General features: G+C 46.7%; 1 protein-coding gene and 1 long non-coding RNA gene across 2 annotated transcripts; both read left to right on the forward strand.

The window, feature by feature from the left end:
• Positions 1 to 32,743: 32,743 nt before the first annotated feature.
• Positions 32,744 to 35,399, forward strand: LOC141220266 (uncharacterized). The gene is made up of 2 exons (XM_073666217.1): positions 32,744 to 32,758; positions 33,011 to 35,399. The coding sequence occupies exons 1-2, from the start codon at positions 32,744 to 32,746 to the stop codon at positions 35,093 to 35,095; spliced, it is 2,100 nt and encodes a 699-aa protein (XP_073522318.1). The 3' UTR covers positions 35,096 to 35,399.
• Positions 35,400 to 44,740: 9,341 nt separating this feature from the next.
• Positions 44,741 to 57,719, forward strand: LOC141220292 (uncharacterized). The gene is made up of 3 exons (XR_012288636.1): positions 44,741 to 44,859; positions 55,840 to 55,919; positions 57,490 to 57,719. It is a non-coding gene; the product is annotated as an uncharacterized lncRNA (long non-coding RNA).
• The last annotated feature ends 14,370 nt before the right edge of the window (positions 57,720 to 72,089 follow it).

A 72,089-nucleotide genomic window follows, 5' to 3' on the forward strand; every position in this document is an offset into this window, starting at 1 on the left:
TGCAGGACGGCACTGGAGGATTCTGGATGATGACCGGAGAGGTGACTGCTGGGACACTATACAGGACAGCACTGGAGGATTCTGGGTGATGACCGGAGAGGTGACTGCTAGGACATTATGCAGGATGGCACTGGAGGATTCTGGGTGATGACCGGAGAGGTGACTGCTGGGACATTATACAGGACGGCACTGGAGGATTCTGGGTGATGACCGGAGAGGTGACTGCTGGGAGATTATACAGGATGGCACTGGAGGATTCTGGGTGATGACCGGAGAGTTGACTGCTGGGACACTATACAGGACAGCACTGGAGGATTCTGGGTGATGACCGGAGAGGTGACTGCTTGGACATTATACAAGACAGCACTGGAGGATTCTGGGTGATGAGCGGAGAGGTGACTGCGGGGTCATTATACAGGACAGCACTGGAGGATTCTGGGTGATGACCGGAGAGGTGATTGCTGGGACATTATACAGGACAGCACTGGAGGATTCTGGGTGATGACCGGAGAGGTGACTGCTGGGACATTATACAGGATAGCACTGGAGGATTCTGGGTGATGACCGGAGAGTTGACTGCTGGGACACTATACAGGACAGCACTGGAGGATTCTGGGTGATGACCGGAGAGGTGACTGCTTGGACACTATACAGGACAGCACTGGAGGATTCTGGGTGATGACCGGAGAGGTGATTGCTGGGACATTATACAGGACAGCACTGGAGGATTCTGGGTGATGACCGGAGAGGTGACTGCTGGGACATTATACAGGATAGCACTGGAGGATTCTGGGTGATGAGCGGAGAGGTGACTGCTGGGACATTATACAGGACAGCACTGGAGGATTCTGGGTGATGACCGGAGAGGTGACTGCTGGGACATTATACAGGACAGCACTGGAGGATTCTGGGTGATGACCGGAGAGGTGACTGCTGGGATATTATACAGAACGGCACTGGAGGATTCTGGGTGATGACCGGAGAGGTGACTGCTGGGACATTATACAGGACAGCACTGGAGGATTCTGGGTGATGAGCGGAGAGGTGACTGCTGGGACATTATACAGGACAGCACTGGAGGATTCTGGGTGATGAGCGGAGAGGTGACTGCTGGGACATTATACAGGACGGCACTGGAGGATTCTGGGTGATGACCGGAGAGGTGACTGCTGGGACATTGTACAGGACAGCACTGGAGGATTCTGGGTGATGAGCGGAGAGGTGACTGCCGGGACATTATACAGGACAGCACTGGAGGATTCTGGGTGATGAGCGGAGAGGTGACTGCTGGGACATTATACAGGACAGCACTGGAGGATTCTGGGTGATGACCGGAGAGGTGACTGCTGGGACATTGTACAGGACAGCACTGGAGGATTCTGGGTGATGAGCGGAGAGGTGACTGCCGGGACATTATACAGGACAGCACTGGAGGATTCTGGGTGATGACGGTGTCGTTGTTGTCAGGTTCCTATAAGGTGTCAGGACGTCGCTGTCTATCTCTCCATGGAGGAGTGGGAGTATCTAGAAGGACACCAGGATCGGTACCAGGAGGTGATGATGGAGCAGCTCCGGCCTCTTACACCTGGTTCGCTGTAGATGACGTGTAATGATGAATCTCCCATTTTCGGCTTTTCTCCTCTTTTTTTGCCTTGTACATGTGACTCTTGTGCTGCTGTTCTCGCTCCCTCACTGTCTCGTCTTCTCCGCTCCCCTCCCCCATCGCTCACACAGGAGAGTGATTGTCAGCAGCGTTTGATTTTACATTCTGTGGATAAATCAGCAGATTTCCGATTGTGTTTGGAGGACAACGAAGCCTCATAAGGCGACAGCAGAAGAAATATTAGGAAGATTCATCGCTTCATGACATAATGGCCGATCAGTAATGAGGGTTATGAAGGGTCGTTCCTCCTAAGCTTTTTGGGGTCTCAGGACTTGTTCTGGTAACTGATGGGGTCCTTTGTCCCCTGATCCGACGTCCCACACTGGACGGTTACTCCGGTGATGTCCCCCCCGGTATCAGTATGGTACAATATAAGGGAGGGCCCTGCTCACAGTCTACATGTTACAGGGGAATAGAAGGAGTTTCGTATCGGACTCGACCAGAATAAGATGTTACACGTCTCTGAGGTCTCAGATTTGTAGTGATTTACATTTATTGTGCATTGTTCCTTACAGGGAACCTGTGTGGTTGGATATCGCCAGTAACATGCACATATGGGGTTAATCTGCTGGTTAATAGCATTAGGGAGGTGCCCGGCCGCTGTACTGAGTGTGCGGCGCCCGGAAGCCCCCGGCTTTCAGTCATGCAGGCACCAACGCAGCTACTGTCACCGTACGCAGCACTGAGCGGCGTCTGTAACTGCGCCCGGGACTGAGACTGACAGCCGGCTCAGCAGTGCATCAGTACAGAGCGACCGTCACTCAGTGTCGGGGCGCAGTTACAGCTGTCGCTCACAGTGCTGCCAGTGGTGACTGTAGCTACACCTTCTTGATTCCTTGGGATTACATCAGATCAGGCCTATGCATTTTTTGTGAGGGTGGTAGTAGTGGCGAGGGACTGTTGTGTTCCTACACCCTGGCTCCCTGACAAAGACAAATGTCCCCATTCTCCTGTGCTGTGCGTGTGGTGCAGAACACTAATGTTTTGGTCGCAGATCTCTGCCGTCTTCGGTTTTTCCACTTCAGTAACCGCCGCACACACGATAGGGGACTTCCACTCCGCTTTATAAAAAAGAACTTTACTTAACCGTCCAACTTCACCATGAGGGAACACGCAGTATTGGGCGCATCCTTTTCCAGGTGCACAGTTCATTGCACAGCATATGTTAATATTCACCGTCTGTTTCTCCTGAGATGTCCCTTCCATAGTCGACCTCTTTGGCCTCTGAGACCCTCGCAGTTTTTAGAGTCCCCTTCCATTTCCTCTGTACTATTCCCCGTCCGACTTCCCCTTCTGGGAAGATTTTGAGACAAGTTACTCTGCTGACTCCTGTGGACCGTAGGCCCCGAACATTAAGGGAAAGTCGTTTTAGAGTTCCTGACTAACGTCCCTCTGCTGCTGGTCGGACCGGGTTTCTGTGCCCCCTGGACCTCCAGCTACTGCTCTGTCACATCCCTCCCTCAGAACTAACTGACAGGAAAAACCGTTACTCCGCCCTGGCCTAATCTCCTCCCCTTTTGACTGGGCCAATCACCAATCCTCCTTCGGTTGCTGGGCAGACTTCCCGTTACTCCCCTGCTGCAGTCACTAAACCTCCTGGTAACTACCCCGGCTCCTCCTGCTCTGCAGCTATTGCTAAACACAGTAACTGTTTCTATCCTAAACTATTGCGTTCACCACTACACTGTACCCAATTCCTAATAATAATAATACGTTTCATTTATATAGCGCCAACATATTCCGCAGCACTTTACAATTAAGCGGGGACAGGTACAGACAATAAATTCAATACAAGGTAAGGTTGTTTAAACAGTTACATTAGGAGCGAGGGTCCGGCCGCTCGCACGCTTACATTCTACAAGGGAATGGGGGGACACAGTAGGTGCAAAGTGCTTGTTATTTCAGGTCTGACAATTATAATAAATAGGGATTTTCATATAAAGCTGCATGATCCGGTCATCAGCCCGTATGTATAAGTGCAATAATCAAGTATCGAGTGCAGTTATCTTGTGCATGGAGGGTGAGGAGACAGATGAATAGTAGGGAACAGATTCTGAATAATATTTAGAAGGAGGGAACAGGGGAAAGTTAGTTTACTGAGTAGTTGAGGTGGTCGGCTTGTTTAAAGAGATGGGTTTTTAAAGCGCGCTTGAAGACATGGGGGCTAGGCATCAGTCGGATCGTTTGGGGCAGAGCATTCCAGAGAACTGGTGCAGCACGAGAGAAGTCTTGGAGACGGAGGTGCGAGGTTCAGATTATGAGGGATGTTAGTCTTAGGTCATTTGTAGAACGGAGGGCACGTGTAGGGCGATAGACAGAGATGAGAGAGGAGATATAAGGCGGTACAGAACTGTGGAGAGCTTTGTGGGTGAAAGCAATGAGTTTATATTGGACCCTGTAGCGAATGGGCAACCAGTGTAATGACTGGCACAAGGTGGAGGCATCGGTGAAGCGGCTGGACAGAAATACGACCCTGGCTGCCGCATTCAGGACAGATTGGAGAGGAGAAAGTTTGGTAAGAGGGAGACCGATCAGAAGAGAGTTGCAGTAGTCCAGACGAGAGTGAATAAGAGCGACAGTAAGAGTTTTAGCAGTTTCAAAGGTGAGAAAAGGTCGGATTCTGGAGATGTTTTTAAGATGCAGGTGACAAGAGCGAGTGAGTGATCGGATATAGGGAGTAAAGGAAATGTTAGTGTTGAATATGACCCCAAGGCAGCGGGCGTGCTGCTGGGAGTTATGGTTGAACCATCCAAGGTAATTTCGATGTTAGGTAGAGTTGGGTTAGTAGAGGGGAGAAACACAAGAAGTTCAGTTTTAGAGAGATTCAGTTTAAGATAGAGGGAGGACATGATGTTAGAGACAGCGGACAGATAATCCTTGGTATTTTGTATTAGGGTAGGGGTGATGTCAGGTGAAGAAGTGTATAGTTGGGTGTCGTCAGCATAGAGATAATACTGAAACCCAAATCTGCTGATTGTTTGTCCAATACGGGCAGTGTATAGAGAGAAGAGGAGGGGGCCTAGGACTGAGCCCTGCGGGACCTCGATAGTAAGGGGACGAGGAGAGGAAGAGGAGCCGGCAAAAGATACAGTGAAGGAGCGGTCAGAGAGGTAGGAGGAGAACCAGGAGAGAACGGTTTCCTTGAGGCCTATAGAGTGGAGCACAGTGAGGAGGAGCTGGTGATCCACAGTGTCAAATGCAGCCGAGAGATCCAGGAGAATCAGCAGGGAGCAGTGACCTTTGGATTTAGCTGTTAGTAGATCATTAGAGACTTTAGTGAGGGCAGTTTCAGTAGAGTGTAAGGAGCGGAAACCAGATTGTAGAGGGTCAAGAAGAGAGTTATCTGAGAGAGAGCGGATTAGACGGGAGTGGACCAAGCGTTCCAGGAGTTTAGAGATGTAAGGAAGGTTAGAGACAGGTCTGTAGTTAGCAGTGCAGTTCTGGTCCAGGGATGGCTTTTTAAGTAAAGGGGTTATGATGGCATGTTTAAATGAGGAGGGAAAGATACCTGAAGAAAGAGAGAGGTTAAATATTTTAGTCAGGTGAGTGGTGACCACCGGTGAGAGAGACTGCAGGAGATGTGAAGGAATGGGGTCACTGTTGCAGGTTGTAGGTCGAGGAGAAGCGAGGAGCTGGGTAACTTCTTCTTCTCTAACAGGCTCAAAGATGGCTAGTGAGCTTGAAGTGCGGCAGGGAAGGGGATCCAGGCACTGAGGAGATTGGGCTGAGATGTCCTGATGGATGTGGTTGATTTTTTTCTAGGAAATAAGTGGCCAGATCCTCTCTGCTGAGGTTGGTGGTGGGGTCCTGTGCATTAGGGTTTCAGGAGGGAGTTTAAGGTTTCAAAAAGTCGTTTTGGATTGTTGGACAGTAAAGTGATGAGGGTGGTGAAGTAGGATTGTTTGGCCAGATAAAGGGCAGAGTTATAGGTTTTGAGCATGAATTTATAGTGGATGAAGTCCTCTGCTAAAAGAGATTTTCCCCACTGCCGCTTAGCACACCTTGAGCAACGCTGAAGAAAACGTGTTTGCATTGTGTGCCAGGGCTGCCGTTGTCTCTGTCGGGTCTTTCTGCGTATAGAAGGTGCTGCTTCATCTAGGGCGCTCTTCACTGTATTATTGTAGTGTGACAATGCCAAGTCTGGACAGGAGACGGAGGAGATGGGGGCTGAAGATGTGTGGAGATTGTCCATAAGCTGCTGGGTATTAATGGCACGTGTATTTCTAGAAGTGAGGTAATTGGGGGTGTCCCGGGGGAGAAGGAAAGAAGGTTGTGGTCCGAGAGCGGGAGAAGGGAGTTAGTAAAGTCATGCAACGAGCATTGGGAGAAAACCAGGTCCAGAGTATTCCAGTCTTCATGTGTAGGACAGTTAGTAACCTAAGAGAGGCAGATTGGGAGAGGAGATCATTGATGGGGATGTTAAAGTCTCCCATGATGAGGGTGGGGATGTCACAGGATAGAAAGTGAGGAAGCCAGGTGGCAAAGTGATCCAGGAACTGGCAGCAGGAGCCTGGAGGGCGATACACAACCGCCACTCCCAGGGAGAAGGGTTTGAAGAGTCTGACGGTGTGGACTTCAAAGGAAGGAAACATAAGTGAGGGAACCGGGGTGGGGGGTGACCTGGAAAGCACATTGTGGTGAAAGGAGCAAACCAACACCTCCACCCTGTCTATTCTCAGGTCTGGCCGCATGTGAAAATTTCATCCCACCAAATGAGAGAGCAGCAGCTGCGGTGGTGTCTGAATGCTGGGTCCAGATTTTTGTAATAGCCAGAAGGTGAAGGGAATTGCTGAGGAAAAAATCGTGAATGTAAGTTAGTTTGTTACACACAGACCGTGCGTTCCAGAAAGCACAATGAAAGCAATAGGAGAGGGCATGCACCGAATGTTAATTAGATTAGCAGGGTTTCTATATGCAGCTGGAGGAGAGTATATGTTAGTGCAGAGAGGCCCAGGGTTGGGGGAGATGTCGCAGCGACTAGGAGAAGGAGAAAAAAGAGAAAGAGCAGGTGGTGCAATGATTTGTATGAACGTTTTGAGTGCTGTATGGAGGTAGTGGATGGTTTGGAGTGGGTGAGAAATGTCAGTAGAGCCTCAGAGTTATACATGGGAGAGGGGAGAAGGGAGGGGTGGATATGGAGAGAGTGCATAAAAACAAGTAAGAGGCAGATTGCTATGACCAATGCATAATGCAATACAACTGACCAAGAAGCAGCATGTTTGTATGAATATCTTATGCACCTTACCTGTCTCCTGCCCTGTCCAACTGCCCTTGTATAACTGCTTATTAAAAGCACTTTAAGCTATTGCACTTAGTCTGTTGCACGTGTGACCCAGCATGCGTGCTATCCTGAGCCAGAGCTGAATATACACTGCTCAAAAAAATAAAGGGAACACTTAAATAAAACATCATAGATCTGAAGGAATGAAATATTCTCATTGAATACTTTGTTCTGTACGAAGTGGAATGTGCTGACAACAAAATCACACAAAAATAATCAGTGGAAATCACATTTATTAACCAATGGAGGCCTGGATTTAGGGTCACCCCCAAAATTAAAGTGGAAAAACACACTACAGGCTGATACAACTTTGATGTAATGTCCTTAAAACAAGTCACAATGAGGCTCAGTATTGTGCGTGGCCTCCACGTGCCTGTATGACCTCCCTACAACACCTGGGCATGCTCCTGATGAGGCTGAGTATTGTGTGTGGCCTCCACGTGCCTGTATGACCTCCCTACAACGCCTGGTCATGCTCCTGATGAGGGTGAGTATTGTGTGTGGCCTCCACATGCCTGTATGACCTCCCTACAACGCCTGGGCATGCTCCTGATGAGGGTGAGTATTGTGTGTTGCCTCCACGTGCCTGTATGACCTCCCTACAACGCCTGGACATGCTCCTGATGAGGCTGAGTATTGTGTGTGGCCTCCACGTGCCTGTATGACCTCCCTACAACGCCTGGGCATGCTCCTGATGAGGTTGTGGATGGTCTCCTGTGGGATCTCCTCCCAGACCTGGACTAAAGCATCCGCCAACTCCTGGACAGTCTGTGGTGCAACGTGACGTTGGTGGATGGAACGAGACATGATGTCCCAGATGGAGGGGGCCGTAGGAGGGCAACAACCCAGCAGCAGGACCGTTACCTACTCCTTTGTGCAAGGAGGAACAGGAGGAGCACTGCCAGAGCCCTGCAAAATGACCTCCAGCAGGCCAAAAATGTGCATGTGTCTGCACAAACGGTTAGAAACCGACTCCATGAGGGTGGTATAAGGGCCCGACGTCCACAAATGGGGGTTGTGCTCACAGCCCAACACCGTGCAGGACGCTTGGCATTTGCCACAGAACACCAGTATTGGCAAAGTCGCCACTGGCGCCCTCTGCTCTTCACAGATGAAAGCAGGTTAACACTGAGCACATGTGACAGACGTGACAGAGTCTGGAGACGCCATGGAGAGCGATCTGCTGCCTGCAACATCCTTCAGCATGACCGGTTTGGCAGTGAGTCAGTAATGGTGTGGGGTGGCATTTCTTTGGAGGGCCGCACAGCCCTCCATGTGCTCGCCAGAGGTAGCCTGACGGTCATTAGGTACCGAGATGAGATCCTCAGACCTCTTGTGAGACCATATGCTGGTGTGGTTGGCCCTGGGTTCCTCCTAATGCAGGGCAATGCCGGACCTCATGTGGCTGGAGTGTGTCAGCAGTTCCTGCAAGATGAAGGCATTGAAGCTATGGACTGGCCCACCCATTCCCCAGACCTGAATCCGATTGAGTACATCTGGGACATCATCTCTCGCTCTATCCACCAACGTCACGCTGCACCACAGGCTTCCAGGAGTTGGCGGATGCTTTAGTCCAGGTCTGGGAGGAGATCCCACAGGAGACCATCTGCAACCTCATCAGGAGCATGCCCAGGCGTTGTAGGGAGGTCATACAGGCACGTGGAGGCCACACACAATACTGAGCCTCATCAGGAGCATGTCCAGGCGTTGTAGGGAGGTCATACAGGCACGTGGAGGCCACACACAATACTGAGCCTCATCAGGAGCATGCCCAGGCGTTGTAGGGAGGTCATACAGGCACGTGGAGGCCACACACAATACTGAGCCTCATCAGGAGCATGCCAAGGCGTTGTAGGGAGGTCATACAGGCACGTGGAGGCCACACACAATACTGAGCCTCATCAGGAGCATGCCCAGGCGTTGTAGGGAGGTCATACAGGCACGTGGAGGCCACACACAATACTGAGACTCATCAGGAGCATGCCCAGGCGTTGTAGGGAGGTCATACAGGCACGTGGAGGCCACACACAATACTCAGCCTCATCAGGAGCATGCCCAGGCGTTGTAGGGAGGTCATACAGTCACGTGGAGGCCACACACAATACTCAGCCTCATCAGGAGCATGCCCAGACGTTGTAGGGAGGTCATACAGGCACGTGGAGGCCACACACAATACTCAGCCTCATCAGGAGCATGCCCAGGCGTTGTAGGGAGGTCATACAGGCACGTGGAGGCCACACACAATACTCAGCCTCATCAGGAGCATGCCCAGGCGTTGTAGGGAGGTCATACAGGCACGTGGAGGCCACAAACAATACTCAGCCTCATCAGAAGCATGCCCAGGCGTTGTAGGGAGGTCATACAGGCACGTGGAGGCCGCACACAATACTCAGCCTCATCAGGAGCATGCCCAGGCATTGTAGGGAGGTCATACAGGCACGTGGAGGCCACACACAATACTCAGCCTCATCAGGAGCATGTCCAGGCGTTGTAGGGAGGTCATACAGGCACGTGGAGGCCACACACAATACTCAGCCTCATCAGGAGCATGCCCAGGCGTTGTAGGGAGGTCATACAGGCACGTGGAGGCCACACACAATACTGAGCCTCATCAGGAGCATGCCCAGGCGTTGTAGGGAGGTCATACAGGCACGTGGAGGCCACACACAATACTGAGCCTCATCAGGAGCATGCCCAGGCATTGTAGGGAGGTCATACAGGCACGTGGAGGTCACACACAATACTCAGCCTCATCAGGAGCATGCCCAGGCGTTGTAGGGAGGTCATACAGGCAGGTGGAGGCCACACACAATACTCAGCCTCATCAGGAGCATGCCCAGGCATTGTAGGGAGGTCATACAGGCACGTGGAGGTCACACACAATACTCAGCCTCATCAGGAGCATGCCCAGGCATTGTAGGGAGGTCATAGAGGTACGTGGAGGCCACACACAATACTCAGCCTCATCAGGAGCATGCCCAGGCATTGTAGGGAGGTCATACAGGCACGTGGATGCCACACACAATACTCAGCCTCATCAGGAGCATGCCCAGGCGTTGTAGGGAGGTCATACAGGCACGTGGAGGCCACACACAATATTGAGCCTCATCAGCAGCATGTCCAGGCGTTGTAGGGAGGTCATACAGGCACGTGGAGGCCACACACAATACTCAGCCTCATCAGGAGCATGCCCAGGTGTTGTAGGGAGGTCATACAGGCACGTGGAGGCCACACACAATACTCAGCCTCATCAGGAGCATGCCCAGGCGTTGTAGGGAGGTCATACAGGCACGTGGAGGCCACACACAATACTGAGCCTCATCAGGAGCATGCCCAGGCGTTGTAGGGAGGTCATACAGGCACGTGGAGGTCACACACAATACTCAGCCTCATCAGGAGCATGCCCAGGCGTTGTAGGGAGGTCATACAGGCACGTGGAGGCCACACACAATACTCAGCCTCATCAGGAGCATGCCCAGGTGTTGTAGGGAGGTCATACAGGCACGTGGAGGCCACACACAATACTCTGCCTCATCATTAGCATGCCCAGGCGTTGTAGGGAGGTCATACAGGCACGTGGAGGCCACACACAATACTCAGCCTCATCAGGAGCATGCCCAGGCATTGTAGGGAGGTCATACAGGCACGTGGAGGCCACACACAATACTGAGCCTCATCAGGAGCATGTCCAGGCGTTGTAGGGAGGTCATACAGGCACGTGGAGGCCACACACAATACTCAGCCTCATCAGGAGCATGCCCAGGCATTGTAGGGAGGTCATACAGGCACGTGGAGGCCACACACAATACTGAGCCTCATCAGGAGCATGTCCAGGCGTTGTAGGGAGGTCATACAGGCACGTGGAGGCCACACACAATACTGAGCCTCATCAGGAGCATGCCCAGGCGTTGTAGGGAGGTCATACAGGCACGTGGAGGCCACACACAATACTGAGACTCATCAGGAGCATGCCCAGGCGTTGTAGGGAGGTCATACAGGCACGTGGAGGCCACACACAATACTCAGCCTCATCAGGAGCATGCCCAGGCGTTGTAGGGAGGTCATACAGGCACGTGGAGGCCACACACAATACTGAGCCTCATCAGGAGCATGTCCAGGCATTGTAGGGAGGTCATACAGGCACGTGGAGGCCACACACAATACTCAGCCTCATCAGGAGCATGCCCAGGCGTTGTAGGGAGGTCATACAGACACGTGGAGGCCACACACAATACTCAGCCTCATCAGGAGCATGCCCAGGCGTTGTAGGGAGGTCATACAGGCACGTGGAGGCCACACACAATACTGAGCCTCATCAGGAGCATGCCCAGGCGTTGTAGGGAGGTCATACAGGCACGTGGAGGTCACACACAATACTCAGCCTCATCAGGAGCATGCCCAGGCGTTGTAGGGAGGTCATACAGGCACGTGGAGGCCACACACAATACTCAGCCTCATCAGGAGCATGCCCAGGCGTTGTAGGGAGGTCATACAGGCACGTGGAGGCCACACACAATACTCAGCCTCATCAGGAGCATGCCCAGGCGTAGTAGGGAGGTCATACAGACACGTGGAGGCCACACACAATACTCAGCCTCATCAGGAGCATGCCCAGGCGTTGTAGGGAGGTCATACAGACACGTGGAGGCCACACACAATACTCAGCCTCATCAGGAGCATGCCCAGGTGTTGTAGGGAGGTCATACAGGCACGTGGAGGCCACACACAATACTCAGCCTCATCAGGAGCATGCCCAGGTGTTGTAGGGAGGTCATACAGGCACGTGGAGGCCACACACAATACTCAGCCTCATCAGGAGCATGCCCAGGCGTTGTAGGGAGGTCATACAGACACGTGGAGGCCACACACAATACTCAGCCTCATCAGGAGCATGCCCACGCGTTGTAGGGAGGTCATACAGGCACGTGGAGGCCACACACAATACTCAGCCTCATCAGGAGCATGCCCAGGCGTTGTAGGGAGGTAATACAGACACGTGGAGGCCACACACAATACTCAGCCTCATCAGGAGCATGCCCAGGTTTTGTAGGGAGGTCATACAGGCACGTGGAGGCCACACACAATACTCAGCCTGATCAGGAGCATGCCCAGGCGTGTAGGGAGGTTATACAGGCACGTGGAGGCCACACACAATACTCAGCCTCATCAGGAGCATGCCCAGGCGTTGTAGGGAGGTCATACAGACACGTGGAGGCCACACACAATACTCAGCCTCATCAGGAGCATGCCCAGGCGTTGTAGGGAGGTCATACAGGCACGTGGAGGCCACACACAATACTCAGCCTCATGAGGAGCATGCCCAGGCGTTGTAGGGAGGTCATACAGGCATGTGGAGGCCACACACAATACTCAGCCTCATCAGGAGCATGCCCAGGCATTGTAGGGAGGTCATACAGGCACGTGGAGGCCACACACAATACTCAGCCTCATCAGGAGCATGCCCAGGCGTTGTAGGGAGGTCATACAGGCACGTGGAGGCCACACACAATACTCAGCCTCATCAGGAGCATGCCCAGGCGTTGTAGGGAGGTCATACAGGCACGTGGAGGCCACACACAATACTCAGCCTCATCAGGAGCATGCCCAGGCGTTGTAGGGAGGTCATACAGGCACGTGGAGGCCACACACAATACTGAGCCTCATCAGGAGCATGCCCAGGCGTTGTAGGGAGGTCATACAGGCACGTGGAGGTCACACACAATACTCAGCCTCATCAGGAGCATGCCCAGGCGTTGTAGGGAGGTCATACAGGCACGTGGAGGCCACACACAATACTCAGCCTCATCAGGAGCATGCCCAGGTGTTGTAGGGAGGTCATACAGGCACGTGGAGTCCACACACAATACTCTGCCTCATCATTAGCATGCCCAGGCGTTGTAGGGAGGTCATACAGGCACGTGGAGGCCACACACAATACTCAGCCTCATCAGGAGCATGCCCAGGCGTTGTAGGGAGGTCATACAGGCACGTGGAGGCCACACACAATACTGAGCCTCATCAGGAGCATGTCCAGACGTTGTAGGGAGGTTATACAGGCACGTGGAGGCCACACACAATACTCAGCCTCATCAGGAGCATGCCCAGGCGTTGTAGGGAGGTCATACAGGCACGTGGAGGCCACACACAATACTCAGCCTCATCAGCAGCATGCCCAGGCGTTGTAGGGAGGTCATACAGGCACGTGGAGGCCACACACAATACTGAGCCTCATCAGGAGCATGTCCAGGCGTTGTAGGGAGGTCATACAGGCACGTGGAGGCCACACACAATACTGAGCCTCATCAGGAGCATGCCCAGGCGTTGTAGGGAGGTCATACAGGCACGTGGAGGCCACACACAATACTGAGACTCATCAGGAGCATGCCCAGGCGTTGTAGGGAGGTCATACAGGCACGTGGAGGCCACACACAATACTCAGCCTCATCAGGAGCATGCCCAGGCGTTGTAGGGAGGTCATACAGGCACGTGGAGGCCACACACAATACTGAGCCTCATCAGGAGCATGTCCAGGCGTTGTAGGGAGGTCATACAGGCACGTGGAGGCCACACACAATACTCAGCCTCATCAGGAGCATACCCAGGCGTTGTAGGGAGGTCATACAGACACGTGGAGGCCACACACAATACTCAGTCTCATCAGGAGCATGCCCAGGCGTTGTAGGGAGGTCATACAGGCACGTGGAGGCCACACACAATACTGAGCCTCATCAGGAGCATGCCCAGGCGTTGTAGGGAGGTCATACAGGCACGTGGAGGTCACACACAATACTCAGCCTCATCAGGAGCATGCCCAGGCGTTGTAGGGAGGTCATACAGGAACGTGGAGGCCACACACAATACTCAGCCTCATCAGGAGCATGCCCAGGTGTTGTAGGGAGGTCATACAGGCACGTGGAGGCCACACACAATACTCTGCCTCATCATTAGCATGCCCAGGCGTTGTAGGGAGGTCATACAGGCACGTGGAGGCCACACACAATACTCAGCCTCATCAGGAGCATGCCCAGGCATTGTAGGGAGGTCATACAGGCACGTGGAGGCCACACACAATACTGAGCCTCATCAGGAGCATGTCCAGGCGTTGTAGGGAGGTTATACAGGCACGTGGAGGCCACACACAATACTCAGCCTCATCAGGAGCATGCCCAGGCGTTGTAGGGAGGTCATACAGGCACGTAGAGGCCACACACAATACTCAGCCTCATCAGGAGCATGCCCAGGCGTTGTAGGGAGGTCATACAGGCACGTGGAGGCCACACACAATACTGAGCCTCATCAGGAGCATGTCCAGGCGTTGTAGGGAGGTCATACAGGCACGTGGAGGCCACACACAATACTGAGCCTCATCAGGAGCATGCCCAGGCGTTGTAGGGAGGTCATACAGGCACGTGGAGGCCACACACAATACTCAGCCTCATCAGGAGCATGCCCAGGCGTTGTAGGGAGGTCATACAGGCACGTGGAGGCCACACACAATACTGAGCCTCATCAGGAGCATGTCCAGGCGTTGTAGGGAGGTCATACAGGCACGTGGAGGCCACACACAATATTGAGCCTCATCAGGAGCATGCCCAGGCGTTGTAGGGAGGTCATACAGGCACGTGGAGGCCACACACAATACTCAGCCTCATCAGGAGCATACCCAGGCGTTGTAGGGAGGTCATACAGACACGTGGAGGCCACACACAATACTCAGCCTCATCAGGAGCATGCCCAGGCGTTGTAGGGAGGTCATACAGGCACGTGGAGGCCACACACAATACTGAGCCTCATCAGGAGCATGCCCAGGCGTTGTAGGGAGGTCATACAGGCACGTGGAGGTCACACACAATACTCAGCCTCATCAGGAGCATGCCCAGGCGTTGTAGGGAGGTCATACAGGCACGTGGAGGCCACACACAATACTCAGCCTCATCAGGAGCATGCCCAGGTGTTGTAGGGAGGTCATACAGGCACGTGGAGGCCACACACAATACTCTGCCTCATCATTAGCATGCCCAGGCGTTGTAGGGAGGTCATACAGGCACGTGGAGGCCACACACAATACTCAGCCTCATCAGGAGCATGCCCAGGCATTGTAGGGAGGTCATACAGGCACGTGGAGGCCACACACAATACTGAGCCTCATCAGGAGCATGTCCAGGCGTTGTAGGGAGGTTATACAGGCACGTGGAGGCCACACACAATACTCAGCCTCATCAGGAGCATGCCCAGGCGTTGTAGGGAGGTCATACAGGCACGTGGAGGCCACACACAATACTCAGCCTCATCAGGAGCATGCCCAGGCGTTGTAGGGAGGTCATACAGGCACGTGGAGGCCACACACAATACTGAGCCTCATCAGGAGCATGTCCAGGCGTTGTAGGGAGGTCATACAGGCACGTGGAGGCCACACACAATACTGAGCCTCATCAGGAGCATGCCCAGGCGTTGTAGGGAGGTCATACAGGCACGTGGAGGCCACACACAATACTGAGACTCATCAGGAGCATGCCCAGGCGTTGTAGGGAGGTCATACAGGCACGTGGAGGCCACACACAATACTCAGCCTCATCAGGAGCATGCCCAGGCGTTGTAGGGAGGTCATACAGGCACGTGGAGGCCACACACAATACTGAGCCTCATCAGGAGCATGTCCAGGCGTTGTAGGGAGGTCATACAGGCACGTGGAGGCCACACACAATACTCAGCCTCATCAGGAGCATGCCCAGGCGTTGTAGGGAGGTCATACAGACACGTGGAGGCCACACACAATACTCAGCCTCATCAGGAGCATGCCCAGGCGTTGTAGGGAGGTCATACAGGCACGTGGAGGCCACACACAATACTGAGCCTCATCAGGAGCATGCCCAGGCGTTGTAGGGAGGTCATACAGGCACGTGGAGGTCACACACAATACTCAGCCTCATCAGGAGCATGCCCAGGCGTTGTAGGGAGGTCATACAGGCACGTGGAGGCCACACACAATACTCAGCCTCATCAGGAGCATGCCCAGGCGTTGTAGGGAGGTCATACAGGCACGTGGAGGCCACACACAATACTCAGCCTCATCAGGAGCATGCCCAGGCGTAGTAGGGAGGTCATACAGACACGTGGAGGCCACACACAATACTCAGCCTCATCAGGAGCATGCCCAGGCGTTGTAGGTAGGTCATACAGACACGTGGAGGCCACACACAATACTCAGCCTCATCAGGAGCATGCCCAGGTGTTGTAGGGAGGTCATACAGGCACGTGGAGGCCACACACAATACTCAGCCTCATCAGGAGCATGCCCAGGCGTTGTAGGGAGGTCATACAGACACGTGGAGGCCACACACAATACTCAGCCTCATCAGGAGCATGCCCAGGCGTTGTAGGGAGGTCATACAGGCACGTGGAGGCCACACACAATACTCAGCCTCATCAGGAGCATGCCCAGGCGTTGTAGGGAGGTCATACAGGCACGTGGAGGCCACACACAATACTGAGCCTCATCAGGAGCATGCCCAGGCGTTGTAGGGAGGTCATACAGGCACGTGGAGGTCACACACAATACTCAGCCTCATCAGGAGCATGACCAGGCATTGTAGGGAGGTCATACAGACACGTGGAGGCCACACACAATACTCAGCCTCATCAGGAGCATGCCCAGGCGTTGTAGGGAGGTCATACAGGCACGTGGAGGCCACACACAATACTCAGCCTGATCAGGAGCATGCCCAGGCGTTGTAGGGAGGTCATACAGGCACGTGGAGGCCACACACAATACTCAGCCTCATCAGGAGCATGCCCAGGCGTTGTAGGGAGGTTATACAGGCACGTGGAGGCCACACACAATACTCAGCCTCATCAGGAGGATGCCCAGGCGTTGTAGGGAGGTCATACAGGCACGTGGAGGCCACACACAATACTGAGCCTCATCAGGAGCATGCCCAGGCGTTGTAGGGAGGTCATATAGGCACGTGGAGGCCACACACAATACTCAGCCTCATCAGGAGCATGCCCAGGCGTTGTAGGGAGGTCATACAGGCACGTGGAGGCCACACACACTACTCAGCCTCATCAGGAGCATGCCCAGGTGTTGTAGGGAGGTCATACAGGCACGTGGAGGCCACACACACTACTCAGCCTCATCAGGAGCATGCCCAGGTGTTGTAGGGAGGTCATACAGACACATGGAGGCCACACACAATACTCAGCCTCATCAGGAGCATGCCCAGGCGTTGTAGGGAGGTCATACAGGCACGTGGAGGCCACACACAATACTCAGCCTCATCAGGAGCACGCCCAGGTGTTGTAGGGAGGTCATACAGGCACGTGGAGGCCACACACAATACTCAGCCTCATCAGGAGCATGCCCAGGTGTTGTAGGGAGGTCATACAGGCACGTGGAGGCCACACACAATACTGAGCCTCATTTTGACGTGTTTTAAGGACATTACATCAAAGTTGGATCAGCCTGTAGTGTGTTTTTCCACTTTAATTTTGACGGTGACTCCAAATCCAGGCCTCCATTGGTTAATAAATGTGATTTCCATTGATGATTTTTGTGTGATTTTGTTGTCAGCACATTCAGCTTCTACAGAACAAAGTATTCAATGAGAAGATTTCATTCATTCAGATCTAGGATGGGGGATTTCACTGTTCCCTTTAGTTTTTTGAGCAGTGTATATGAATTGAAATGTCTGCTAACATGCAGCACCTAATCTAATACTCTATATATACTCACCCTATAACTAACACATCAGACATTAGGTCACATACATACTCATATATAAACACAGGGTACAACAATATGTGCAGAAAGAGGGAAGAGGCGCATGACCGTCCTGGTCTCCCTCTTACACATTTCCTCCCCCGTGATATTAATATCTCACTCCTCTGCTACGTGTTATCTCTTCTGAAATCTGCATTGTATCTCCATGTTACTTGCAATGCTCTGCAGCTAATCACTGGTATATACACTGCTCAAAAAAATAAAGGGAACACTTAACAGAATATAACTCTAAGTGATCAAACTTCTGTGGAATCAAACTGTCCACTTAGGAAGCAACACTGATTGACAATCAATTTCACATGCTGTTGTGCAAATGGAATAGACAATAGATGGAAATTATTGGCAATTATCAAGACCCCCTCAATAAAGGAGTGGTTCTGCAGGTGGGGACCACAGACCACATCTCAGTACCAATGCTTTCTGGCTGATGTTTTGGTCACTTTTGAACGTGTAAACCTGCCGCCGTTTCACTCGGGTGCGCCAGTTACGTTGCCTTCACCAGCCTTTGTTGCGCCTTCACCCAGGCTGCATTGTACATCGCCTCCTGCTCTGCAGCTTAGCAAACAAACCACTGACACCCAAACCTTTGCTGAAGGTTTGCTAATGGATTCTGTGGCCATGAGCCACTTGTAAGACTCGGCAGGAGGGAGTGGACCGCCCCACTGCCACCTGCAGATCACTCCCAAAATAAAAGCCCACGCTGGGTTTTCTTAAATCCAACTTGGTCAAATAGTTTCACCAAGTCCAAACTTTCCTTTTATTTTGCTCTGCAGCCGCAGGTGTTTCTGTGACTCCAGTGCACTCCAGCGGGTTCAATGTGCCTCTATGAGCATCCTGGGGGATACATACCGTCCCCCGCATATAATCCCCCTCACTGCCTCACGACTGTAATACAGAGATAAAAACCTGTGATCCCAATGTATTACCTGTGACAATACAGCTTTTCTTCTCAGTTATTCCAGACGATTAGATTTGTTAAATCAAGAGAAATGGCATTTATAGAAGGGCCGGATGATTGTCTCACAGTGAATGTCATTGTAGGTTAAAATAATTGATAAACAATGTAGAACTTGTGGAGACCGGTTGGACTTGATGGACCTGAGTCTTATTTAAACCTATATAACTATGTATTCATGGGGTTAATCGCAAAGGTCAGAGTTTAAGTCCCGATCGCTGCAGGTACAGGTAGATGCTGGATATTGGGAAGGGATTAAATACTTTATAGGAAAATGTATATTTTATTAGAACAGATGTTTTTCGGTCATCCCATCTGAAAATAACTATAAAGTGAAGACCCCGATGGGCTCATACCGGGACCCCCTCACATAGACTCCTCGGGTGCTATTACTTTCAACAATAAAGAGGTTAAATAGCCGGAGGTTTACTTATTTCTAGTTCTCAGAAGGAAGAAACTCCTCAGACGACCCCCCATGGGGAATCGGCATCTGTCCCTTATTCATTATCCTGTGACTATGACATAAATCTGTGTTGGGAGTCCTCCTATAATCCATGTGGTGACGGCTCGGAGGACCTGCTTCTCCCGCTGCTCAGTGACTGGGCTTCTGTGCTCTGCTGATCACCATTATTGGCATCCCTTCATTTTTTTCATGGCCTGTACAATATCTTCAGAAATAATGAAAGTTACAGTATATCCTTAGGATTTTTTAATTGTTGGTCCAAAGTAATACAACAATAGAACATTGTTTAACCTCCTTGTGGCAATTTCAAAGAAGAAACCGAATAAACAGCATGTGCAGCAATAAAGGCCCCCCTAAACCCCTAATTAATACTTGGCAGAAAAACAAGAACCTCCTCCAGCGGTAGCCAAAAATATAAAAAGAGAAGTTTATTGATCACATTAGAAACTGTAGTAGCAAGTCACCAAAAGAGATCCATAGATATTCTATTCTATTTTCTGCTGTTTGTCTCCACGTCCGAGACTGGGACGGCTCCGCGCGCTGCCTTACAGATGAAGACTGCTAATCAACGGTGGGTGAGCTGACTATTCCTTTACCCCATTCCCCTCTGTTCTTCAAGTAATTAATACTTGGTTGCCCACCCTTTGGCATTGCTGACAGCCTCCACACATTTCTTGTAGCCATCTATAAGCTTCTTGCTCTTCTCAGCTGGGATTTTCTCCCGCTCTTCCTTTTGGAGTTTGTTCGAGCTCTTGAATGTTTGCAGGTTCTTTTTCCCAGCGGCAGATTTCAGCTCACCCCAAAGATTTTCAGTGGGATTGAGGTCTGGACTCGTTGCTGGCCATTATAAAACAGTCCATGTTTTTTCTTTTTCAACCATTCCTGTGTACTTTTGGATTTGTACTTTGGGTCATTGTCTTGCTGGAGGACCCATGATCTTTGACTCAAACCAAATTTTCTTTCACTGGGTAGGACATTTCTGTTAGAACCCTCCTGTTTGTTTTTTCCATCTTGTGTTTTGTGGTCATGTGACCATCTGCCTTTATATTCCAGCTCCGCCCTTGTGGCTGTGCTGGACTTCAGTGTTTGACTGTTTCTCTAGCCTGGTGCTTCGGTGCCTTTCTCTGTCAAGTTCGCTTGGTCCTCTGGGACCTCCAGTACATTTTTGTCAGTTTGTCTTTTTGTGTTCTGCAACAACTTCTTTGTTTAGGAGGTGTCCCATTTTTGTCCCAGTCGTTAGTGCTTTTAGGGACACCTCCCTTTTATGCTATAGGTCTTCGTTCAGACTAGCCGAGGACTAAGTCGGGTCTGTTCACTAGAAACAGGCTGCCCGCTACATCGTAGGGATTCAGCTTAGTCTTACTGTAGGGACAGCTAAAACCTCTTGATAATTCTTTGATTTCATGATTCCTGTGATATGGTCAAGGCCTCCAGTACCAGATGCTGCAATGCAACCCCACAGCATTGTGGATCTTCCACCATGCTTAAGTGTTGGTAAGGTTTTCTTTCCTTATATCAAAAGAATCTAGTCAGCACTCCGTACAGCTGGGGTGGTGCACGTGGAAAACAGTGTTTCTAGGAAAAGTCAATCCCGGCACTCACGTATTGATGATTAATTTGTTTATTCCACAACTCACATTGTGAGTTGTGGAATAAACAAATTAATCATTAACACGTGAGTGCCGGGATTTTCTTTCCTTATATAACCTTCATTGCATCGTCTGTAAACAAACTGTTGCTTTGCATTGCCAAAAAGCTCTATTTTTGTTTCATCTGTCCACAGAACATTTTCCCAGAAGGATTGAGGCTTGTCAAGGTACTCTTTATCAAAGATCAGTCGTTCCTTTTTATGTCTTTTACTCAGCAATGGTTTCTTCCTTGGCCTTCGCCCATAAAGCTCTGCTTGGTTTAGTGTGCGGCGTATGGTACTTGTTTTAACCATGACCCCAGACTGTTCCAGGTTGGCCTTCAGGTCTTTGGATGTTTGACGTGATGTTTTTTTTCCACTATTTCCACCAATCTTCGAAGACCTTTTTTGCCAATTTTCCTCTTTCCAGGGAGGTTCTTGACGGTTCCATGCTTGGCAAACTTATTAATGACATTGCGCACTGTTGAAACTGGGATACCAAGGTTTTTGGAGATGGCCTTCTACCCTTTGGAAGTCTTGTGTTTCCTAATAGCAGTTCTGATGTCCTCAGGCAGCTCCTTTGTCTTCACCATTGTGACAAAGGAACAGGGCCTACCATGTGGCTTTTTAAAACATTGAAGTCACCATTCATTGGCTAATTCTTGTCACATAGGCACTGACCATCACAGGAGAATCTCTTTTGTGATTTACCACAGGCGAGTCAAAATGTGTTTCCATACTAAATTAAGGTAAAGGTGGAAATACCAGTGACACAGAAAGCTTTCGATTTTTCTATTTTTCCCTCCCATTGGTTTTTGTTTTAAATTATCATTTGCTCTTTTGTATTTAACATGAGTCTCTATACAAAAAAACTGTTTCACTTTATTCATTTTTTTCAGGAGATATTCCACATTATGTACTTAAAGCGCATCTGTCAGCAGGATTGTGCTTAGTAAACTGCATAGACTTGTCAGGTAGGCGACATTACACTGATTAAAATGATACCTTTTTTGATGAAATCCGTCCTGTGGTTCTTGTGTAATCTTTACTTTCAGTTTGGAGATAATGATATGCCTGTGCTCCAGGGCGACCTGTGGGGGGCGCTCTATCTGGTGCTCTGATTACATATTCACCTGTATGCTCTTATGACAGCTCACTTATCATTCACTGACCTGCCTCCTATTTTACCGAGCCACGCACTACTAGATGCATTATGTAAAATAGGAGGCAGGTCAGTGAACGATAAGTGAGCTGTCATAAGAGCATACAGATGAATATGGAAGCAGAAACCCAGATAGAGCGCCCCCCATAGGCTGCCCCGGAGCACGAGCATATCATTATCTCCAAACTGAAAGTAAAGATTACACAAGAACCACAAGACGGATTTCATCAACCAAGGTGTCATATTAATCAGTGTAATGTCGCCTTCCTGACAGTGTATGTAGTTTACTGAGCACAATCCTGCTGACAGGTGCGCTTTACATTTCATGGGTGTCAGCAACGATTACCAGGAATGTATCGCATATGAAGTTGTCCTCTGTTTTCATCTTCTCCTTTTATTGTAAAGACGCCGGCAGGACGAGATCCCTCCAGCTGATCCAGTGTTCATCCCTCCTTCTCCTGAATGACCCCCCGAGGATGGACGAGGACGAGACCACCAGAAGATTATTACACTTCACCCTGCAGATCATCTCCCTGCTGAGCGGAGAGGTAACTCCTCTACATTTCTATCAGCTTTATTGTGTTATGTAACAAGTCCGACATCGGGAAGAGGAAATCCAGAAGAGGAAGAGAAGGATTCTTTACTGTAAGAGCAGTGATTGTGTGCAGCTCTCTGCCAGGAGGAGTTGTCATGGGGATTCCCTATAAGAGCTGTAGAGGGGCCTGGATGTCTGTCCTGAGTGTAATAATATTCCAGGTTATGGCCCCAGATTACTGGAGACGGTTATTGATCCCGGGATTTCTACTGATTGTCAGATCTGGAGTCGGGAAGGAATTCTTCTCCCTAAGTGTCTCTCTCCATACACAGGATTACACAATAGTGAGGAAGACACCGGGGGAGGGTGTGACTCCCATCATCCATCTCCAGGAGTCAGGAGGGCGGAGCCCGGGCCCCATCACAGAGCCTCCCCCGCACCCCCCGATACATGAGAGGAAGAGGAAGAAGATCCTAGAGCTCAGCAACAAGATGATTGAGCTGCTGAGCGGAGAGGTGACTGCTGGGACATTATACAGGACAGCACTGGAGGATTCTGGGTGATGAGCGGAGAGGTGACTGCTGGGACATTATACAGGACGGCACTGAAGGATTCCGGGTGATGATAGGAGAGGTGACTGCTGGGACATTATACAGGACAGCACTGGAGGATTCTGGGTGATGACCGGAGAGGTGACTGCTGGGACATTATACAGGACAGCACTGGAGGATTCTGGGTGGTGACGGTGTCGTTGTTGTCAGGTTCCTATAAGGTGTCAGGACGTCGCTGTCTATCTCTCCATGGAGGAGTGGGAGTATCTAGAAGGACACCAGGATCGGTACCAGGAGGTGATGATGGAGGAGCTCCGGCCTCTGACATCACCAGGTGAGAGGAGACTCTTGTTGGCTCCGGTGGATGTGATGACATCTCTCGGCCTCGTCCTATAATAGATGATTTTTCTCCAGACTTGCTCTGGTTTTCTCTACATTTTCTCACTGCTTTCATTCCCTTATTATTCTCTTCTGATCTGTGAGTCGCGGTTTCTCCGCTGTCGTCTTCATCAGTCTTGAGTCTTCGTCCTCGGCGGCTTCTTTCAGAATCTTTCACCTTCCTTAGAGCATCGGTCACATTTTGTCTGCAGATGTCCCAGCACTTCTGTCCGTTCTCTCCTATGATTTCTTTCGGGACCGGAGTCTGATCTTTACTCAGCAGAGTCGGGGTTAACTTACTGATGATTTTCCCCCTAATCCGCTGTCGCTCGTCCGTCCCTCTGAATCGGTGCCGGCTCAATGTCGTCATCAGTCGTGGTCGGGCTTCTGGCTTTTTGGGTTTTGTTTCTCAGCATTTATTGGGCGGTAAGAACGACGTCGCTGCCATTTTCCAGGTCAGTACAGTTACAGCAATTCCAAACTTGTCGGGTTTATTTTTTAGAATATATTTTATGGGTTAAATATTCAGAACTGTTCCTGACACCCATCACTTTATCTCCCGTTATCGGCGCTGTGTGAGGGCTTCTCTTCTTGAATGGCCGCTGACCTTTTTGTTGGTGACTTTTTTGATCGTTGTTTTTTCATTGCAGTTTTGGGGAGGTGTTTTTGATGTGTTTTTTTTCTTTTGGCGTTTACCGTGTGAGATAAATCCTGACGTGAAACTGCCAAATAATAAATATATATATACAGTACAGACCAAAAGTTTGGACACACCTTCTCATTTAAAGATTTTTCTGTATTTTCATGACTTTGAAAATTGTACATTCACACTGAAGGCATCAAAACTATGAATTAACACATGTGGAATTATATACTTAACAAAAAATTGTGAAACAACTGAAAATATGTCTTATATTCTAGGTTCTTCAAAGTAGCCACCTTTTGCTTTGATGACTGCTTTGTACACTCTTGGCATTCTCTTGATGAGCTTCAAGAGGTAGTCACCGGAAATGGTTTTCACTTCACAGGTGTGCCCTGTCAGGGTTAATAAGTGGGATTTCTTGCCTTATAAATGGGGTTGGGACCATCAGTTGTGTTGTGAAGAAGTCTGGTGGATACACAGCTGATAGTCCTACTGAATAGACTGTTAGCTGGCCATCATTACTTTAAGAAATGAAGGTCAGTCAGTGCGAAAAATTGGGCAAACTTTGAAAGTGTCCCCAAGTGCAGTTGCAAAAACCATCTATCGCTACAAAGAAATTGGCTCACATGAGGACTGCCCCAGGAAAGGAAGACCAAGAGTCACCTCTGCTTCTGAGCATAAGTTTATCCGAGTCAACAGCCTCAGAAATCGCAGGTTAACAGCAGCTCAGATTAGAGACCAGGTCAATGCCACACAGAGTTCTAGCAGCAGACACATCTCTACAACAACTGTTAAGAGTAGACTTTGTGCAGCAAGCCTTCATGGTAAAATAGCTGCTAGGAAACCACTGCTAAGGACAGGCAACAAGCAGAAGAGACTTGTTAGGGCTAAAGAACACAAGGAATGGACATTAGACCAGTGGAAATCTGTGCTTTGGTCTGATGAGTCCAAATTTGAGATCTTTGGTTCCAACTACCGTGTCTTTGTGCGACGCAGAAAAGGTGAACGGATGGACTCTACATGCCTGGTTCCCACCGTGAAGCATGGAGGAGGAGGTGTGATGGTGTGGGGGTGCTTTGCTGGTGACACTGTTGGGAATTTATTCAAAATTAAAGGCATACTGAACCAGCATGGCTACCACAGCATCTTGCAGCGGCATGCTATTCCACCCGGTTTGCGTTTAGTTGGACCATCATTTATTTTTCAACAGGACAATGACCCCAAACACACCTCCAGGCTGTGTAAGGGCTATTTGACCAAGAGGGAGAGTGATGGGGTGCTACGCCAGATGACCTGGCCTCCAGTCACCAGACCTGAACCCAATGGAGATGGTTTGGGGTGAGCTGGACCGCAGAGTGAAGGCAAAAGGGCCAACAAGTGCTAAGCATCTCTAGGAACTCCTTCAAGATTGTTGGAAGACCATTTCCGGTGACTACCTCTTGAAGCTCATCAAGAGAATGCCTAGAGTGTGCAAAGCAGTCATCAAAGCAAAAGGTGGCTACTTTGAAGAACCAAGAATATAAGACATATTTTCGGTTGTTTCACACTTTTTTTGTTAAGTATATAATTCCACATGTGGTAATTCATAGTTTTGATGCCTTCAGTGTGAATGTACAATTCTCATAGTCATGAAAATACAGAAAAATCTTTAAATGAGAAGGTGTGTCCAAACTTTTGGTCTGTACTATATGTATATATTTTATTATTTGGCAAAATAATGTATGTGTGTGTGTAAATAAATAAATATATATATTTTATACAAAAACATTTGTTCTAATTTTGGGAGACAAAGCAAAATTAATGGGGACTTCAATCTGAGATCCTGGTCTGGTGGTAATAAGTGTAAGTCTCCTTTAAAGGGATGTTTGTTCAGAAGAATATGTATTATGGAGCTTTTCTGTGGAGTCTGACCAGACAATCTCTCCTTGGCTCCCCGTGTGCATCAGTAAGCGCCCATGACCCCGGTGCCTGCTCTCTAGTTGTCCTTTCTACACATTGATAGGCACTAACCGCTGTGTACCGGGTGCTCCCCACAACACCGTCCTTCCGGGTTCTGTGACTTCGTACGTTAGTCGTACATGTGCCCTTTTTTCCTCCTTTAGAGACAAACGCAGAACTTGCTGCCTATTTTAGTGTTTATACCGAGGCGGATGTGGAGATTTATCTCTATTTAAAGAAGAAGAAAAATGCGGTAACTCGTCTTTTAATAGATCAGGTTCTCTCCTCTTAGTGATCCCAGAGGATCCTGTCCAGGAGGGAGGCCGTGTCCTCATGGTGACATCATGAGATCTCAAAATGCAATCACTGGTAAATGGTCACCGTCCTTCCCCCAATCTCCATACAGTGAATTAGGAGAGAAGAAACCAATGGATAGAAATGTGGAGCTTCCTCCAGCTCCTCTGTGGTTACATCCCTGGAGACGGAACTTGGAGAAGTTGTGTTTTTTAGTACGGCTGCTCCATCTGACTGACGAGGGTCTTCTCTGTCCCTCTCCTCAGGGTCCTCATCCTCTCTGCAGAGCATTAGGTTTTGGCCTTGCTGATTATCACTTCATACTTGAGGCTCACAATGTGCTGGGACCTCGGTACCGGTGGTGAGGACCACAACAATGTAATTTAGTCCCTGATACATAAATATAGAATTACCGGTTCTGAGAGACGAGTCTCATATATAGACAGATACACGGCAGGTCATGTATTCAGTCTCTGTGTCTCCACAGATGGATCCAGGAGGAGAAATCCACCGGAGAGATGTCCCCGTCCTCTGTATCCCCAGGACTGTCCAGAGGAGAATCACAACATCCCGGAGAGTCATCAGGTAGATGACACTGAAGTCCCCACAACATCTGACCATGACGTGATGGGATTTGAGCTCATGTTACATTGTTCTTTTTAGGATGAAGATCTGATTGATATTAAGGTTGAGGTTATACATGGAGCACAAGAGGCGACCGCAATATGGGCCGATCAGCAGGGTGAGGAGGGGAGACTGTCATGTCGGCTCTGTGGCCATCTACTACTACTCCCATCATCTCATGATCACATGATACAATCTACAGTGGCATGTAAAAGTTTGGGCACCCCTGGTCAAAATTACTGTTATTGTGACCAGTTAAGCAAGTTGAAGATGAAATGATCTCTAAAAGACCTAAAGTTAAAGATGACACATTTCCTTTGTATTACCCTTGAACATTTGTGTGCTCAGATAACTTTGACCAATGATTCAGACTTTACTTCGCCTGTTAGGGTAAGGGCTCGTTCACTATCATCGTTAGGAAAGGCCAGCTTTATAAAAACCCAGCCTACTCTAACAATGTGCCAAATAAACAGCAGCCATGGCTTCTTCTAAGCAGCTGTCTAGCACTCTGAAAATGGTGGAGGCCCACAAAGCAGGAGAACGCTATGAGCAAAGCGTTTTCAAGTTGCCCTTTCCTCAGTTCAAAATGTAATAAAAAAATGTCAGTTAATAGAAACAGTGGAGGTCAAGATAAGGTCTGGAAGACCAAGCAAATTTTCAGTAAGATTGCTAGAGAGGCAAATCAGAACCCCCGCCTGACTGCAAAAGACCTTCAGAAAGATTTAGCAGACTCTGGAGTTGTGGTACATTGTTGTACTCTTCAGAGACACCTGCACAAATATGGCCTTCATGGAAGAGTCATCAGAAGAAAACGTCTCCTGCGACCTCACCATGAAATTCAGCGTCAGAAGTATGCAAAAGTACATCTAAGAAGGTCTGATGCATTTTGGAAGCAAGTCTTGTGGACCGATGAGGTTAAAATAGAGCAATGATCAAAGTTGTGTGGAGTAAAAAGGGCACAGAATTTTAGGAAAAGAACATCTCGCCAACCATCAAGCATGGTGGTGGATCAATCATGCTTTGGGGTTGTGTTGCAGCCAATGGCACAGGGGACGGGTAGAGGGAAGAATGGATTCCATTAAATTTCAGCAAATTCTTGATGCAAACATAACACCATCTGCAAAAAAGCTGGAGGTGAAAAGAGGATGGCAAATGATGATGATACTAAACACACGTCAAAAGGCGCAAGCTGAAGGTTTTACAATGGCCCTCATAGTCCCCTGATTTGAATATCATTGAAAATCTGTGGCTAGACCTCAAAATAGCAGACGATGCAAGACGACAAAAGAATCTCACGGAACTGGAAGAATTCTCCAAAGAAGAATGAATGAAAATCCCTCAAACAAGAACTGAAAGACTATTGTCCGGCTACAAAAAGCATTTACAAGCTGTGATACTTTCAGAAGGGGGCGCTACTAGCTACTAACCTTGCCGGGTGCCAAAACTTTTGCATTTGCCCATTTTCCCTTATTGAATTTTTTTTTAAATGTAAAAGATGAAAATATATATAGTTTATTATTTATTGTTTTGCCTAAAATACAAAGGAAATGTCATCTGTAACTTTAGGCCGTTTAGAGATTATTTTATCTTCAACTTAACTGTTCACAATAACAGTAATTTTGACCATTGGGGCCCAAACTTTTACATGTCACTGTATTCTGTCACTATGTGTCTCCTACAGATGGACTCATGGAAAGAAATCCACCAGAGAGATGTCCCCGTCCTCTGTATCCCCAGGACTGTCCAGAGGAGAATCACAACATCCCGGAGGATCATCAGGTAGACGGTGCTGAGCCCTGTACCGGATCTGTATATGGGGGGACATTTCTGATCGAGGTCATAGATGTCACAGATTTTGGTGGTTTCTTGTATTGTGCTGATTGTTTCATCTGATATATCAGGAGGAAGATCCGACTAAGAATAAAGTGAAGGACGAGACAGAAGAAGAAGCGATGACGAGGAGGGATCAGCCGTGTGTGAGTGACGGGAAGGAGGAGATTCCTGTAGATGTTTCCACAGGTGTGTAATAATGACCGGCGTATGATGGTGATGGTGATGACCGGCGTGTGATGATGATAATGATTGGCATGTGACTATGATTAGCGGCGTGTGATGATGATGACTGGCATATGACGATGATGATTGGCTTGTGACTATGATTAGTGACGTGTGATGATGACTGGCGTATGACGATGATGATTGGCATGTGACTATGATTAGCGGCGTGTGATGATGATGACTGGCGTATCATGATGATGACTGGCATGTGACTATGATTAGTGGCGTGTGATGATGATGACTGGCGTATGACGATGATGATTGGCATGTGACTATGATTAGTGGCGTGTGATGATGATGACTGGCGTATGACGATGATGATTGGCATGTAACTATGATTAGCGGCGTGTGATGATGACTGGCGTATGATGATGATGATTGGCATGTGACTATGATTAGCGGCGTGTGATGATGATGATTGGCATGTGACTATGATTAGCGGCGTATGACGATGATGATTGGCATGTGACTATGATTAGCGGCGTGTGATGATGACCGGTGTGTGATATTGTATGAAGTCTCCGGTGCAGTGAAGCTTTATCCGCCGTCCACATCACAGCAGAAGCGTCCGGTGATGGCGCGGCTGCTCCTGTACAGAGTCCGGTTGCGCACCGATGAATAACTGGGCCGCATTCACACCTCTTCTTAATGATTTAAGAAGCACATTTTTAATTTTTCTAATTGTGTTTTTTAATATTACTTCCATCTTTTACTTCCATATTATTCTTACACAAGTCTCATGCTGCCATATAAATGACTGAGCTTGCGATTCGGACAGAACCCCGGGGGAAGATTCCGTATAATGAGGCGCTGTGGACGCCGTCTGGCCTATGATCCAGTGATGTCCATCTTTTTCAGCGTGCATAAAAGCGCAGTCGACCAGAGGCTAGACGGAGTCCAGTGTAACTCTGCTGCCTCATTATTCTGAATGGATCCCTCGGGGGTGTCATCTGAATCATGTATTTTGTAGATTTAGATGGAAACCCCGATGTACAGTGGGTACGGAAAGTATTCAGACCTCTTTAAATTTTTCACTCTTTGTTTTATTTCAGCTATTCGGTAAGTTCTAAAAAGTTCATTTTTTTCTCATTATAGTTCACTCTGCACCCCATCTTGACTGAAAAAAACAGAAATGTAGACATTTTTGCAAATTTATTAAAAAAGAAAAACTGAAATATCACATGGTCATAAGTATTCAGACCCTTTGCTCAGTATTGAGTAGAAGCCCCTTTTGAGCTAGTACAGCCATGAGTCTTCTTGGGAATGATGCAACAAGGTTTTCACCCCTGGATTTGGGGATCCTCTGCCATTCTTCCTTGCAGATCCTCTCCAGTTCCATCAGGTTGGATGGTGAACGTTGGTGGACAGCCATTTTCAGGTCTCTCCAGAGATGCTCAATTGGGTTTAGGTCAGGGCTCTGGCTGGGCCAGTCAAGAATGGTCACAGAGTTGTTCTGAAGCCACTCCTTTGTTATTTTAGCTGTGTGCTTAGGGTCATTGTCTTGTTGGAAGGTGAACCTTCAGCCAAGTCTGAGGTCCAGAGCACTCTGGAAGAGGTTTTCATCCAGGATATCTCTGTACTTGGCTGCATTCATGTTTCCTTCAATTGCAACCAGTCATCCTGTCCCTACAGCTGAAAAATACCCCCATAGCATGATGCTACCACCACCATGTTTCACTGTAGGGATTGTATTGGGCATGTCAGGAGCAGTGCCAGGTTTTCTCCACACATACCGCTTAGAATTATCACCAAAAACTTCTATCTTCGTCTCATCAGACCAGAGAATCTTATTTCTCATAGTCTGTGAGTCCTTCATGTGTTTTTGAGCAAACTCTATGCGGGCTTTCGTATGTCTTGCACTGAGGAGAGGCTTCCATCTGGCCACTCTGCGATAAAGGCCCGACTGGTGGAAGGCTGCAGTGATCGTTGACTTTTGTGAGCTTTCTCCCATCTGCCTACTGAATCGCTGGAGCTCAGCCACAGTGATCTTGGGGTTTTTCTTTACCTCTCCTACCAAGGCTCTTCTCCCACGATTGCTCAGTTTGGCTGGACGGCTAGGTCTAGGTAGACTTCTGGTGGTCACAAACTTCTTCCATTTAAGGATTGTGAAGGCCACTGTGCTCTTAGGAACCTTGAGTAATGCAGAAATTCTTTTGTAACCTTGGCCAGATCTGTGCCTTGCCACAATTCTGTCTCTGAGCTCCTTAGGAAGTTCCTTTGAGCTCATGATTCTCATTTGGTCTGACATGCACTGTGAGCGGTGAGGTCTTATATAGACAGGTGTGTGCCTTTCCAAATCAAGTCCTATGAGTTTCATTAAACACAGCTGGACTCCAATGAAGGAGTAGAACCATCTCAAGGAGGATCACAAGGAAATGGACAGCATGTGAATTAAATATGAGTGTCTGAGCAAAGGGTCTGAATACTTATGACCATGTGATATTTCAGTTTTTCTTTTTTAATAAATTTGCAAAATTGTCTGCATTTCAGTCAAGATGGGGTGCAGAGTGTACTTTAATGAGAAAAATAAATGAACTTTTTAGAATTTACCAAATCGCTGCAATGAAACAAAGAGTGAAAAATGTAAAGGGGTCTGAATACTTCCCGTACCCACTGTAAGTGTTCAGCGTACAGCACAGGATAAATATGATCCAAAATGTTCTGTACCCCAAAATGCCACCATTAAGAGCTTCTACTCAACCCACAAAAAACAAGTCCCCACTCAGGTTCATCATCTGTAAACAGTAATATAGGGGGTGTCCATATTACTGGTAGCACAAAGGCTCTGGAAAAGTGACTTGGCTCCCACTTAAAGAAATCCAGTGACATCTGCGCTCCCAAATCCAAATGCCCCCTCCTCCTGGGCCCCACAGTGTGCAGTTAGCATCCACATGTTTGGCATTACTGTAGCGGGGAGAGCCAATTTATTTCTCCAGAAAGCACTAGCTGGGAATCATGTACTGGGCGCTACAACGTAAGGGCACTACAATGTATCGGACACTACAATGTACTGGCCACTATAAGGGAATATTTGCATTTTCACTTCACAACATCCATTACTGCTCGTTTCTGGAAATCACCCATGGAGTCAAATTCATCACTACACCTGTAGATACATTTCCATAGGGTGTAATTTCCAAACTGGTGTCACTTGAGGGGGGATTCTGCTCTTCTGCCACTTAGGGGCTCTGTATATGGAGTCTGCAAACTGTTCTACTAAAGTTTGTTCTCCAAGAGTCAAATAGCGCTCCTTCCCTCCCGAGTCTCGCCATGTGGCTAAGCAGTACAGTACAGACACATATGGGGTATTGCCCCGTTCAGCAGAAATTGTGTAAAATTATGTGGTCATTTTTACCCATTTTACCTTGTGAAAATGTAAAATCTGGGGCTAAAATAACATTATAGTGGAAAAATGTAATTTTTTTTTTCTTCCCCTTTCAATTGTATAACATTTTGTGAATCACAATTACCTTGTATTCATTGGGAAAGTGCGCGGTGGATGCTGGGTGTGACGCGTGGGGAAACCCCACCCACAGCCCGGCATCCACCGCGGGGATCGCATCACCGAGTCACGCCTCACTTGACGTGACATCAGGGGAAGCAAGAGCCGGCTGCAGCCGGGGGTCGCGTGATGCCGGTGAGTGGCCAGCGATAGCGCCGCTCACAGGCAATAAAGACAAAGCTAGGTAATTAGAAAAAATCTTCTCTCAACGGGTTAATTACATTGGGGGCATTTAGTAGTGGACATCTTTTTTAACTGCGTGGACACTTTTCTATACTAACGCCGAGATATGAAGCTTGAGAGAGTGAAATGGCACCGGAGGTACATTAAGGGAACCTGTCATCAGTAATTACCACTTAAAGAACTATTTGCTGTCTAATCTCTGCCGCCCCTGACTTGTGCCAATGTCACCAGTTTATAAGTGTCATTCACTTTACCCGTCATTGTGTTAATGTTATGGCATGTAGTTGTCCTCCTTATTCCCGGTACTTTCACTGACGAGGGTCTTCATTGTGAGATCCAGAAAATACATTCAGAAATCTCTTTTGTGTTGAAGAAAAAACTCACATCTAATCTATCTTTCCTCCTTACAGGAAATCCTTGTGAGAATAACGGTTCATCACTAAATTGTAAAAAAGAAGATATCAGGAAGCACTCTAATAGAGAAAACCTCATCACCCTTCCTGCACCTCCTGGACTTCACAGCACTTCACTTTCTTATAATCCTCCTAATCATGAGGAATCATCTCCTGAGCAATCTCGCATTATTACCAAAAGTCCAGGGGACAAAGTGGATTCAAGATTTCAGTGTGACAAGCAATTTACAAAAAGCTCAGATTTCTTAACACACAGAAAACACAAAGGTAAAAAGCCATACTCCTGTTCAGAATGTGGGAAATGCTTTACATATAAATCACAATTTGTTATACATGAGAGAATTCACACAGGAGAGAAGCCATTTTCTTGTTCGGAATGTGGGAAATGTTTTGGAAGTAAATCAGAGCTTGTTACACATCAGAGAATTCATACAGGAGAGAAGCCGTATTCATGTTCAGAATGTGGAAAGTCCTTCACAAGTAAAGGGACTCTTATTATACATCAGAGAATTCACACAGGAGAGAAGCCATTTTCTTGTTCGGAATGTGGGAAATGTTGTAGAAGTAAATCAGAGCTGGTTAAACATCAAAGAATTCACACAGGAGAAAAACCTTTTTCATGTTCGGAATGTGGGAAGTCCTTCAAACATAAAGGGAATCTTATTACACATCAGAGAATTCATACAGGAGAGAAGCCATTTTCATGTTCGGAATGTGGGAAATGTTGTAAAAATAAATCAGACCTTGTTAAACATCAAAGAATTCACACAGGGGAAAAGCCGCATTCATGTTTACAATGTGGAAGGTGCTTTACAAAGAAATCACAACTTGTTAAACATCAGAGAATTCACACAGGAGAAAAGCCGTATTCATGTTCAGAATGTGGAAAGTCCTTCACAGGTAAAGGGGATCTTATTATACATCAGAGAATTCACACAGGAGAGAAGCCATATTTATGTTCAGAATGTGGGAAATGTTGTAGACGTAAATCAGACCTTGTTAAACATCAAAGAATTCACACAGGGGAAAAACCTTTTTCATGTTTACAATGTGGAAGGTGCTTTCCAGATAAATCACAGCTTGTTCTACATCAGAGAACTCACACAGGAGAAAAGCCATATTCATGTTCAGAATGTGGGAAATGCTTTACATTTAAAGGGAGTCTTATTACACATCAGAAAATTCACACAGGAGAGAAGCCATTTTCCTGTTCAGAATGTGGGAAATGCTTTACATTTAAAGGGAATCTTATTACACATCAGAAAATTCACACAGGAGAGAAGCCATATTCATGTTCAGAATGTGGGAAATCCTTTACAGATAAAAGGAGTCTTATTCTACATCAGCGACTTCACACAGGAGAGAAGCCATATTCATGTTCAGAATGTGGGAAATGCTTTGCAAATAAATGGAATCTTATTAGACATCAGAGAAATCACACAGGAGAAAAAACATTTTCATGTTCACTATGTGAGAAGTCCTTCACAAATAAAGGGAATCTTTTTACACATCAAAGAAATCATACAGGAGAAAAAACATTTTCATGTTCGGAATGTGAGAAGTCCTTGACAAATAAAGGGAGTCTTATAACACATCAGAGAATTCACACAGGAGAGAAACCATTTTTGTGTTCACTATGTGGGAAGACCTTCACAGCTAAAGGGCATCTTAGTAGACATCAGAGCATTCATACTGGAAAGAAGCCATATTCATGTTCAGAATGTGGGAAGTGTTTTAGTTATAAATCAGATCTTGTTAAACATCAGAGGATTCACACAGGAGAAAAGCCGTATTCATGTTCAGAATGTGAGAAATGTTTTACAAATAAAGGGAATCTTGTTATACATCAAAGAATTCACACAGGAGAAAAACTTTTTTCATGTTTAGCATGTGGAAGATGCTTCGCAAATAAATCAGAGCTTGTTACACATCAAAGAATTCACACAGGAGAGAAGCCGTATTCATGTTCAGAATGTGGGAAATCTTTTATACATAAATCACACCTTGTAAAACATGAGAGAAGTCATACGGGAAAGAAAGTGTAATTATGTTCACTGTGTTTTATAAAGTTTAATAAACATTGTTCAGCATAAATGAGTACACCCCCTTTGATGAGTAAGATTTTATTTAATAGCTCACTGAACACAAGATCAATTTCTACAATTTTGTCAACACTAAGTTTCATAGAACATTTTTTTGTAATCAAAACATGAAAGTAAGGTTATTAATATAACTATCATTACAAAATCTTCAGTTTTACTCAAATTAGTTGATGCAAAAATGAGTACACCCCACATCAAAAGCTACTACATCTATTATTTTGTATGGCCTCGATAATTTTAAAGGACGGCACCAAGTTTTCTAGGCCTGGAATGAACAAGTTAGTGACAATACTATATCTATCTTTTATCTCTCTTTCGATAACGAGCTCTTAGTGCCTGGATGCCGGATGGAGCGATGACAACTTGTCTCTTCAGAATCCCCCATAGGTGTTTGGTTGGGTTCAGATCAGGAGACACTTGGCCACTGAATCACTGTCACCCTGTTCTTCAGAAATGTAACAGTGGCCTACCAAGGGAACAGAGTGATGGCAGCATCTTCTCTGTCACTATAGAGCAGAACATCTGTGAATTCAAGATACCATCAATGACCTGTAGCCCCTCATGCAGCCGCACATAAGGACACGGCCACCACCAGGTCTCACTGTAGACCCCATGCATTCTCATTGTATTCCTCACCTCTTCAATGTCATACAGTTTTGAAGCCATCAGTTCCAAAAAAACCCATTTATCTTGGTCTCATCACTCCAGAGTATAAAGTCCCAGGAGGCTTCATATGTTTCCGCATGTGTCCTGGCAGATTGTAGGGCGGCTTTTTTGTGTATGGGATTTAGGAGAGGCTTTCTATGTGGACAACACCCATGTCTGCCATTCCTCTATAGAAAACATTGTCTGCTTTCAGCTCATCTCTCAATGCTTGGATGAAAAATCACAGTTGGGAAGGAATGGACGGGACAAAGAAAGTTACTGATAATCCAGCACTTGTTTTCCAGTGTGAATAAAACCAAAAACTTTTATTGAACAAATCAAATTAAAATCATAGAAACATTAAAAAACAGATAGGAGCAAAACATCTCTGCGTTTCTACCTGGTATTTGTGTTCAGTTCTTCTTCATGACATAATAAATCACCAGTAACCGGCTTCTTATACACATCATAGGGTCTAATGCACAGCGGAGACCCCCAGCCCCAAATGGACATGTGCAAGTATGTCTACATTACCCCTATGGATGATCATATGTCCACAACAAAAAGCATCCGTGCAATAGAAGAATGAAGTGTCTGCATCTATAATGTGTATATTATGTATAATTACTATAAAAGAGGAAAAACACAATTCAGTAAATGGATACAAGGTCTGAAGGAAGCTTCATATCACTGGGGAATCTGGGGTCCAATTCCAGAATCCACAAGGCTTCTCGGGGGTGTACTTTTTATACCAATCTCCCCCCTTAGCTGGTCTGGTGACATATTCAATACCCACAACTGTAAAGTGATTAATCCCTATTGTGTTGTATGAGATGTTGTGATGCTGCAGATGTATTACGTGTTGTGGGGCCAAGAACGTCCCTAACGTGTCCCCCAATGCGGTGACGTAAGGGTCTGACCGTGCCCCCCACATATTGCAGCAGACAAGCTTCACATTGTATGGTGTCAATGACGTGTGGAGCTACAACTAATGAGATGTCGGATATTATAGGGTTTATTATGGTTAGTAGATGCAGACATTTTTGCTTTGTGCACAGACTTGCACAAACCACATTTATTTCTCCCACATTCAATGAAACCTTTGGTGTTTGTCCTCCACGTGTCAGTTGTCTTTCTTGTTGCTGGATCCTTGTCAGTGTATAACATAGGTAAATGTTTTCTGGTAATATTCACTATATTATAGGAATCTTCTCTGCAGCCAGTATTGAATGTATCTCTAGACTGATGGATGTTTCCTTCTTTGTGGGTTTTCGGTAATGTATGAAATATTGGACATTGTGGGTGATTTTCCTTTAATCGTTCTATTTGTTTGGCATTAAGTACAGCCGATACCAAACCCTCCTCCAAAAGACAATGTAAGGGGGTATTGTATGAATTAGTAGGATCTCCATCTAGAGTGCGGCATATATTAGTGTCGTCATCCATGTTCATAACCTCCGGCTCATACAACCCACTATCCAGAGCTGTGATCGAGCCCCCTTTATCTGCAGCTCTAATGACTTTATTAGGGCTGTGCTCAGGGCCGTATCTGGCATTCATGCTGCCCTAGGCACTTTAAGTGGTCACGCCCCCTACTGGTAATTCATACTAGAAGTGCTCATACCCTTTAGGCCCCCTTCACACGTACCGGAGACACACACGTACACCCATTATAATCTATAGGCTGCGCACATGGTCACACGGACCGGACATGTCCGTTTTTTGCCGGCAGCTCGGACGTCAGTACGTCCTGCACACAGATGACATAAAGTGTGACATCCGCACACACGTCTGTGTGACACGTGCCGGAAGAGAGTGCAGAATAGAAATGACAGATATTTAGGTGTTAGATGTGCAAAGATCGAGATAGATGATAGATATCCGTGAGATATATAATTACTGCCCTGTGTGTGGAGTTTACTGTACTTGTGTTTAGCTAATAAATTAAAAAGTGATGTGGAGTCCTCCCTATGTTTGATAACCAGCAAAGGTAAAGCAGACAGCTGTGAGCGGATATTATCAGGGTGGGAAGGTCCTCGGTTACTGGGCCCTTCCCAGCCTAAAAATACCAGCCCTCAGCCGCCTCAGAAATGGCGCACCAATTCAGGTGCTTCGCACGGCTCTTCACGATTGCCCTGGTGCTGTGGCGATCGGGGTAATGGTGGTTAGGGTTGATGACAGCTGTGATTTGTCATAAAACACAGCTGTCTTCAAGCCCTCAGGTTAGTAATGGAGAGGGAAAGGAAAGAGATCCCGGCACTCACCTGTAGTCAATCAATCATTTATTCCACATCCACAAATCTGCAAAACGTTTCAGCTCCTCCAGAGCTTTTGTCAATTGTGGGCAATCACATAGAAATACAACATTTATATAGAAAAAAACAAGGAAATGACATCACAATGAAATAAAAAATGAAGAAAACTACAAACATTCATATAATCATATTAGTCTCATTATATAAAATATACACTGCTCAAAAAAATAAAGGGAACACTTACACAACAGAATATAACTCCAAGTGGATCAAACTTCTGTGAAATCAAACTGTCCACTTAGGAAGCAACACTGATTGACAATCAATTTCACATGCTGTTGTGCAAATGGAATAGACAATAGATGGAAATTATTGGCAATTATCAAGACACACTCAATAAAGGAGCGGTCCTGCAGGTGGGGACCACAGACCACATCTCAGTACCAATGCTTTCTGGCTGATGTTTTGGTCAGTTTTGAATATTGGTTGTGCTTTCACACTCGTGGTAGCATGAGATGGACTCTACAACCCACAGAAGTTGCTCAGGTAGTGCAGCTCATCCAGGATGGCACATCAATGCGAGCTGTGGCAAGAAGGTTTGTTTGTCTGTCAGCGTAGTGTCCAGAGGCTGGAGGCGCTACCAGGAGACAGGTCAGTACACCAGGAGATGTGGGGGGCCATAGGAGGGCAACAACCTAGCAGCAGGACCGCTACCTCCGCCTTTGTGCAAGGAGGAACAGTAGGAATACTGCCAGAGCCCTGCAAAATGACCTCCAGCAGGCCACAAATATGCATGTGTCTGCACAAACGGTTATAAACCGACTCCATGAGGGTGGTATGAGGGCCCGACGTCCACAGATGGGGGTTGTGCTCACAGCCCAACACCGTGCAGGGCGCTTGGCATTTGCCACAGAACACCAGGATTGGCAAAGTCACCACTGGCGCCCTGTGCTCTTCACAGATGAAACCAGGTTCACACTGAGCACATGTGACAGACATGACAGAGTCTGGAGACGCCGTGGAGAGCGATCTGCTGCCAGCAACATCCTTCAGCATGACCGGTTTGGCAGTGGGTCAGTAATGGTGTGGGGTGGCATTTATTTGGAGGACCGCTCAGCTCTCCATGTGCTCGCCATAGGTAGCCTGACTGCCATTAGGTACCGAGATGAGATCCTCAGAACCCTTGTGAGACCATATGCTGGTGCGGTTGGCCCTGGGTTCCTCCTAATGCAGGACAATGCTAGACCTCATGTGGCTGGAGTGTGTCAGCAGTTCCTGCAAGATGAAGGCATTGAAGCTATGGACTGGCCGCCCGTTTCCCAGACCTGAATCCGATTGAGCACATCTGGGACATCATGTCTTGCTCCATCCACCAACGTCACGTTGCACCACAGACTGTCCAGGAGTTGGCAGATGCTTTAGTCCAGGTCTGGGAGGAGATCCCACAGGAGACCATCCGCAACCTCATCAGGAGCATGCCCAGGCGTTGTAGGGAGGTCATACAGGCACGTGGAGGCCACACACAATACTGAGTCTAATCAGGAGCATGCCCAGGCGTTGTAGAGAGGTCATACAGGCACGTGGAGGCCACACACAATACTGAGCCTCATCAGGAGCATGCCCAGGCATTGTAGGGAGGTCATACAGGCACGTGGAGGCCACACACAATACTCAGCCTCATCAGGAGCATGCCCAGGCGTTGTAGGGAGGTCATACAGGCACGTGGAGGACACACACAATACTCAGCCTCATCAGGAGCATGCCCAGGCGTTGTAGGGAGGTCATACAGGCACGTGGAGGCCACACACTATACTGAGCCTCATTTTGACATGTTTTAAGGACATTACATCAAAGTTGGATCAGCCTGTAGTGTGTTTTTCCACTTTGCACAGAACAAAGTATTCAATTCGAATATTTCATTCATTCAGATCTAGGATGTGTTATTTCAGTGTTCCCTTTATTTTTTTGAGCAGTGTATATACACAAAGATGAAAAAACGCCCATAACAAAGTATAATAACTATCAAATAAAATATTTAATTTTACACCAATACACATTGCCAGAAATATATATATAGGCGTATATAGGAAATGCAAAAAAAACATAATTTTTATTTATATAGCGCCAACATATTCCGCAGCACTTTACAATTAAGTGGGGACATGTACAGACAATATATTCAATACAAGGTAAGACAGTTTAAACAGTTACATTAGGAGCGAGGGTCCGGCCGCTCGCACGCTTACAATCTACAAGGGAATGGGGGGACACAGTAGGTGCAAAGTGCTTGTTATTTCAGGTCTGACAATTATAATAAATAGGGATTTTCATATAAAGCTGCATGATCCGGTCATCAGCCCGTATGTATAAGTGCAATAATCAAGTATCGAGTGCAGTTATCTTGTGCATGGAGGGTGTGGAGACAGATGAATAGTAGGGAGCAGATTCTGAATAATATTTAGAAGGAGGGAACAGGGGAAAGTTAATTTACTGAGTTGTTGAGGTGGTCGGTTTGTTTAAAGAGATGGGTTTTTAAAGCGCTCTTGAAGACATGGGGGCTAGGCATCAGTCGGATCGTCTGGGGTAGAGCATTCCAGAGAACTGGCGCAGCACGAGAGAAGTCTTGGAGACGGAGGTGCGAGGTTCGGATTATGGGGGATGTTAGGTCATTTGTAGAACGGAGGGCACGTGTAGGGCGATTTACAGAGATGAGAGAGGAAATATAAGGCGGTGCAGAACTGTGGAGAGCTTTGTGGGTGAGAGCAATGAGTTTATATTGGACCCTGTAGCGGATGGGTAACCAGTGTAATGACTGGCACAAGGTGGAGGCATCGGTGAAGCGGCTGGACAGAAATACGACCCTGGCTGCCGTATTCAGGATGGATTGGAGAGGAGAAAGTTTGGTAAGAGGGAGACCAATCTGAAGAGAGTTGCAGTAGTCCAGACGAGATTGAATAAGAGCGACAGTAAGAGTTTTAGCAGTTTCAAAGGTGAGAAAAGGTCGGATTCTGGAGATGTTTTTAAGATGCAGGTGACAAGAGCGAGTGAGTGATCGGATATAGGCAGTAAAGGAAAGGTTAGTGTCAAATATGACCCCAAGGCAGCGGCCGTGCTGCTGGGAGTTATGGTTGAACCCTCCAAGGTAATTTCGATGTCAGGTAGAGTTGGGTTAGTAGAGGAAAGAAAGACAAGAACTTCAGTTTTGGAGAGATTCAGTTTAAGATAGAGGGAGGACATGATGTTAGAGACAGCGGACAGACAATCCTTGGTATTTTGTATTAGGTTAGGGGTGATGTCAGGTGAAGAAGTGTATAATTGGTTGTCGTCAGCATAGAGATGATACTGGAACCCAAATCTGCTGATTGTTTGTCCAATAGGGGCAGTGTATAGAGAGAAGAGGAGGGGGCATAGGACTGAGACCTGCGGACCCCGATAGTAAGGGGACGAGGAGAGGAAGAGGAGCCGGCAAAAGATACAGTGAAGGAGCGGTCAGAGAGGTAGGAGGAGAACTAGGAGAGAACAGTGTCCTTGAACCCGATAGATCGGAGCATAGTGAGGAGGAGCTGGTGATCCACAGTGTCAAATGCTGCAGAGAGATCCAGGAGAATCAGCAGGGAGCAGTGACCTTTGGATTTAGCTGTTAGTAGATCATTAGAGACTTTAGTGAGGGCAGTTTCAGTGGAGTGTAAGGAGCGGAAACCAGATTGTAGAGGGTCGAGGAGAGAGTTATCTGAGAGATAGCGGATTAGACGGGAGTGGACCAAGCGTTCCAGGAGTTTAGAGATGTAAGGAAGGTTAGAAACAGGTGTGTAGTTAGCAGCGCAGTTCTGGTCCAGGGATGGCTTTTTAAGTAAAGGGTTATGATGGCATGTTTAAATGAGGAGGGAAAGATACCTGAAGAAAGAAAGAGGTTAAATATTTTAGTCAGGTGAGTGGTGACCACCGGTGTGAGAGACTGCAGGAGATGTGAAGGTTGTAGGTCGAGAAGAAGTGAGGGGCTGGGTAACTTCTTCTTCTGTAACAGGCTCAAAGATGGCTAGTGAGCTTGAAGTGCGGCAGGGAAGGGGATCCAGGCACTGAGGAGATTGGGCTGAGATGTCCTGATGGATGTGGTTGATTTTTTTCTAGGAAATAAGTGGCCAGATCCTCCCCGCTGAGGTTGGTGGTGGGGGCCTGTGCATTAGGTTTCAGGAGGGAGTTTAAGGTTTAAAAAAGTCATTTTGAATTGTTGGACAGTGAAGTGATGAGGGGGGTGAAGTAGGATTGTTTGGCCAGATGAAGGGCAGAGTTATAGGTTTTGAGCATGAATTTATAGTGGATGAAGTCCTCTGCTAAAAGAGATTTTCTCCACTGACGCTCAGCACACCTTGAGCAACGCTGAAGAAAACGTGTTTGCATTGTGTGCCAGGGCTGCCGTTGTCTGTGTCGGGTCTTTCTGCGTGTAGAAGGTGCTGCTTCATCTAGGGCGCTCTTCAGTGTATTATTGTAGTGTGACAATGCAAAGTCTGGACAGGAGAAGGAGGGAGGAGATGAGGGTTAAAGATGTGTGGAGATTGTCCATAAGCTGCTGGGTATTAATGGAGCATGTATTCCTAGAAGTGAGGTAAGTGGGGGTGTCCCGGGTGAGGAGACAGTTCTTGACAGAGAAGGAAACAAGGTTGTGGTCCAACAGCGGGAGAGGGGAGTTAGTAAACTCATGCAGCGAGCAGAGACGGGAGAAAACCAGGTCCAGAGTATTCCCGTCTTCATGTGTAGGAGAATTAGTAACCTGTGAGAGGCCGAATGAGGAGGTTAGAGAAAGTAGATGAGAGGCAGATTGGGAGAGGGGATCATTGATGGGGATGTTAAAGTCTCCCATGATGAGGGTGGGGATGTCACAGGATAGAAAGTGAGGAAGCCAGGTGGCAAAGTGATCCAGTAACTGGCGGCAGGAGCCTGGAGGGCAATACACAACCGCCACTCACGAGGAGAAGGGTTTGTAGAGTCTGATGGTGTGGACTTCAAAGGAAGGAAACATAAGTGAGGGAACCGGGGTGGGGGGGGTGACCTGGAAAGCACATTGTGGTGAAAGGAGCAAACCAACACCTCCACCCTGTCTATTCTCAGGTCTGGTGGTATGTGAAAATTTCAGGCCACCAAATGGGAGAGCAGCAGCTGCGGTGGTGTCTGAATGCTGGATCCAGGTTTCTGTAATAGCCAGAAGGTGAAGGGAATTAGTGAGGAAAAAATCGTGAATGTAAGTTAGTTTGTTACACACAGACCGTGCATTCCAGAGAGCACAATGAAAGCAATAGAAGAGGGCATGCACTGAATGTTAATAAGATTAGCAGGGTTTCTATATGCAGCTGGAGGAGAGTGGTGTATGCTAGTGGAGGGAGGCCCAGGGTTGGGAGAGATGTTGCCAGCGACTAGGAGGAGAAAAGAGAGAAAGAGCAGGTGGTGCAATGATTTGTATGGGCGTTTTGAGTGCTGTATGGAGGTAGTGGATGGTTTGGAGTGGGTGAGAAATGTCAGTAGAGCCTCAGAGTTATACATGAGAGAGGGGAGAAGGGAGGGGTGGATATGGAGAGAGTGCACAGAATGTGTTAAAGGGCGGGCGAGAAGTGAGAAAGCAGAAGTTAAACAAGTAAGATAATAATCATCGTACCATTTAACTATACGCACCAAAGTCTAAAAAACATATATCATAATTCACTCACAACACATTCTAATTCTCCTCTGTTTATCATAAATGGGAAGGAAAAATTATTGACCTAATTTATATATTATTTATTTTACATTTTTCGCAATCTCCACTTTTAAATCTGTATCTGCCGCCTGCAGTCTATCAGCAGTCAACAAGATTAAATCCAGGGAACACTTATTAATCTGCTCGAATTGATCGCAGAAAGTCCCATCCTCTGAAAACAGAGTGGGGCGCAGATGGACTCGCAGTCCTCGCGATAGGCGTTTTTCTCCACAGTATTCCATTACAGTTGCAGCATGAAGTTCATAGGAGACTCACCTTTTGGTTTCTTTTCCCAGTCACGTCTCCTGAATTCACTTGTGGATATTTTGAGAAAGTCCGAAGATATCGTTGTCTGAGACAGAATACCAGGTGATAGAACAAGTGAGTGCTCCTAGGAGAGGAGGCGGTATTAAGAGAAGGTTATTAAGGAGCGAAGCCTTCTGGATATTGACTGTAAATCGTCTGTCTCCTAAAGGCCTGAATCTAGAGTATAATGTGAGTCCGTCAGTAGAGCTGGGGGACAAATGTTCCCTTTCTCTTCTTTCTTCTTGCAGACAGTACAGACACGGTGGTCTCGCTGGAGCGCAGATACCGCATTGTGCACTAACACATCTATGGTTATAGAAATGATCGGGGTCAGGAATGAAGTTGAGATTTGATGAAGGTTTTTTATGGATAGAGCAACATTGGATTCCGGGGAAGAAGCTTTCACATTACTATTTGTGGCTTCGGCTCTTATGTTGTGATAATGTCGGTATACTCATTGTTTTTCAGTATGTAGACAGTGATCAGGTCATAGAAGGGTTATGGATTTAGAATTGCTTTCATTTCTCATTGGGTGAATATTTTAATATCTGAACGGACGACTAAATTATCAGCATTAGAACATTTTAATAACATTTTTTAAAATTAAAAAAATAGGAGAAAAAAAAAAAATAATAAAATATGAAAAATTCGCCAGACCCTGATCACAAGATGGCGCCGAGAACTCTGCACAACAACATGGAGAGGAGGAGATGGCGCGGGAGGATGCTGAGGCTGAGTCGCACCCGGAAGAACCTGAGCCTACGTAAAGACAGGTATCTGTACAACTCCGCTCTGCTATACAAGACACAGACGTATCTCTTAGGCCGGGGTCCCACTAGCGTACGGTATGCGATGCGAGACCACCCGATGCGATATGCTAATGACACTCGCTGCTGCTCTGCTACGAGCGGGAGCCGAATGTCAGTGCTCCATGCTCTGATCCTCTCGCACGGCTGCGGAGGGGACGGGGAAATCAATTTCTCCATCTCCTCTGTTGCTGGCATTGGCGGGAATCGCACTGCACTCGGGTGGTATCTGAGTGCAGCGCGATGTTTCACACGCACCCGTAGATTATATGGGTGCGTGCGATCCTAATCCACTATGCTGCAATTTTTTTCCAGCCCGATCGCAATCTGATCGGAGCTGGAAAAAAAAACAGCACTGAGCAGAGAAACATAGGACTAAATGGGTACAATGGAGTCTGATGTTTTATCTGATTGAAGTGAGAGCGAGCCCTGACTGGGGAAACAGATGAACTTACTATAGATGTGGACCTGATGAGACTGCTGGAGTTACAAAACCTCCGGGAGCAGAGAAATCCTCATCACCGGAGAAAGCGGCCACTATGTGACGTCAGAGGGAGGAGGAGCCGGAGGAGCGACTGCGCCGGGATCATCTGCAGATCTGGGCGGGGCAATGACCCCTGAGGGGGAGGAGCTGCGGTGACATCATCACTGTCACATGACCGCAGCCTCATCACAGCTCCTTCACCATTATAATAACTTTATAGTTTATGGTTGCGTCTAGTTTGGAGGTGATTTTTTGAGGCCTCATTTTATCAGCTCCTCTCTAGGCGGTCACCCCTGAAGTGACTGGATCGGGGGGATACTTTGTGGTCCTCATTCCAGCATCTCCCCTCTAGACGGTTCACTGGTGAGGAGACTGGATTGGAGTTGAGTTTTTGAGGACCTCATTTTAGCGTCTCCCTCTCGCTGATCACTGGGGAGGTGACTGGATCGGAGTGGATCTCTTGATGATCTCTCTGCAGCTTCTCCATTCTAGACAGTTCAGTTTCTACAGTGATGTTCCTCAAAAAATCATCTCCAATGTCCAGAATGGAGCAGATTCCCGGATCCTCATAGACTGCAATGTAGTGGAATTGAAATGTACACACATTGTATATACAGTACAGACCAAAAGTTTGGACACACCTTTTCATTTAAAGATTTTTATGTATTTTCATGACTATGAAAATTGTACATTCACACTGAAGGCATCAAAACTATGAATTACCACATGTGGAATTATATACTTAACAAAAAAGTGTGAAACAACTGGAAATATGTCTTATATTCTAGGTTCTTCAAAGGAGCCACCTTTTGCTTTGATGACTGCTTTGCACACTCTTGGTATTCTCTTGATGAGCTTCAAGACATGTTAATTCATAGTTTTGATGCCTTCAGTGTGAATGTACAATTTTCATAGTCATGAAAATACAGAAAAAATTTTAAATGAGAAGGTGTGTCCAAACTTTTGGTCTGTACTGTACTGGTTCTCTGCACCATCATTCCTTCTACTCATTCTCTATATGTCAAGCAGGGCTGCTTCTGTCATGAGGTGAGATGAGCATCTTGCCCCAGGCGCTTGTTGGAGCTGTCTGAAAGGGGTGGCAGAATGCAACTGCTGCCCCCTCAGAGACACTAGACACAGGCCTGTAGGCTGCTGCTGCCCCCTCAGAGACACTAGACACAGGCCTGTAGGCGGCTGCTGCCCCCTCAGAGACACTAGACACAGGCCTGTAGGCAGCTGCTGCCCCCTCAGAGACACTAGACACAGGCCTGTAGACGGCTGCTGCCCCCTCAGAGACACCAGACACAGGCCTGTAGGCTGCTGCTGCCCCCTCAGAGACACTAGACACAGGCCTGTAGGCTGCTGCTGCCCCCTCAGAGACACTAGACACAGGCCTGTAGGCAGCTGCTGCCCCCTCAGAGACACTAGACACAGGCCTGTAGGCGGCTGCTGCCCCCTCAGAGACACTAGACACAGGCCTGTAGGCGGCTGCTGCCCCCTCAGAGACACTAGACACAGGCCTGTAGGCGGCTGCTGCCCCCTCAGAGACACTAGACACAGGCCTGTAGGCGGCTGCTGCCCCCTCAGAGACACTAGACACAGGCCTGTAGGCGGCTGCTGCCCCCTCAGAGACGCTAGACACAGGCCTGTAGGCGGCTGCTGCCCCCTCAGAGACACTAGACACAGGCCTGTAGGCAGCTGCTGCCCACTCAGAGACACTAGACACAGGCCTGTAGGCAGCTGCTGCCCCCTCAGAGACACTAGACACAGGCCTGTAGGCGGCTGCTGCCCCCTCAGAGACACTAGACACAGGCCTGTAGGCGGCTGCTACCCCCTCAGAGACACTAGACACAGGCCTGTAGGCGGCTGCTGCCCCCTCAGAGACGCTAGACACAGGCCTGTAGGCGGCTGCTGCCCCCTCAGAGACGCTAGACACAGGCCTGTAGGCGGCTGCTGCCCCCTCAGAGACACTAGACACAGGCCTGTAGGCAGCTGCTGCCCCCTCAGAGACACTAGACACAGGCCTGTAGGCGGCTGCTGCCCCCTCAGAGACACTAGACACAGGCCTGTAGGCGGCTGCTGCCCCCTCAGAGACACTAGACACAGGCCTGTAGGCGGCTGCTGCCCCCTCAGAGACACCAGACACAGGCCTGTAGGCTGCTGCTGCCCCCTCAGAGACACTGGACACAGGCCTGTAGGCGGCTGCTGCCCCCTCAGAGACACTAGACACAGGCCTGTAGGCTGCTGCTGCCCCCTCAGAGACACTAGACACAGGCCTGTAGGCGGCTGCTGCCCCCTCAGAGACACTAGACACAGGCCTGTAGGCGGCTGCCAGTCACAGTGTATCAGACAGAGGGGCGAGATCGCAGAGCAAAGGGGGGCGCTCCAATGCTAGCTCCATACTCAGGTGCAGCGTCGTACTGCTGAGCCTTGGGCCCACCAGAGGAAATTATTCCTGGGGCCCAATATATAACTACATAGAAATAATACAAGCCCACCAATTGTGAGATAAAATATGCTAGTATTGTGGTGTAACATAAAAACACAATGGTTCACATTTATCAGAAATGGCAGAATTTGAGCAAAATCTTTTGTACTCACTTCAACTCCATTATTCCATATTTATCACATTTCGTCACTAATGATACATTTGGTGCAAATTATTTAAGCAGAACATTTTAAGCATAGTAGCACACGTCTCAATGCTAAAAAAGAGCTGACATCCAGTGGGTCAAATGTTGCATAGTAATATAATTTTGTACAAATTGCAACTTTTTCTGCATGTAAAAATGGTTTTAATATGAATGCATTTGTTCCGCGCCTTTTTTAAGACAGCCGGTGCCAGGGTGCTCCTGTCCCCAGGCACATACATCAAATCAATTAGAAATATATTAATCCCTTGGCACAGATGAACATACAGTACCAGTACGTCCACAGCAGGGTCCACGTGTGCGGAGTTGGCTCAGGAGTGGAGACCACTTCACACGCAACATACAGCGGGCATGTGCCTGTATGGTGACCATTCAGCTGAGCACACGCAACATACAGCGGGCATGTGCCTGTATGGTGACCATTCAGCTGTGCACACGCAACATACAGCGGGCATGTGCCTGTATGGTGACCATTCAGCTGTGCACATGCAACATACAGCGGGCATGTGCCTGTATGGTGACCGTTCAGCTGTGCGCACGCAACATACAGCGGGCATGTGCCTGTATGGTGACCGTTCAGCTGTGCGCACGCAACATACAGCGGGCATGTGCCTGTATGGTGACCGTTCAGCTGTGCACACGCAACATACAGCGGGCATGTGCCTGTATGGTGACCGTTCAGCTGTGCACACACAACATACAGCGGGCATGTGCCTGTATGGTGACCATTCAGCTGTGCACACGCAACATACAGCGGGCATGTGCCTGTATGGTGACCATTCAGCTGTGCACACGCAACATACAGCGGGCATGTGCCTGTATGGTGACCATTCAGCTGTGCACACGCAACATACAGCGGGCATGTGCCTGTATGGTGACCATTTAGCTGTGCACACGCAACATACAGCGGGCATGTGCCTGTATGGTGACCATTTAGCTGTGCACACACAACATACAGCGGGCATGTGCCTGTATGGTGACCATTCAGCTGTGCGCACGCAACATACAGCGGGCATGTGCCTGTATGGTGACCATTTAGCTGTGCACACGCAACATACAGCGGGCATGTGCCTGTATGGTGACCATTTAGCTGTGCACACACAACATACAGCGGGCATGTGCCTGTATGGTGACCATTCAGCTGTGCACACACAACATACAGCGGGCATGTGCCTGTATGGTGACCATTCAGCTGTGCACACGCAACATACAGCGGGCATGTGCCTGTATGGTGACCATTCAGCTGTGCACACGCAACATACAGCGGGCATGTGCCTGTATGGTGACCATTCAGCTGTGCACACGCAACATACAGCGGGCATGTGCCTGTATGGTGACCATTCAGCTGTGCACACGCAACATACAGCGGGCATGTGCCTGTATGGTTACCATTCAGCTGTGCACACGCAACATACAGCGGGCATGTGCCTGTATGGTGACCATTCAGCTGTGCACACGCAACATACAGCGGGCATGTGCCTGTATGGTGACCATTCAGCTGTGCACACACAACATACAGCGGGAATGTGCCTGTATGGTGACCATTCAGCTGTGCACACACAACATACAGCGGGAATGTGCCTGTATGGTGACCATTCAGCTGTGCACACACAACATACAGCGGGCATGTGCCTGTATGGTGACCATTCAGCTGTGCACACACAACATACAGCGGGCATGTGCCTGTATGGTGACCATTCAGCTGTGCGCACGCAACATACAGCGGGCATGTGCCTGTATGGTGACCATTCAGCGGTGCGCTCCCATCTTGATACTCCTGTGATATCCAGCATTAGGCTGGATTCATATGGGATCATTATTTCCACTATATACTGCAATACTGTTACTGTTATATTAAAACATACAAAACAAGCAGGGGCGTAATGATCGCGGTCATAGAGGGTACAACCGGGACCAGACCCATGCTTGTGCGTGGCCCGACGACACCGATTTCACCTGGATGTGCATTCTCTGACACACATTCTGCTGAAATGTATTGTGACGCAGAGACCCGCCGGCTCCCTGCACTTCAAGACATGCTGCCAGCCAATCAGAGGCAAGCAGCAGGTGTTGGCAGCCCGCAGAAGTCAGCTACCGGCTGGGGGAACATTATACCAGGATGGCGGACCTTATACCAGGATGGCGGACCTTATACCAGGATGGCGGACCTTATACCAGGATGGCAGACCTTATACCAGGATGGCGGACCTTATACCAGGATGGCGGACCTTATACCAGGATGGCGGATATTACACTGGGATGGTGGACACTACATCCGGGTGACGGACATTACATAAGGATGGCGGACATTATATCAGGATGGGGAAATTATATCAGAATGAAGGACATTATATCAGGATGGGAGATAAGATACCAGGCTGGGAACATTACAGTATATTAAGATGGGGACAATATACCAGGATGAGTGACATTACACCAGAATGGCGGACATTATACCAGAAGGGGGACATGGTTATAGCATGGAGCCCAGGATGGGGGACATTATACCAAAGTGGGGACATTATATCAGTCAGGGGTGGTACAGGGTGGGCATCAGTCAGGGTTGATACAGGGGCACTCAGGGGTAATACAGGGGAGGCTCAGTCAGTCAGGGGTGAAACAAAACATTGAGGGAAATCCTCCCTTAGTGACTGAGCCCTCTCACCCTCTATCACCAATGAGTAAAGCCCCTCACTGTTGGTGTTGATGGGGGTCACTCAGTTATGTGATAATCCTGCTCAGTTACATATATCTGACCTTTGGTGAGTGATGTAGCAGGCGGCCATCCATCTCCCTGTGCTTCTCACTGTCAGCCTGTGACACAGTTAGGGAGGAGCGCTGTTACTCAGCACATCATGGCTCATTACCTCAGCTCTGCTGTCAGCACGGGGAAGAGGCCACAAACAAAACTAACACTGATTGGCTGCGATGCTGCCAATCACTATTAGACTTACCAGCAGCAGCACCGCTCTCCCTGGTTGCTCCAGGTGCGGTATCGCAGAGGCAGAGATTCAGCATTATTGATCAGCGATCAGTCGGTCCCTGAAGTGAGCTGCTGTCTGCACTGCAGCAGAACAGATCCAGTGACTCCCGTACTCTGCCGGGATGTCTAATGCTGGGAGGAGCGGTGAATAGTAATCAGTGACACGTGTGAGCTGCCGTGCTTGCAGCATGTCATGTGCTAGTGCGCTGAGTGCTGCTGACTGCTCCTCCCAGCATTAGACATCCCGGGAGAGCAGTGCACGGGTCACTGAATCTCTCCAGCTGCAGACAGCGGCTCACTCCTCATACTGACCAGAACACTGATCCATCCTGCTGAATCCTGAACACTGTGATATAGTAACATAGTTTGTAAAGCCGAATAAAGACTTGCGTCCATCAAGTTCGACCTGTTAGTTCTGTAATTGCTAAAGTTGATCCAGAGGAGGGCAAAAATCCCAAATGATTTAGCCAATCTTCACCTGAGGAAAAATTCCCTCCCGACTCTGAAACCAGCAGTCAGAATAAATCCCTGTATCAACCTACTATTTTATTTTATTTTTAAGTATATGCTGAAATCTGCCTGGTATCTAGAAATGCATCCAGTCCCCGCTTGAACTGGTGTAGTGAATCTGACATTACCGTCTCCTCACTCAGTGAATTCCATATTCTCACTGCTCTTACCGTAAAGAACCCCTTCCTGTGCTGGCGCTGAAACCTTTTCTCTTCCAGTCTTAGTGAATGCCCTCTTGTTACCGTAATATCCCTCCTTTTGAACAAATCCCGGGCAAGATCTCTATACTGTCCCCTAACATATTTGTACACATTTATTATGTCCCCCCTCAACCTTCTCTTTTCCAGGCTGAATAGTCCCAGTTTTGCCAACCTCTCTGGGTATTGAAGTCCCTCCATTCCCTTTATTAATTTTGTTGCCCTCCTTTGTACCTTTTCAAGCTCATTTATATCCTTTCTATATAGTGGGGCCCATAACTGAGCACAGTATTCCAAGTGTGGTCTGACCAGTGCTTTGTACAGTGGAAGAACAATGTTCTCATCCTTTGCAGCTATACCTCTTCTGATACATCCCATTACCCTGTTTGCCCTTACAGCAGCCGCCTGACTTTGGGCACTCCAATTTAGTTTGCTATCAATCAAGATGCCCAAGTCCTTCTCCATCTCTGAATGCCCCAATGATTTCCCATTCAGTGAGTACTGGTGACTTCCATTTTTCCTTCCCATATGTATGACCTTACATTTCTCCTCGTTAAACCTCATTTGCCATTTAATGCTCCACCTACCCAGCTTATCCAAATCCCTCTGTAGGTCTGCACTGTCCTCTTTTGTATTAATTGTTTTACATAACTTTGTGTCATCTGCAAATATTGATATTTTACTATTTATCCCGTTGACTATGTCGTTAATAAAGATATTAAATAACATTGGGCCTAGTACAGACCCCTGTGGTACCCCACTAGTGACGCTTACCCAATCTGAGTATATTCCATTTATAACCACCCTCTGCCTTCTATCCCTTAGCCAGTTAGCTACCCACTTGCAGACATTTTCCCCAGCCCCATCATTCTCATTTTGTATACCAACCTATTATGTGGCACGCTATCGAACGCTTTTGAGAAGTCGAGATACGCGACATCCACTGGTTCCCCCTGATCTACTCGAGAGCTAACCTCCTCGTAGAAGTCAATCAGGTTTGTTTGGCAGGAGCGATTCCTCATGAATCCATGTTGGTTCGGGGTTAATAGATTATTAGCATCAAGATGCTCCGTAATTGCCTCTTTAATGAAGCTTTCAAAAATTTTGCCCACAACGGACGTCAGACTCACCGGCCGATAGTTTCCGGCGTCACTTTTCGCTCCCTTTTTGAATATTGGCACTACATTCGCCTGTCGCCAATCAAGTGGTACAGACCCAGTCTCAACAGAGTCCTTAAATATAAGATATAACGGTCTGTCTATCACATTACTTAGTTCCCTTAGTACCCGTGGGTGTATGCCATCAGGTCCTGGTGATTTGTTTATTTTAATGTTACTGAGGCGTTTCTGTACCCCAGCTTGGGTTAGATTTGTCATACTTAGTGGAGGATTAAGTTTGTCACTTCTCATTTCGCCTGTTAGTTCTTTTTCCTTTGTGAAAGTTGTCGAAAAAAAATTATTTAATAGATTAGCTTTATCCTCATCTTTCTCTATGATTTTCCCTTCCTCACTTTTTATCTGTCCAATATTATCCGATTTAATCCTTTTACTATTTATATACGTAAAGAACAGTTTGGGATTTGATCTACTTTCCCTAGCAATACGTCTCTCTGTTTCCTCCTTCACTATTTTTATTTGTTTTTTTGCAGGTTCTCGTTTTTTCCTTGTAACACATTAGTGCCTCCTTACTGTTTTCCTGTTTTAATCTCTTGAATGCCTCTTTTTTGCTATTTAACGCCCCTTTTACGTTCTTGTTCAACCATATTGGTTTCCTCTTATTTCTGGCCCTTTTATTCCCATACGGTATATACCTCTCGCACTGAGTATTCAGAATTATTTTGAAGGTTTCCCATTTACTATTCGTATTCCTTTGATTAAGAACTTTGTCCCAGTCTATAAGTTGAAGGTTTTCTTTCAGCTGATCAAACTTCGCCCTCCTAAAGTTTAATGTTTTTGTTGTTCCCTTATTGATAACCCTACTGAAGGGCATTTTGAAGTCGATAATATTATGATCGCTATTACCTAGGTGCCCCCCTATCTGTACCTCAGTTATTCTATCAGGCCTATTAGTCAATATTAAGTCCAACACGGCCTTCCCTCTCGTTGGTTCCTGCACTAGTTGGGAGAGATAATTATCCTTAATATTTGTCAAGAACCTTTTTCCTTTCTGAGATCTACAGGTTTCTGTTTCCCAGTCAATATCCGGGTAGTTGAAATCCCCCATTACAATCACTTCATTATGTTTTGCTACTTTGTCTATTTGTCCTAATAGCAGATTCTCATTCTCCTCTGTTATATATGGTGGCTTATAGCAGACCCCCAGTAATATTTTATTATTATTTTTTGCCCCCTCTATCTCTACCCACATGGACTCGACCCCCTCTTCTCCCTCTCCTATATCTTCCCTTAGTCTGGGTTTTAGACATGACTTTACATATAAGCAGACTCCTCCGCCTTTCCCCTGTTTCCGGTCCCTTCTAAATAAACTATAATCTAATAAATTTACCTCCCAGTCGTAGCTATCGTCTAGCCAAGTCTCTGTTATACCTACGATGTCATACCTCTCCTCCGATATAAGCGCCCGCAGCTCATCCGCCTTATTGGTCAGGCTTCTTGCGTTGGTCAGCATGCAAGATAAAACTTTGGGGTTATTTAGCATCCTATTCTTCTCGAACGATCTAACTGTACTATCCCCACCCCCCTCTCCACCCTCATTATATTCACTTCTCCCCTTCCCCCTTGCTTGCCTCACATCCCACCTATTTCCTTGGTTCCCCCCCCCCGTCTCTAGTTTAAAAACTCCTCCAACCTATTAGCCATCTTCTTCCCCAGCACCGCTGCACCCTCCCCATTGAGGTGCAGCCCGTCCCTACGGTAGAGCCTGTAGCCGACCGCGAAGTCGGCCCAGTTCTCCATGAACCCAAACCCTTCTGCCTTGCACCAACTCTTTAGCCACTTATTCACCTCCCTAACTTCCCGTTGGCGCTCCTGTGTGGCTCGCGGGATTGGTAGTATTTCTGAGACAACTACCTTGGAGGTCCTTGCCTTAAGCTTCCTAAATAGGTCCCTGAAATCATTTTTAAGGACCCTCCATCTACCACTCACTTTGTCATTGGTGCCGATGTGGACCATGACCGCTGGGTCTTCGCCAGCCCCACCCAGTAACCTGTCAACCCGATCCGCGATGTGCCGGACTCGAGCGCCAGGGAGGCAGCACACCGTTCGGCGATCCCGGTCTTTGTGACAGATTGCCCTGTCTGTCCCCCTAATAATAGTCACCCACTACCAGAACCTGTCTTGCCTGCCCTACACTTCCCCCCTCCCCCTCTTTACTGGAGCATACACTCCCCCGGCGGTCAGAGGATCTGTCGTGCTCCAATAATGCCGGTTCTGAACCAGCCTTCCTATACTTCTTCCCTCTATCCCTCCTAACTGTTATCCAGCTCCCTGCCTGTTCAGCCTGCACTTCCCCTCTATGCTCCACCCCCAGTATTGACCCATTGAGTGTCTGCTCGGTGAGCAGCAAACTCCGTTCCATGTTGTCGATGCTCCTCAGTACCGCTATCTGAGCACTTAGATCCAGAATTTGGGCTTCCAAGTGCACGATATGCTCACATCTCTCGCAGCAGTATGGATCCTCGAGCGGTTGCTCACGGAATGCATACATTGCGCAAGATGTACACTGCACGGCTCCGGCCAACATGGACGTCATTCTAAATATGGGGATACAGTCAGTATATATATACAAGTACAAAACACAATTATTTATATATAGGTGTATGGACGGGGATCAATTAGGGATGTGCAAGTGTATCAATTAGATATCGGCGGGGGATCAGTTAAGTATGGACGGGGGATCAGCTAAGTATCAATTAAGTATGGACGGGGGAATCAGCTAAGTAGGTCAGGTGGATTAATTAAGTAAAAAGTAAAGTAAAGAAAGAATGAAATACAGTCAGCAATTCAGTCCTGAGTCCTCCCTTCCAAACTCCCTGAATCCAAAGTCACTGAAAAACAAGTCACACACTTACTTTCGTTCGCACTTACGCTCCGGACACACGCAGCTCGTTCACACTCGCAAACTAAGAGATTTAAAGAGTTTTTTTTTTTTTTCCTTTTCCAGCAATGTACCCTTCACCTCAATGCACTTCCAAAGGACTGGATGCCCAACCAGCTGCACCTGGAACTGAATCATTGGAATCAGTAAGTAATAAAAATGCCTTAAAACCTTCTCTTTCTATCATTATTCTGGCATTTGGCAAATATTAAAAATGATGGTAAAATCCTAATTGACCTAAAACGGGAAAGGTTTATTCTGATTTCATGTCAGATATTGAGAAAAACCTGCGTCTTTTTATATAGTGTATGTAAACTTCTGGTGTCAGCTGTGTGTGTATGTGTCCCTATAGTTATAGTTTTGGATGATTACTATTGTCCCTTCATTGTCTGCGCTGTTGCATCCAAATAACCTGTTCACAAAATCAAAGTATGTCATTGGGTTGGAAGGGGTTAAACAGGCAGGTCTGATGACATCACAAAGCACATAAACATCATAGACATCATATGACATCACAATTGGTATAGAATGTACAGAGTGTAACTCCTGAGCCATCTTGTGTCATTCCAGGCTGACTGCTGGAAGGTGACAAGTCCAGGTCGGGAACTCTTCACCTATGACCTCACTCATACATTGTATAGATGGGGGGTTAGTAGTGGGATTCAGAACTGCATCATTAACCTGAAAATCTCAGCAGATGGCGCTGGATCCTGTGTCCCGTGCTGGGATTGTTAGAATGAGTCTATGATTTACAAAAAAATGTTATTGAGCAGATTCCATGGAAAATCATTTGGGGGCTTTAGTAAAGCAGTGTGAGCCCGGCCTAACAGGGGCTACCAATCTGGACAAACCCTTCCCTGAATGAGGACTTGCTGGCGATCAACTGATCATGTGTCACTGGTCTTGAAGACCCTCAGCAATCGGCTGGCTTTGCCCTCTATGACACCCATGTGCTCTAATAAAAGCATATAGAAAGGGGAGCGCCGGCTGACACCCCCCCATTTGGCTCCATTTTTGGGCAGCTTTGCCATTAATGTTGTCAGAACCTAGCGTTTTCAGAACATCCATTTAATAGCAGACGGGTCCAGTTCTCCATTATCCGCTCTCATGGTCCTGCTGGATCAGGGGTGACCGGGAGCTGACGGTTTATGGTGATCAGGAGTTGCAGGATGGCGCCGGTGTTTCCCTTTAGGTCATAGAGCAGTAGGTGACGCGGATTAGAATAAAAGAGTGGAAATGTTTCGGTTATTATCTGCGTCATGACTCAATTAATAATGAGGCCGGTGGTTATTTGCAGCCGGTGATTTTGTTTTATTAATTCAACTCTTCCTTGATGTTGGAAACTCGATACATAACACAGCAGTGACAGTTATTATGACATCACAGGGGACATGACATCACAGGGCACATGACATCATAGATATCACATGACATCACAGTTGGTACAGAATGTGTAAAGTTCTAATCCTGAACCATCTTGTGTCCCAGAGGCGGCATCTTCAGGAAGACAAGTCTATGTAGGTAGCTCTTCACTTAGCACTAAGGCCCTGTTCACACATTGTGTAGCTGTGCGCAGTTTGTGGTGAAGTTTAGAACTTCATCATTTACCCCTAAAAAAATCTCAGCAAACATCTCTGAGCGACGTGTTCTCTCTTGTGCATCAGGATGATTCCTTAGATAGGACCTATCATGTAATCCTCTTTTTTGTAATGATAGGTGTTATGTCTCATCTAGTTCAGATGAGCAGCAGTAATGAAGCACGGACAGATGACGGCGGCGCAGCAGGATGGCCGAGCAGAAACAACGGAGAACGCCGTGGCTTGATGGCAGCAGGAAGACCAGAACTGGAACCACAGGAAATCAGGAGCAGAATTGAAGCAGCGGCACCTGGTATAATAGAGGGACAGACTCTGATCAGACTTTGATCAGAGTGGTATCAGGTTTTCTCGGACATGGAGAGGAGAAAGAAAAGGTTTCTCACCTTCTCCCTTCTGCAAGTCGGTGAAAATCGGACCACACTCCGATGTCAAAGCGCGGTCCAATTTTTCCACAAGCGCATAGACTTGCATTGCCATTGCCATATTTTGCAGACTATAAGACGCACCCCAAATTTTGGGGTGGAAAATCATTTTTTTAAATAAAATGGTGGTGCCTCTTATAGTCCGTTTAACAGTAGGTTACCAGGGGGCGGCGGTGGTGGAGCGGGGTAACAGGAGGCAGGGCCACTGCTTTAGGCAGTCGGCAGCGACAGGAGTGGGGCGATGCTGCGGGCCCTGGGCTCTCATAAGATGTCGGCGCCGGTGAGCAGAGTCCCCTTTCCTATAGATTGCCCTGCAGTAGGCTTTGAGAAAATGGCTGCTGGAGGTGACGCATGTGCAGATTGAGATCTCGGGAGATGCATGCGCCGCCTCAAGCGTCCATTTTCCCAAAGCCCACTGCAGGGCAATAAATGGGAAAAGCTACTCTGCTCACCGGCGCCGACATCTTATGAGAGTCCAGGGCCCGCCGACACCGGCCTCCTGTGACCGCGCTCCACCGCAACCACCCCTCGATAAGCTACATTCAGATATTGTATATTAGATTGTAAGCTCCTAGGACAGGGTGTGCATTATTCTGCATGCCCTCAGGAGCAGTCTGTATATTGTATATTAGATTGTAAGCTCCTAGGACAGGGTGTGCATTATTCTGCATGCCCTCAGGAGCAGTCTGTATACTGTATATTAGATTGTAAGCTCCTAGGACAGGGTGTGCATTATTCTGCATGCCCTCAGGAGCAGTCTGTATATTGTATATTAGATTGTAAGCTCCTAGGACAGGGTGTGCATTATTCTGCATGCCCTCAGGAGCAGTCTGTATATTGTATATTACATTGTAAGCTCCTAGGACAGGGTGTACATTATTCTGCATGCCCTCAGGAGCAGTCTGTATACTGTATATTAGATTGTAAGCTCCTAGGACAGGGTGTGCATTATTCTGCATGCCCTCAGGAGCAGTCTGTATATTGTATGTTAGATTGTAAGCTCCTAGGACAGGGTGTACATTATTCTGCATGCCCTCAGGAGCAGTCTGTATATTGTATATTAGATTGTAAGCTCCTAGGACAGGGTGTACATTATTCTGCATGCCCTCAGGAGCAGTCTGTATACTGTATATTAGATTGTAAGCTCCTAGGACAGGGTGTACATTATTCTGCATGCCCTCAGGAGCAGTCTGTATATTGTATGTTAGATTGTAAGCTCCTAGGACAGGGTGTACATTATTCTGCATGCCCTCAGGAGCAGTCTGTATATTGTATATTAGATTGTAAGCTCCTAGGACAGGGTGTGCATTATTCTGCATGCCCTCAGGAGCAGTCTGTATACTGTATATTAGATTGTAAGCTCCTAGGACAGGTTGTGCATTATTCTGCATGCCCTCAGGAGCAGTCTGTATATTGTATATTAGATTGTAAGCTCCTAGGACAGGATGTGCATTATTCTGCATGCCCTCAGGAGCAGTCTGTATACTGTATATTAGATTGTAAGCTCCTAGGACAGGGTGTGCATTATTCTGCATGCCCTCAGGAGCAGCCTGTATATTGTATATTAGATTGTAAGCTCCTAGGACAGGATGTGCATTATTCTGCATGCCCTCAGGAGCAGTCTGTATATTGTATGTTAGATTGTAAGCTCCTAGGACAGGGTGTGCATTATTCTGCATGCCCTCAGGAGCAGTCTGTATATTGTATATTAGATTGTAAGCTCCTAGGACAGGTTGTGCATTATTCTGCATGCCCTCAGGAGCAGTCTGTATATTGTATATTAGATTGTAAGCTCCTAGGACAGGATGTGCATTATTCTGCATGCCCTCAGGAGCAGTCTGTATACTGTATATTAGATTGTAAGCTCCTAGGACAGGGTGTGCATTATTCTGCATGCCCTCAGGAGCAGTCTGTATATTGTATATTAGATTGTAAGCTCCTAGAACAGGATGTGCATTATTCTGCATGCCCTCAGGAGCAGTCTGTATATTGTATGTTAGATTGTAAGCTCCTAGGACAGGGTGTGCATTATTCTGCATGCCCTCAGGAGCAGCCTGTATATTGTATATTAGATTGTAAGCTCCTAGGACAGGATGTGCATTATTCTGCATGCCCTCAGGAGCAGTCTGTATATTGTATGTTAGATTGTAAGCTCCTAGGACAGGGTGTGCATTATTCTGCATGCCCTCAGGAGCAGCCTGTATATTGTATATTAGATTGTAAGCTCCTAGGACAGGGTGTGCATTATTCTGCATGCCCTCAGGAGCAGCCTGTATATTGTATATCAGATTGTAAGCTCCTAGGACAGGGTGTACATTATTCTGCATGCCCTCAGGAGCAGTCTGTATATTGTATGTTAGATTGTAAGCTCCTAGGACAGGGTGTGCATTATTCTGCATGCCCTCAGGAGCAGTCTGTATATTGTATGTTAGATTGTAAGCTCCTAGGACAGGGTGTGCATTATTCTGCATGCCCTCGGAGCAGTCTGTATACTGTATATTAGATTGTAAGCTCCTAGGACAGGGTGTGCATTATTCTGCATGCCCTCAGGAGCAGTCTGTATATTGTATGTTAGATTGTAAGCTCCTAGGACAGGGTGTACATTATTCTGCATGCCCTCAGGAGCAGTCTGTATATTGTATATTAGATTGTAAGCTCATAGGACAGGGTGTACATTATTCTGCATGCCCTCAGGAGCAGTCTGTATATTGTATATTAGATTGCAAGCTCCTAGGACAGGATGTGCATTATTCTGCATGCCCTCAGGAGCAGTCTGTATATTGTATATTAGATTGTAAGCTCCTAGGACAGGGTGTGCATTATTCTGCATGCCCTCAGGAGCAGTATGTATATTGTATATTAGATTGTAAGCTCCTAGGACAGGGTGTGCATTATTCTGCATGCCCTCAGGAGCAGTCTGTATATTGTATATTAGATTGTAAGCTCCTAGGACAGGATGTGCATTATTCTGCATGCCCTCAGGAGCAGTCTGTATATTGTATATTAGATTGTAAGCTCCTAGGACAGGGTGTGCATTATTCTGCATGCCCCCAGGAGCAGTCTGTATATTGTATATTAGATTGTAAGCTCCTAGGACAGGATGTGCATTATTCTGCATGCCCTCAGGAGCAGTCTGTATACTGTATATTAGATTGTAAGCTCCTAGGACAGGGTGTGCATTATTCTGCATGCCCTCAGGAGCAGTCTGTATATTGTATATTAGATTGTAAGCTCCTAGGACAGGTTGTACATTATTCTGCATGCCCTCAGGAGCAGTCTGTATACTGTATATTAGATTGTAAGCTCCTAGGACAGGGTGTACATTATTCTGCATGGCCTCAGGAGCAGTCTGTATACTGTATATTAGATTGTAAGCTCCTAGGACAGGGTGTGCATTATTCTGCATGCCCTCAGGAGCAGTCTGTATATTGTATATTAGATTGTAAGCTCCTAGGACAGGATGTGCATTATTCTGCATGCCCTCAGGAGCAGTCTGTATATTGTATATTAGATTGTAAGCTCCTAGGACAGGGTGTGCATTATTCTGCATGCCCCCAGGAGCAGTCTGTATATTGTATATTAGATTGTAAGCTCCTAGGACAGGATGTGCATTATTCTGCATGCCCTCAGGAGCAGTCTGTATACTGTATATTAGATTGTAAGCTCCTAGGACAGGGTGTACATTATTCTGCATGCCCTCAGGAGCAGTCTGTATATTGTATATTAGATTGTAAGCTCCTAGGACAGGTTGTACATTATTCTGCATGCCCTCAGGAGCAGTCTGTATATTGTATATTAGATTGTAAGCTCCTAGGACAGGGTGTACATTATTCTGCATGGCCTCAGGAGCAGTCTGTATACTGTATATTAGATTGTAAGCTCCTAGGACAGGGTGTGCATTATTCTGCATGCCCTCAGGAGCAGTCTGTATATTGTATATTAGATTGTAAGCTCCTAGGACAGGGTGTACGTTATTCTGCATGCACTCAGGAGCAGTCTGTATACTGTATATTAGATTGTAAGCTCCTAGGACAGAGTGTACGTTATTCTGCATGCCCTCAGGAGCAGTCTGTATATTGTATATTAGATTGTAAGCTCCTAGGACTGGATGTGCATTATTCTGCATGCCCTCAGGAACAGTCTGTATACTGTATATTAGATTGTAAGCTCCTAGGACAGGGTGTGCATTATTCTGCATGCCCTCAGGAGCAGTCTGTATATTGTATATTAGATTGTAAGCTCCTAGGACAGGGTGTGCATTATTCTGCATGCCCTCAGGAGCAGTCTGTATATTGTATATTAGATTGTAAGCTCCTAGGACAGGGTGTACATTATTCTGCATGCCCTCAGGAGCAGTCTGTATATTGTATATTAGATTGTAAGCTCCTAGGACAGGGTGTGCATTATTCTGCATGCACTCAGGAGCAGTCTGTATATTGTATATTAGATTGTAAGCTCCTAATACAGGGTGTACATTATTCTGCATGCCCTCAGGAGCAGTCTGTATATTGTATATTAGATTGTAAGCTCCTAGGACAGGGTGTGCATTATTCTGCATGCACTCAGGAGCAGTCTGTATATTGTATATTAGATTGTAAGCTCCTAGGACAGGGTGTGCATTATTCTGCATGCCCTCAGGAGCAGTCTGTATACTGTATATTAGATTGTAAGCTCCTAGGACAGGGTGTACATTATTCTGCATGCCCTCAGGAGCAGCCTGTATACTGTATATTAGATTGTAAGCTCCTAGGACAGGGTGTGCATTATTCTGCATGCCCTCAGGAGCAGTCTGTATACTGTATATTAGATTGTAAGCTCCTAGGACAGGGTGTACATTATTCTGCATGCCCTCAGGAGCAGCCTGTATACTGTATATTAGATTGTAAGCTCCTAGGACAGGGTGTGCATTATTCTGCATGCCCTCAGGAGCAGTCTGTATATTGTATATTAGATTGTAAGCTCCTAGGACAGGGTGTGCATTATTCTGCATGCCCTCAGGAGCAGTCTGTATATTGTATATTAGATTGTAAGCTCCTAGGACAGGTTGTGCATTATTCTGCATGCCCTCAGGAGCAGTCTGTATATTGTATATTAGATTGTAAGCTCCTAGGACAGAGTGTACGTTATTCTGCATGCCCTCAGGAGCAGTCAGTATATTGTATATTAGATTGTAAGCTCCTAGGACAGGGTGTGCATTATTCTGCATGCCCTCAGGAGCAGCCTGTATATTGTATATTAGATTGTAAGCTCCTAGGACAGGATGTGCATTATTCTTCATGCCCTCAGGAACAGTCTGTATACTGTATATTAGATTGTAAGCTCCTAGGACAGGATGTGCATTATTCTGCATGCCCTCAGGAGCAGCCTGTATATTGTATATTAGATTGTAAGCTCCTAGGACAGGATGTGCATTATTCTGCATGCCCTCAGGAGCAGTCTGTATATTGTATATTAGATTGTAAGCTCCTAGGACAGGGTATGCATTATTCTGCATGCCCTCAGGAGCAGTCTGTATATTGTATATTAGATTGTAAGCTCCTAGGACAGGGTGTACATTATTCTGCATGCCCTCAGGAGCAGTCTGTATACTGTATATTAGATTGTAAGCTCCTAGGACAGGATGTGCATTATTCTGCATGCCCTCAGGAGCAGTCTGTATATTGTATATTAGATTGTAAGCTCCTAGGACAGAGTGTACGTTATTCTGCATGCCCTCAGGAGCAGTCAGTATATTGTATATTAGATTGTAAGCTCCTAGGACAGGGTGTACATTATTCTGCATTCCCTCAGGAGCAGTCTGTATATTGTATATTAGATTGTAAGCTCCTAGGACAGAGTGTACGTTATTCTGCATGCCCTCAGGAGCAGTCTGTATACTGTATATTAGATTGTAAGCTCCTAGGACAGGGAGTACATTATTCTGCATGCCCTCAGGAACAGTCTGTATACTGTATATTAGATTGTAAGCTCCTAGGACAGGATGTGCATTATTCTGCATGCCCTCAGGAGCAGTCTGTATATTGTATATTAGATTGTAAGCTCCTAGGACAGAGTGTACGTTATTCTGCATGCCCTCAGGAGCAGTCAGTATATTGTATATTAGATTGTAAGCTCCTAGCACAGGGTGTACATTATTCTGCATGCCCTCAGGAGCAGTCAGTATATTGTATATTAGATTGTAAGCTCCTAGGACAGGGTGTGCATTATTCTGCATGCCCTCAGGAGCAGTCTGTATATTGTATATTAGAATGTAAGCTCCTAGGACAGGATGTGCATTATTCTGCATGCCCTCAGGAGCAGTCTGTATATTGTATATTAGATTGTAAGCTCCTAGGACAGGGTGTGCATTATTCTGCATGCCCTCAGGAACAGTCTGTATGCTGTATATTAGATTGTAAGCTCCTAGGACAGGGTGTGCATTATTCTGCATGCACTCAGGAGCAGTCTGTATATTGTATATTAGATTGTAAGCTCCTAGGACAGGGTGTACATTATTCTGCATGCCCTCAGGAGCAGTCTGTATATTGTATTTTAGATTCTAAGCTCCTAGGACAGGATGTGCATTATTCTGCATGCCCTCAGGAGCAGTCTGTATATTGTATATTAGATTGTAAGCTCCTAGAACAGAGTGTACGTTATTCTGCATGCCCTCAGGAGCAGTCTGTATACTGTATATTAGATTGTAAGCTCCTAGGACAGGGTGTGCATTATTCTGCATGCACTCAGGAGCAGTCTGTATATTGTATATTAGATTGTAAGCTCCTAGGACAGGGTGTACATTATTCTGCATGCCCTCAGGAGCAGTCTGTATATTGTATATTAGATTGTAAGCTCCTAGGACAGGGTGTGCATTATTCTGCATGCCCTCAGGAGCAGTCTGTATATTGTATATTAGATTGTAAGCTCCTAGGACAGGGTGTACATTATTCTGCATGCACTCAGGAGCAGTCTGTATATTGTATATTAGATTGTAAGCTCCTAGGACAGGATGTGCATTATTCTGCATGCCCTCAGGAGCAGTCTGTATATTGTATATTAGATTGTAAGCTCCTAGGACAGGGTGTGCATTATTCTGCATGCACTCAGGAGCAGTCTGTATATTGTATATTAGATTGTAAGCTCCTAGGATAGGGTGTGCATTATTCTGCATGCCCTCAGGAGCAGCCTGTATATTGTATATTAGATTGTAAGCTCCTAGGACAGGGTGTACATTATTCTGCATGCCCTCAGGAGCAGTCTGTATATTGTATATTAGATTGTAAGCTCCTAGGACAGGGTGTACATTATTCTGCATGCACTCAGGAGCAGTCTGTATATTGTATATTAGATTGTAAGCTCCTAGGACAGGGTGTGCATTATTCTGCATGCACTCAGGAGCAGCCTGTATATTGTATATTAGATTGTAAGCTCCTAGGACAGGGAGTACATTATTCTGCATGCCCTCAGGAACAGTCTGTATACTGTATATTAGATTGTAAGCTCCTAGGACAGGGTGTACATTATTCTGCATGCCCTCAGGAACAGTCTGTATACTGTATATTAGATTGTAAGCTCCTAGGACAGGGTCTGCATTATTCTGCATGCCCTCAGGAGCAGTCTGTATATTGTATATTAGATTGTAAGCTCCTAGGACAGGGTGTACATTATTCTGCATGCCCTCAGGAGCAGTCTGTATATTGTATATTAGATTGTAAGCTCCTAGGACAGGGTGTGCATTATTCTGCATGCCCTCAGGAACAGTCTGTATACTGTATATTAGATTGTAAGCTCCTAGGACAGGGTGTGCATTATTCTGCATGCACTCAGGAGCAGTCTGTATATTGTATATTAGATTGTAAGCTCCTAGGACAGGATGTGCATTATTCTGCATGCCCTCAGAAGCAGTCTGTATATTGTATATTAGATTGTAAGCTCCTAGGACAGGATGTGCATTATTCTGCATGCCCTCAGGAGCAGCCTGTATACTGTATATTAGATTGTAAGCTCCTAGGACAGGGTGTGCATTATTCTGCATGCCCTCAGGAGCAGTCTGTATACTGTATATTAGATTGTAAGCTCCTAGGACAGGGTGTGCATTATTCTGCATGCCCTCAGGAGCAGTCTGTATATTGTATATTAGATTGTAAGCTCCTAGGACAGGGTGTACATTATTCTGCATGCCCTCAGGAGCAGTCTGTATATTGTATATTAGATTGTAAGCTCCTAGGACAGGGTGTGCATTATTCTGCATGCCCTCAGGAGCAGCCTGTATATTGTATATTAGATTGTAAGCTTCTAGGACAGGGTGTACATTATTCTGCATGCCCTCAGGAGCAGTCTGTATATTGTATATTAGATTGTAAGCTCCTAGGACAGGGTGTGCATTATTCTGCATGCCCTCAGGAGCAGTCTGTATATTGTATATTAGATTGTAAGCTCCTAGGACAGAGTGTACATTATTCTGCATGGCCTCAGGAACAGTCTGTATATTGTATATTAGATTGTAAGCTCCTAGGACAGGGTGTACATTATTCTGCATGCCCTCAGGAGCAGCCTGTATATTGTATATTAGATTGTAAGCTCCTAGGACAGGGTGTACATTATTCTGCATGCCCTCAGGAGCAGTCTGTATATTGTATATTAGATTGTAAGCTCCTAGGACAGGATGTGCATTATTCTGCATGCCCTCAGGAGCAGCCTGTATACTGTATATTAGATTGTAAGCTCCTAGTACAGGGTGTACATTATTCTGCATGCCCTCAGGAGCAGTCTGTATATTGTATATTAGATTGTAAGCTCCTAGGACAGGGTGTGCATTATTCTGCATGCCCTCAGGAGCAGTCTGTATATTGTATATTAGATTGTAAGCTCCTAGGACAGGGTGTGCATTATTCTGCATGCCCTCAGGAGCAGCCTGTATACTGTATATTAGATTGTAAGCTCCTAGGACAGGGTGTACATTATTCTGCATGCCCTCAGGAGCAGCCTGTATACTGTATATTAGATTGTAAGCTCCTAGGACAGGATGTGCATTATTCTGCATGCCCTCAGGAGCAGCCTGTATACTGTATATTAGATTGTAAGCTCCTAGGACAGGGTGTACATTATTCTGCATGCCCTCAGGAGCAGTCTGTATATTGTATATTAGATTGTAAGCTCCTAGGACAGGATGTGCATTATTCTGCATGCCCTCAGGAGCAGCCTGTATACTGTATATTAGATTGTAAGCTCCTAGGACAGGGTGTGCATTATTCTGCATGCCCTCAGGAGCAGTCTGTATACTGTATATTAGATTGTAAGCTCCTAGGACAGGGTGTGCATTATTCTGCATGCCCTCAGGAGCATTCTGTATATTGTATATTAGATTGTAAGCTCCTAGGACAGGGTATGCATTATTCTGCATGCCCTCATTAGCAGCCTGTATATTGTATATTAGATTGTAAGCTCCTAGGACAGGGTGTAAATTATTCTGCATGCCCTCAGGAGCAGTCTGTAAATTGTATATTAGATTGTAAGCTCCTAGGACAGGGTGTGCATTATTCTGCATGTCCTCAGGAGCAGTCTGTATATTGTATATTAGATTGTAAGCTCCTAGGACAGGGTGTGCATTATTCTGCATGCCCTCAGGAGCAGTCTGTATACTGTATATTAGATTGTAAGCTCCTAGGACAGGGTGTGCATTATTCTGCATGCCCTCAGGAGCAGTCTGTATATTGTATATTAGATTGTAAGCTCCTAGGACAGGGTGTACATTATTCTGCATGCCCTCAGGAGCAGCCTGTATACTGTATATTAGATTGTAAGCTCCTAGGACAGGGTGTGCATTATTCTGCATGCCCTCAGGAGCAGCCTGTATACTGTATATTAGATTGTAAGCTCCTAGGACAGGGTGTACATTATTCTGCATGGCCTCAGGAGCAGCCTGTATATTGTATATTAGATTGTAAGCTCCTAGGACAGGGTGTACATTATTCTGCATGGCCTCAGGAGCAGCCTGTATATTGTATATTAGATTGTAAGCTCCTAGGACAGGGTGTACATTATTCTGCATGGCCTCAGGAGCAGTCTGTATATTGTATATTAGATTGTAAGCTCCTAGGACAGGGTGTACATTATTCTGCATGCCCTCAGGAGCAGTCTGTATATTGTATATTAGATTGTAAGCTCCTAGGACAGGGTGTGCATTATTCTGCATGCCCCCAGGAGCAGTCTGTATATTGTATATTAGATTGTAAGCTCCTAGGACAGGGTGTACATTATTCTGCATGCCCTCAGGAGCAGTCTGTATATTGTATATTAGATTGTAAGCTCCTACGACAGGGTGTACATTATTCTGCATGCCCTCAGGAGCAGTCTGTATATTGTATATTAGATTGTAAGCTCCTAGGACAAGGTGTGCATTATTCTGCATGCCCTCAGGAGCAGTCTGTATACTGTATATTAGATTGTAAGCTCCTAGGACAGGGTGTGCATTATTCTGCATGCCCTCAGGAGCAGTCTGTATATTGTATATTAGATTGTAAGCTCCTAGGACAGGGTGTACATTATTCTGCATGCCCTCAGGAGCAGTCTGTATATTGTATATTAGATTGTAAGCTCCTAGGACAGGGTGTACATTATTCTGCATGCCCTCAGGAGCAGTCTGTATATTGTATATTAGATTGTAAGCTCCTAGTACAGGGTGTACATTATTCTGCATGCCCTCAGGAGCAGTCTGTATATTGTATATTAGATTGTAAGCTCCTAGGACAAGGTGTGCATTATTCTGCATGCCCTCAGGAGCAGCCTGTATACTGTATATTAGATTGTAAGCTTCTAGGACAGGGTGTGCATTATTCTGCATGCCCTCAGGAGCAGTCTGTATACTGTATATTAGATTGTACGCTCCTAGGACAGGGTGTACATTATTCTGCATGGCCTCAGGAGCAGCCTGTATATTGTATATTAGATTGTAAGCTCCTAGGACAGGGTGTGCATTATTCTGCATGCCCTCAGGAGCAGTCTGTATATTGTATATTAGATTGTAAGCTCCTATGACAGGGTGTACATTATTCTGCATGCCCTCAGGAGCAGTATGTATACTGTATATTAGATTGTAAGTTTCTAGGACAGGGTGTACATTATTCTGCATGCCCTCAGGAGCAGTCTGTATATTGTATATTAGATTGTAAGCTCCTAGGACAGGGTGTGCATTATTCTGCATGCTCTCAGGAGCAGTCTGTATATTGTATATTAGATTGTAAGCTCCTAGGACAGGGTGTGCATTATTCTGCATGCCCTCAGGAGCAGTCTGTATATTGTATATTAGATTGTAAGCTCCTAGGACAGGGTGTACATTATTCTGCATGCCCTCAGGAGCAGTCTGTATATTGTATATTAGATTGTAAGCTCCTAGGACAAGGTGTGCATTATTCTGCATGCCCTCAGGAGCAGTCTGTATACTGTATATTAGATTGTAAGCTCCTAGGACAGGGTGTGCATTATTCTGCATGCCCTCAGGAGCAGTCTGTATATTGTATATTAGATTGTAAGCTCCTAGGACAGGGTGTACATTATTCTGCATGCCCTCAGGAGCAGTCTGTATATTGTATATTAGATTGTAAGCTCCTAGGACAGGGTGTACATTATTCTGCATGCCCTCAGGAGCAGTCTGTATATTGTATATTAGATTGTAAGCTCCTAGGTCAAGGTGTGCATTATTCTGCATGCCCTCAGGAGCAGTCTGTATACTGTATATTAGATTGTAAGCTCCTAGGACAGGGTGTGCATTATTCTGCATGCCCTCAGGAGCAGTCTGTATATTGTATATTAGATTGTAAGCTCCTAGTACAGGGTGTACATTATTCTGCATGCCCTCAGGAGCAGTCTGTATATTGTATATTAGATTGTAAGCTCCTAGGACAAGGTGTTCATTATTCTGCATGCCCTCAGGAGCAGCCTGTATACTGTATATTAGATTGTAAGCTTCTAGGACAGGGTGTGCATTATTCTGCATGCCCTCAGGAGCAGTCTGTATACTGTATATTAGATTGTACGCTCCTAGGACAGGGTGTACATTATTCTGCATGGCCTCAGGAGCAGCCTGTATATTGTATATTAGATTGTAAGCTCCTAGGACAGGGTGTACATTATTCTGCATGCCCTCAGGAGCAGTCTGTATATTGTATATTAGATTGTAAGCTCCTAGGACAGGGTGTACATTATTCTGCATGCCCTCAGGAGCAGTCTGTATATTGTATATTAGATTGTAAGCTCCTAGGACAGGGTGTGCATTATTCTGCATGCCCTCAGGAGCAGTCTGTATATTGTATATTAGATTGTAAGCTCCTATGACAGGGTGTACATTATTCTGCATGCCCTCAGGAGCAGTCTGTATACTGTATATTAGATTGTAAGTTTCTAGGACAGGGTGTACATTATTCTGCATGCCCTCAGGAGCAGTCTGTATATTGTATATTAGATTGTAAGCTCCTAGGACAGGGTGTGCATTATTCTGCATGCTCTCAGGAGCAGTCTGTATATTGTATATTAGATTGTAAGCTCCTAGGACAGGGTGTGCATTATTCTGCATGCCCTCAGGAGCAGTCTGTATATTGTATATTAGATTGTAAGCTCCTAGGACAGGGTGTACATTATTCTGCATGCCCTCAGGAGCAGTCTGTATATTGTATATTAGATTCTAAGCTCCTAGGACAGGGTGTACATTATTCTGCATGCCCTCAGGAGCAGTCTGTATATTGTATATTAGATTGTAAGCTCCTAGGACAGGATGTGCATTATTCTGCATGCCCTCAGGAGCAGTCTGTATATTGTATATTAGATTGTAGGCTCCTAGGACAGGGTGTGCATTATTCTGCATGCCCTCAGGAGCAGTCTGTGTATTGTATATTAGATTGTAAGCTCCTAGGACAGGGTGTGCATTATTCTGCATGCCCTCAGGAGCAGTCTGTATATTGTATATTAGATTGTAGGCTCCTAGGACAGGGTGTGCATTATTCTGCATGCCCTCAGGAGCAGTCTGTATATTGTATATTAGATTGTAAGCTCCTAGGACAGGGTGTACATTATTCTGCATGCCCTCAGGAGCAGTCTGTATATTGTATATTAGATTGTAAGCTCCTAGGACAGGGTGTACATTATTCTGCATGCCCTCAGGAGCAGCCTGTATACTGTATATTAGATTGTAAGCTCCTGGGACAGGGTGTGCATTATTCTGCATGCCCTCAGGAGCAGTCTGTATATTGTATATTAGATTGTAAGCTCCTAGGACAGGGTGTACATTATTCTGCATGCCCTCAGGAGCAGTCTGTATATTGTATATTAGATTGTAAGCTCCTAGGATAGGGTGTGCATTATTCTGCATGCCCTCAGGAGCAGTCTGTATATTGTATATTAGATTGTAAGCTCCTAGGACAGGGTGTGCATTATTCTGCATGCCCTCAGGAGCAGTCTGTATATTGTATATTAGATTCTAAGCTCCTAGGACAGGGTGTACATTATACTGCATGCCCTCAGGAGCAGTCTGTATATTGTATATTAGATTGTAAGCTCCTAGGACAGGGTGTGCATTATTCTGCATGCCCTCAGGAGCAGTCTGTATATTGTATATTAGATTGTAAGCTCCTAGGACAGGGTGTACATTATTCTGCATGCCCTCAGGAGCAGTCTGTATATTGTATATTAGATTCTAAGCTCCTAGGACAGGGTGTGCATTATTCTGCATGCCCTCAGGAGCAGCCTGTATACTGTATATTAGATTGTAAGCTCCTAGGACAGGGTGTACATTATTCTGCATGCCCTCAGGAGCAGCCTGTATATTGTATATTAGATTGTAAGCTCCTAGGACAGGGTGTACATTATTCTGCATGCCCTCAGGAGCAGTCTGTATATTGTATGTTAGATTGTAAGCTCCTAGGACAGGGTGTGCATTATTCTGCATGCCCTCAGGAGCAGCCTGTATATTGTATATTAGATTGTAAGCTCCTAGGACAGGGTGTACATTATTCTGCATGCCCTCAGGAGCAGTCTGTATATTGTATGTTAGATTATAAGCTCCTAGGGCAGGGTGTACATTATTCTGCATGCCCTCAGGAGCAGTCTGTTTATTGTATATTAGATTGTAAGCTCCTAGGACAGCGTGTACATTATTCTGCATGCCCTCAGGAGCAGCCTGTATATTGTATATTAGATTGTAAGCTCCTAGGACAGGGTGTACATTATTCTGCATGCCCTCAGGAGCAGTCTGTTTATTGTATATTAGATTGTAAGCTCCTAGGACAGGGTGTACATTATTCTGCATGCCCTCAGGAGCAGCCTG

Source organism: Phyllobates terribilis, unplaced genomic scaffold, assembly GCF_046119375.1.
Source record: "Phyllobates terribilis strain yellow unplaced genomic scaffold, ASM4611937v1 Scaffold_279__1_contigs__length_2497574, whole genome shotgun sequence".
In the NCBI taxonomy this organism is placed as follows: Eukaryota; Metazoa; Chordata; class Amphibia; order Anura; family Dendrobatidae; genus Phyllobates; species Phyllobates terribilis.